The 72089-nt window shown below is 38.8% G+C and overlaps 1 protein-coding gene across 1 annotated transcript; it reads right to left on the bottom strand.

Annotated features, from left to right (window-relative positions):
• Positions 1-17054: 17054 nt before the first annotated feature.
• Positions 17055-45780, bottom strand: efna1a (ephrin-A1a). The gene is made up of 5 exons (XM_007230554.4): positions 45483-45780; positions 24100-24395; positions 22133-22198; positions 21865-21957; positions 17055-20949 (listed from the first exon to the last, which is right to left on the bottom strand). The coding sequence occupies exons 1-5, from the start codon at positions 45578-45580 to the stop codon at positions 20828-20830; spliced, it is 675 nt and encodes a 224-aa protein (XP_007230616.1). The 5' UTR covers positions 45581-45780; the 3' UTR covers positions 17055-20827.
• Between the last annotated feature and the right edge of the window lie 26309 nt (positions 45781-72089).

The following is a 72089-nucleotide window of genomic DNA, read 5'->3' as shown; positions in this document are numbered from 1 at the left end:
TATCAGTATTACCTCTTGCTGAGATAACTGCAAAGCGCTGCCCAGAAGTTAACGAAAAAAAAAACAAAAAAACACGCCCAATGCAAAGATTGCTCAAGAAGTTGGAAATATGTTTGAACAAAAGAGAACTGCTAAGCGCAGTGCCAACTGCACAGCATGCAGCGCTCCTGGCAAGTAAAAAAGGCCTGGATTGAATAAATAAATAAATAAATAGAGGCCACAGAGCTTTTGTGCATTGAAGCGACATGCAAGGCTGCCTGCTTATACACACTTGCAAAGGCAAGCGTTTCAGGTAATGTAAACCGTATTGTTTAAGCTGGTTAAGTAAAAAAAAAAAGGCTTTGCTAACATCTGTGAGCAAGGTGTGGATCCAAGAGCATGCGTGCACCTCAAAGCCAAAGAAAGACTGGGTGGAGGAGCACAGACTGAACCCATGGCAGAGTTCCCAGTAGTGCCTTTCCTTTTGTTCTTTTTGCTTTCTTTCTGACCCAGAAAATGATAGCTATTGGTTCAGACAAACGATAGAGGGATCAGATGTCCTTGAATCTTTGCACTTTTATGCTTGACAGTAGCTTTTTCTTTCTGGGTAAAGAAACAGTTTACTTAACTTAGAAATTATCATTTTGCTGCATATAAATGCACAGTGCTGGAGGCCTATCAAGGTCAATTCTGTGCAGAAACCATTTTTTTTTTATCCAGCCTTGCCAAGCTTAGGGTATCCAAACTTTTGCACGAACCACATTTATTTTGATTTAGAATTTGTGTTATTTTTTATTATAAAAGGATGTGCCAGGAATCAAAAAAATGTTTGATTAGACTACAGACACTGTGGGTTCATTTCAAATGCATAGTTAACAATGTTCCTACAGTAATTATCTGCGATGCATCGGCGGCCTGTCCAGGGTGTATACTGCCTTCCGCCCAATGCTGGCTGGGATAGGCTCCAGTACCCACGCGACCCTGACAGATAAAGAAGGTATCGACAATGGATGAATGTTTCTAATTATATTATTGGTATTTAGTATTGCTGCCTTCAAGTCCAACTTAAAAGCTTTTACTTACTAAATCACCTTGTGAAAATGATTTTTATGTGTTTTTTTTTATTGCCAACAGAGGTCAAATATATATGTACATTATATGTACACCAAAAAAAACTCAGTGAGAAGGTGAGAAGAAATATCAACAGCATGCACTTATCTTTTGAAAAGGTGGTAACACTTCGCACATGTAGTGTATGTAGGCTTTTTATGGTAACTGATTTAAATCTACATAAACATTTATAAAGGTTTATTTTATCAAGCATGAGTAGTCATTAAACTTTCAGGGGTAAAAGACAGAGACATTGACAAAAACAGCTTTAATGACAGCTAACTCTTGTTGAAAAAAGTCACGTGTTTATTGATTTACGTAAGTTGTCATGAAAGGCTTGCGTAGGTGCACTAGAGTGAAGTGTTACTGTAAAAGTGTTCTATATATATATTTATATACACAACCTTGACAACTTGAAGAAACATTTGACCACTTAAATGGTGCTTTTCTATGACTGAGAATCTGCTGTGTATGGTTCATTAAAAAAGCTTTTAAAATGGTTTTGTATAGCAACACCGAGCATGGCTTGTGGAGTGAATAAAAGGCCTCAGTGTTGAAAAGGGTCTCTGACCTATTAAATTCCTAATAAACGTTGCCCGTGTTTTTCATTTTAATACTGTTTAAGTTTCATTTTCTCTGTGGATTGAATGTGGCACTAAACTTTTTTGCACCTCTCTAAATGCTCCTCCACAAATCTGCTTCACTGGCTGAATGGCCTACTGAAGATTAGCAGCAGTTTGCATTAATATCTCAGGCTGACTCAGAGAGGATTTGTGGCAGAAAGAAGTGTAATAGTTGATTTTGAAAAGTATAGTCGTTTCTTGGTATATTTGCACTTTTTTCAAAGAAATAGTAGCAAAAATAGTTGCACCCAGAAGAAAGTGTCTGATTTCAGTGCTATTTGAAAAAAGATAAACCAGATTTAATGAAAAATGATTGAACATTTACTTATTAATTGATTTATTTACTTATTTTTAAGTGTGCAGTGTATTTGTAAAGCAACATGCCAGACGTTTCAGCATGGAGTTATAGAGGTTTAAACTGAAGCCCCCCACCCGACAAGCCATTTCATGTAGTTTATATATTTGTGCAGCAGTTCCTGCAGATTTTGTGGTCAGGGATGAAGTCTGGTGATGTGGCTGGCCATGACATAACCTCTTTCTTGAGACAAAAGGCAGTATGTGGATTGTCCTGCATTGTCCTGTTGGAATAGAGCATTAAAGTAGGAGCATGGATTTTAGGTGCTCATTTTAATGTAACGTTGGGCTGTTAAAGTGCTTGCAGTAAAGACCAAAAATGATCAGGCATCATTTTGCCTCAAATTGCACCCCACATTATGAAACCAGGCCTTGTGGATGTGTGATGCAGGCTGACCACAGTGTGTCTTCACACCTGTGTTCATTTTATTAATGAAAAGTATGATGAAAAATATTTGTTGATGATCAATTTCTCATGAGGAAAATGAGCCAAGAACTAAAAAGAAAGAAAAGCTTTTTGTTAACTAATAAAAATGAAATGAAAATGTCAAACACTGACAAATAAGGAAATTGTAAGGAATATATTATATTGTTGTCGAGAGATCATTAGTATAGTATAATTTCAGAAACTCTATTTGTCTCATATTTATAGATCAGTTGCATTTTAATGTTAGCATAACTGAAATGTAACAAAACTTAAAGGATATTGTTTTAATAAATATTAACAAAAGATAATTTTGTTTGTTTTCATCATTTCATCAATTAAAACTAGAAACAAAACTTATAATAAGTAAAAGACTAAATTGTGACTAAAGACATTGTGGCATGAATACCCACCAAGTTTCATTCCTGTTGTTTGATTTCTCCTGGTTGCAGCTATTCTTATTTCCAGCAAGTGTATATTGAAACTTTGTGAGTGACAGAATGTGAATTTCAGTATTTTTTATTTTGTTCTGTGGGGATTTCTTTAGCTGATTCCTCAGGCTGAACTTGTACAGTGCTGGAGCTGACCCTGACCTCTCTCTGAGAGTTCAGCTGACAGTCTTCATTTCATAGATGGCAGGATGGCTTGATAATGGCTTGGGGTTTTGAGTGGACCATATTTGATAGTATTGGCCTGGTGTTGTATTTCTCTTGGTTTGGCACTTGGTTTGCCATATTCAGCAGTGAAGGAGCGTCAGTGCGAAGAGCGATTGTGTATTGTTTTCTCTTTTAAAAAATAATAGCCGTGAAATATGAAAGAACAGCAAGTCTTACCCGCTGCCAGCCAAGAACCACTGCGCTGATTTGCTTTTAACAATAATTGAGTAGTCTGTTTTTAAACTTGTGAAATACTTTGGCTCAGTTCTTGAAGCTCGGTAAGAAACATGGTCATGAATATTTGATCATGTGAACAGTTTGTTTTATTTTGTGTCAATCTGAAAGAATGTATGACTGTTCTGGAAGGGCTGCCAGAACCAAACTACTTGAAGGATCCAGAATCACTCTTAATGCTGAAGAGATTTAAGAAAACTAGGCCCAGGTCTTTTTTTTTTTTTTTTTTTTTTTACAATTCTAAAAGTGGAAATAATTAAAAATAAATCAGCTTTACTAAAAAACTTTACTCATTTAATTTCAATACAGAATATATATATATATATATATATATATATATATATATATATATATATATATATATATATATATATATATATATATATATATATATATATATTTTTTTTTTTTTTTTTTTTTAACAAAATTACTTTCTTTTTTTTTGCTTTCTTAAATAAAAAAATGTATATTCGCATGAACTTGTATAAAATGAATGTTCATTGCAAAAACATATTTAAACACAAGTGATTTTTTGCTACTAACATCTACTTTTGTGAAGAGGAGAGCAATGCATCATAATGCATAATCAATATGCAAATTTGAATGACAACTTGAATTTTCATTATTATTTAATTCTTTTGCAAGTTTTTCTTTAATTAATCGTATATTGATGATAATAAAACACAGGACAAAGTTTTCAGGCAAAGGAAAATACTTTTATACTTTTATAACTCAGAAAAAAAACCCTTACATTTCCCTTTTGGGTGGTAATCTGCATTTGCAATTAACAAGATCAAGATTGTTTTTCCTAATGTTCCTTTGACAGCATTCTGAACATATTAGCCATATTCATATTTCAGGTCTGAGGCATAACTATATCTTTTTATAGGTAGCATATCAGAGAAAAGGGGAGGGGATAATTGAGCATGAATGAAGTGAGAGAAGTGCTGTGTGGTGCAGCCAGTCGGTCACTCTGTAAATGCCTGGAGTTGTACTCAAAATAAACTGAAACTTAAGAATCGATCTTGTCACAGAAGTATCGATCAATACCCAATACTAACGTTAGTATCAAAACTATCGGTATTTTAAATCGATCCACCCACTCCTAGCATTCACCGGAAGATGATGCCAGATCACCATTGATTTTCATTACTGGCACTTTGACATTCCAACATTACGGCGGTAATGAGGTCCTGCAATCAGTGGCTCTACACTTTTCGGAAAGCTCACTCTAGTGCACTATTTCAAAGCGACGATACTCAAATATGTGGGATGCTTTTTGACGTGCTATTAACATTTTAGCTTTTCCACTTCCAGTTCAAATTAAAATACAGATATTATACAGATACTTAAAGCCTTAAACAGACATAGATACAGACTTTGAGGTGCTGAATTTTACTCCAAGCAGAGACAGGCTAGTTCCTGATTGCTGCCTTGTCTGTGACAGCTCCCCAAGCCGTCAGTGTTCAAAGAGTCAAGCACTCGCAATCAAGCTGCTCGCCTAATCAAGCTTCACATCCCCGTCTCACTCTCACTGTCCTGCCACATATGCTTACACACGCTCGCTGTCTACATGAAATGGCTCTTCTCCATGTTTCTGGGCGACAGCGCGAACCATATGCCGAGCTGAGGACAGTGAGCCTGTCGTATGGTCATTCTGTCTGACTGCTTTCCAAACTGTCCCATAATCACTGTTTCCTACTTTAGAAAAACAGCAGCGCTACATTAAACTCTATTATAGAGAGCTGAACTGCTGATCTGAGTGAATGATCTCATACACTGCTAACATTACAGCAGCCTGCTCATCATATTCCATCTCCTATGACATAGTGTGTTATGGATACGCTGTGTTCCGAATGGTGCTTTAAGCTCTATATATAAAGTATATTATAAAGCACTACTTTACCATGCTGTCACTGTCCAAAAAAAAAACCAAGCATCTTTATTTATAGCAACTTTTACATTACGTTTACATTTAAGGCATTTAGCAGACACCCTAATCCAGAGCGACTTACAACAGTGCTTCTTCGTTTAATTTAAAAGATCCATAGCTAGTTTGTAGAGACTAGGATGAATACACCAAGCTTGATAATGTTTAAAACCCTATGAACCCTTTTTTTTAAGATTAGTTTAAGAACTCTTGGAAAAGATGAGTCTTCAGTCGGCGTTTGAAGACAGTGGAAGTTCATTTCACCACCTTGGTTCTAGCACAGAAAAGAGTCAGAAAGTTTGTTTTCAGTGGGTTTTGAGGGATTTTTAGATTACTAGCAGTGGTCCTTCACATTGTTCACTCTTTTTTTTTTGATGAATGGACTAATAGAAATGTTCTAAAATTAATTGGGCCCAATCCCATTTCACACCTTGGCCCTACCCCTTACCCCTAACTCTCTGTTTTGCGTATGTACGCCAAGGGGCAGGGGTGTCCCAATTCTTGTTAGGCTGGAGGGGTAGGTTATGGGAAGGGATAGAGATTTTTCAGATTCAGCACTTTTCAAACCAAGGGATATGAGAATCACTGTTAAGATGGCGGACCAACTGACCAAAGAAACCCACGAATGTAAGTGTTTTCCTTGTTAAAAGTGACGATTACCATAGTTTAATGTGTAGTTTCTTTTTTTGTGACCAACTATTTATTTATTTTCATTATTATTCACATTATAAGCAATAATACACATCACAATTATGAAAAGACGAAAAGGAACTCCCGAACGCACACCCCCCTCCCCAGGTTAGTAACGTCGGTGCAAAATAGAATCCATTGTCTCCAACTCAGGAAATATGGAGGTTGTCAATGTAGAGAAAGTATTTTTTTGGCTGTGGTTGTGGCAACCATCCAGATCTTCTTTTCTGTGCCATTCAAATTACAACAGGAATCACCATTCAGAAGAAAAAAGTTGAGGTAACATTGGAATTGTGGTCCCTAAGATTTCTGACAAAGTAGAAAAGACTTTAGACCAAAATTGGTACACCTTGGGGCACTCCCAGAACATATGCAAAAAGATACCATGTGCACCATGAGAACAAATAGTACATAAGGGAGAGGAAATAAGGTGCATGTAATGACACGTACAGGGTGTTAAATAATATTTAAACACAAAGTGGCAGTGAATTAACTGAACTTTTTTTTTGAGGGGGAGATAATGTTATCCTAGACTGCTTGCCAATCAATTTAAATACCCAATGGTTTATATGTAGCTTGGAGTAAAGTAATGTAGATGGCTGAAACCAGATCTCTTGTTTACATATTGCAGCAGAAAAGATTATCTAAGGGATGAGGAGACAATGGTGAATTTCAGAGAACCCCATAAGTTTTCATGGCAGAGTGCAGGAATACATTTTAATGTGTAGTTTCAATGTTTTATGGCCGAATTCCTTATAGGCTAACAAGCATAAAAAAGATTGCTAGTTTTTTGTCTCAGTAGCTAACTAGCTTTTCTAACTTTCCTGTTCCACCTTAAATGGTGCAATAGACGGCAGGGGCTGCAACATTTAAAGCAGAACAGAAGAAAAATAAAAGCTAATCAAAGCTAATTTCAGCTGCCCATCACAGAGGAATTAAGAAATGGACAGTAATAATTAATTTGTGCACCATCTCCCCCCTTTCTAAAGACATACAATAAAGCCCTAAACTTGACCAAAGCTTGCAAAGCAAAAACTTGAATTCCTACGGGGAGGATTTCAGCCTTCCTCTCCTTGTAACTCCAAGGGCCAAGGGGTGAAATGGGATTGGGCCTAAGTGGAGTTATGAATATAACTTAATTTTGGGTATGGATATTGAGCCATACCCTTTACTCCTCCCATTTAGCCCTATATAAACCCTCATTCCCTCTCTACCTACATGTGTCAAGCAACTTCGCACCCTCCTCCTCCTCATCTTCCTCCTTTTCTCCCTGTATCCATTCTTGTGAGGGGGGCTTCAGCTTCCCGCATTTCCAGCGAAGCTGCCCCAAACTCCAGTCCAAACCTCTGAGTTCACCTAGCTTCAAGATCATGGGAAATACTAGCAAATATTATAATAAAATCTGTTTACGTCGACTTCCATTGAAAATTTCAAGAACATTGAAAGTATTCTCAACTGCAGTTGCAAAAACCATCAAAAACGTTATGATGAAACTGGCTCTCATCAGGAGCACCCCAGAAAAGGAAGCCCAAGAGTTACCGCACAGTTCATCAGAGCTACCAGCCTCAGAACTCACAAGTAAACAGGAGCCATCAGAGTATTTTGGTTTGTTTAACACTTTTATCTTTACTACACAATTCCTAATGTGTTCCTTCATAGCCTGGATGACTTAAATATTTTTATTAGAACTTTATTAGAATTTAACACTTTCACACCGGAATTATCTCCAGTGATGGAAAAAAAGCAAGAATACTGTTTTCTGTCTGTAATGCACACAAAAAGTCTATATAGCAAATAAATCCAATTAACTAAAATATTTAACGTTTTTATTATCATTGCATTTGAAGCCTGTGTGTAAAATGTTATATTTTCCAAAAAATCATTTATTATTATTATTTTATTTAATAAACCACCCCTAAACATTATAAAAAAATATATATTAAAAGTGTTCAAAATCACAGTAAATTTGTTTCCTTGTTTAAACTGTTTCTTCCCCTCAAAGGCTCTAGTACTGAACTACTGTTTTTCCAGTGCTGTGGGCGGAGCCAATTTACTGTTTCATTGGTTTATAAACTTGTTTATTGGCTGGTTCATGGTCTATTCTGATGGACAACTGATTTTTAAATAGTGTTATGTGCAACAAAACATTTAAAAATAAGAAAAATACATGATGTCCATTGTAATGGATGCCGGGGCTGAAAGGATTAAACAACATATACCATAAATGTGTTATGTTTTTTTTCAACTTTATTAATCTCTTATAATAAATAAAAAAACAATTATCCCCCTAGGTACAGTTTATAACTAAAGCCTTGCCTGACATTAGCAGGTGGACGCCTGCAGCAAGATGTGACATGCTTGTGGAGCTTTCTTGTTCTTAAAAACCCAATTTCCTGCTCTGTTCTTTGCGTGAGTGTACGTGTCTTGGGGAAGAAAGAAATTGGAATAGGAGAAAAGACAAATTTCCAGTGAAGAAATGAAATGGAGAAAAATCATGCTCTTTTAATTATGGATGAACAGAGTATTGTATGATTGTATCTCGAGTTTCCTGTTGTGTTTCACACCACATTTTTCCATATAGCCACTCAAGCATATCCTGTTGTGCTCTCTGCACTTCACAGGTAATGAAATGATTGCGCAAGGTCTATGACTAATACCTTTCAGATTCATTCTGAGGACTTGTTGTTGCCGTGATCAGAAACATGTGGATGACTACAATATCCGGCTAATACCCAGATAACATGCCATGTATGGGCAGCTCAACTGGAAACATGTAAATTTCATCCACTGGTTCTATGGCAGCCCCACACATATGAATGAATGTCAGTAATGGGACCCATCTAGATCATTGATGAGACCAGTAGAGGTTAAACATGGGCCTCATCTGAGTTGTACACTACATTTAGGGGCAAGGTAGGACCCATCTAAGGCTTTAAGATAAATTGCATGTTTTATAATAATTTATATTGGCAATAAAGACATTCAAACATCAGCTGTAACAATCTTAAAAAATAGTGAACTTAGAATGCATTATCCTCATGCAGCAAAAGAGGAAGCTTTTTAGACTGCAGACTGTGATCATGTGACTAGACACCTATACTGGAGGTAGAGCGAGGTTGAGGTCCACAGTAACTGCATAATGCCGACCTTACACCTAACGATTTTCAAACGATTTCACGGCCACAGACAAATTTCCAGAGTTCGGATAAAATCACTTGCTAGAGTTGAGCTGCAGTCAAGTTGCGGTCATGTCATCTCGATCTCTCAGTGTAAGGTGGTTAGAATTGAAAGTTTTAGTCAGTCAGGTTTGCGTCCTGGCGCTTCAATAAAATCCACCGTTTTGAGACTTTGCTCACACAAATAGTGACTTGAACAATATCAACAGCCAAAAGGAGAGCTAAGGGAAGCCGGAAGACAAGAATATTTCACGGTTTGCTGTTAATGTGACATCTGCTTCTTACTTTAATATGTACAGTATTTTAAACACAGGTAGCACTTTAAAATCATCATATTTAAGGTTATTTTATTTTGCACTACTTTGTCTTATTGTGCAGTGTTAGTTTTGATACAAATAACTTATTTAACATATTTTGCAAGAATGATGTTCTTTATTGCATTAATTCTATCTAAAACAATGGCAAATGTATAGCAGTGAAACTGATTCTTTGCTATACAAGTTTGTAGCAGAAAAAAGGGGGTAAAAGAAGCTTATAGGACGAGTTGAATACAAAATGTATTCTATTAAAAAAAATCAAGAACTAACAGTGTGATAGAAAAATAAACTGTTGATGGGGACAAAAGTTGTGAGTCTGGTAAATCACAGATAAACACATTATGTGTAACTTAATATGTAATATGTATTGTATGTAAACTCTCTCAGAATCAATCTAGTTGCAGTCTTGCAAATAGTGACCGCCAGTCTTTGTAAAATCTTAGTCTGTGACTTGTCTGTAGAGGTGAGAGGGTGTCAGACTTTAGTCTACTTTAGTCTGTTAAAAGTCTTTTCAAAGTGGTGTAGTGTATGGACAGTATAACCTAAATTGCTTTTTAACCCTGAAAAAATAAGTGCAGCCAAGCCAAGAGCTGAAAACCTTCGAAGAGCTTAAACTAACTATAATCATAATTTATCAGGAAATCTTATAGCTTTATCGACTATTAATTTTTTGGTCAATATCGTACACCCCTAGCCCCATGTGATATTAAGGTGGGTATCTGAGAAGCCCAACTAGGTCCAAGTAAAAATACATGTACAAACCCACTCAGAGCCCACACCCACCTGAAACCCACCTTTCCTATCTTCCACCCATGTAAGGCTCATTTGAGCTGCTGGCTGAGTATGTAAAGTTCTGGCTGCAGAGAGACGAATGCAGTACTAAATTCCCCTGTGATTTCAATGGCCTTGTTGTTGAGGGCAAGTTTTAACATGAGAATATGCTATTTATTCTCAGGCAATAGCCTATTTCATGTCTTTAATTACTCCAGTGTGACAAAGCCAAATGTAATGTGTTGGTGGCCAAGTGTTTTCCTTTCTATTTCTGAGGAAGAGGGAATGATAGGTTAATGGAGTTCAGCTTCCAAGAGAAAAATACACTGATCAAACTAAAATGATAAAATGATAAAATGATAACTGCCTCCTGTTAGTGTGTGTTATATTGGCATGAGTGGATCAGACATCAGACACTGACGAATAGTCTGAGAATAGTCCACTAACAGTGACCTGTAGACAGCCAGCATCCTTTAGTCAGGACTTGTAAATGATCAACACAAACTGTGCAGAGGAGCTCTGTGAAACATGGTGGTGGCAGCATGAGAGTTGATGGGAAGATGGATAAAGGTAAATACAGGGCAGTCCTGGAAAAAAAAACTGTTGGAACCTGTGGTAGTGTGAGGACAAGTGGTCAGGAGGTTACAGGAGAGAGGTGATGCAGAGACGTAAAAACAGCCTGAAACCAGGTAAGTATCCCTTTTGAAGTGTTTTTTGTGACAAACGAAGCACCAATACCAGAAACAATATACACGACATATATACAAACTATTTACACACTATACACTGAAAGGAGTTTTAAGGTGGATTGGCAGCTACCACCAAAATGCTCAATAAACAGCAACTCCCGTCGGCATACCAGCCACGCTATACCGGTGTGTGTCCCCAATAGTGTATCTGCCTGCCCTTAAATACTCTTAGCCCACCCCCGGCTAAACCAACATGTAATAAACTAGTGGGCAGGTGGGTAAGACAACTAAACATGATAGTAATTGTACACTATTTACATAATTACAGACAATAAGACATGCATGTGAACATTTGGATGTCCAGGTAAGTATTTAGGATATTGTTACAATGTTAATGCATAATTTTCTCTGTTTTCTTTCCACAGGTACCTCAGACCCCCTGCCCCAGGACAAACCCTGGTCTTTACCAAGACCTTAAGGATCCGGGTGGCTCGTACGCCGCCATTTTCACAGGATCCAGGTAAGTATTCTGTTCGTTATGAATGTCTGTGTAGATAAAATGGCCCTTGAGTAGGTGGTGATATGTTCAGGGCCCTGACTTCATCACAGAGCCATCAAAAGACTTGAGACTGGGAAGGAGATTCACCTTCCAGCAAGACAATGACCCTAAACATACAGCCAGAGCTACAGTGGAATGGTTTAGATAAGAGAATATTAATGTGTTAGAATGACCCAGTCAAAGATCTAAATCCTGACCTAAATCCTATTGAGCTTCTGTGACAAAACATGATAATTGCTGTTCACAGACGCTCTCCATCCAACCTCCATCCAAAAATCTCAGTCTGTAGACGCAAAAAGCTGGTAGAGACAAACCCCAAAAGACTTGCAGCTCTAATTGCCGCTCTACTAAAGGTGGCTCTACTAAGTGTTGATATATATATATATATGATATATACTTTTCAGATTTTTATTTGAATACAAATTTAAAAGCCATGTATCACAAACATGTGCTACTTTGTGTTGGTCTATCACTTAAAATTTAAAAAATATGTATATAAAATATATAAAATATATAAAAATATATAAAAAATATATTTAAGTTTGTGGTTGTAAGGTAACAAAATGTGAAAAATAATAATACCTACTCTGCCGTGGTCTCTCCTGAGGGGTCCTGACCATTGATGAACAGGATGAAATAAATAAAGTTAGCAGAGAAACAGAAGTACTGCAGTCTGTAATTATAGAACTACACCGTGCTCCTATGTGCTCAGTTTAGCTAAAAAAAAAAAAAAAAAAAGATAATATGTGTAGAAACAAGTACAGCTCTGAGAAAAATAAAGAGACCACTCCGTTTCTAAATCAGTTTCTCTGATTTTGCTATTTATAGTTATATGTAAGAGTAAAATTAACATTGTTGTTTTATTCTATAAACTACAGACAACATTTCTCCCAAATTCATATAAAATAAAAATATTGTCATTTAAAGCATTTATTTGCAGAAAATGGGAAATGGCTGAAATAACAAAAAAGATGCAGAACGTTCAGACCTCAAATAATGCAAAGAAAACAAGTTCATATTTATAAAGTTTTAAGAGTTGAGAAATCAATATTTGGTGGAATAACCCTGGTTTTTAATTACAGTTTCATGCATCTTGGCATGTTCTCCTCCACCAGTCTTACACACTGCTTTTGGATAACTTTATGCCTTTACTCCTGGTGCAAAAATTCAAGCAGTTCAGCTTGGTGTAAAGGCTTGTGATCATCCATATTTCTCTTGATTATATTCCATAGGTTTTCAATTTGGTAAAATCAAAGGAACTCATAATTTCTAAGTGGTCTCTTACTATTTTGTTTTTCCAGAGTTGTAGAAGTATTTTGTCATAATGTTATGTTTGATCTGTGTAAGATGAAAATATTTAAAATGATAATAATAAGTAATATACCAAGCATTAATTCATGATCTGTGTATTACAGGAATGTAAGAACTGGAAGTAGACCCTTGCTTTAGTTTAGTTATGCACCTCAGGGACCTGAGCTCAACATGTTTGCTTTAATCCGTGGACACAGATGTGCTGAATGAGCAGCTGAATGGATCTGAATTGTGTGAGAAAACTAAAAGCACTGATTTAGTGAAGGAGCGCTTGCACTGATAGTGGAGGACTGGTGGAAAAAGAATGTGTTTTGCAGGAAAGAGGAGGAGAAGCTCAGGAAGGAAGGAGGAATTGTGTTTTGCACTCTGTCTTGCACAGTAGGCTGGAATTGTGGCGTACTCTTTTACACGATAAACACTGAATACCGCCTTTAGATCTCAGAGGATGCAAGACAGACGGTCATTGATACTATTATGATTAACTGAGAAGCAAAAGCAAAATACTGTTTTGAGATTGACTAATTCTTATGTGGTTCCACTTTGTGGACAATCACACAAGTTAAATAACTCACTGATAATAGGGTGTGATTTTAGTGTTTTGAGTCTTTGCCAACTATGGGTATATATAAATGTTGTTAATACAAGTTTTACACACTTTACTGATCTCAACATAGGCAATTCTAAATAACAAAAAGTTTTTTTTTTCTGTAAAACTTTTAACATTCACATTTATAATACAAAATCTGGAGTGGAGGGGCGATTTATTGTACCAGTGCTAATACTAATTTCTTCCAACACACAGTTGCATATACAGCTCTGGAAGAAAATAAGACAGCACTTAAAAATTATGAGTTTTTTTTTATTTTAGCAAATTGAAAACCTCTGGAATATAATCAAGAGGAAGATGGATGATCACAAGCCATCAAACCAAGTTGAACTGCTTAATTTTTTGCACCAAGAGTGCCATAAATTTATCCAAAAGCAGTGTGTAAAACTGGTGGAGGAGAACATGCCAAGATGCATGACAACTGTGATTAAAAAACAGGATCATTCCACCAAATATTGATTTCTGAACTCTTAAACTTACTTTATAAGTAAGAACTTGTTTTCTTTGCATTTTTTGAGGTCTGAAAGCTCTGCATCTTTTTTATTGCAAATACATTCTCTAAATTACATTATTTTTATTTAGAATTTGAGAGAAATGTTGTCTGTAGTTTATAGAATAAACCAACAATGTTAATTTTACTTAAACATTTACTTACAAATAGCAAAATCAGAGAAACTGATTCAGAAACTGAAGTGGTCTCTTAATGTTTGTCCAGAGACAGGTTTCAAGTGATTTGTGTGCCCTAAGCTGACTGGACAGTGCTTAAATTGTTCAGAAACAATGTTCTTCAAAGAAAAATTGGATGGAATTTGCACAGTTCTCCCTCAAGAATGCATAATATAATTAAACCATTCAGGGAATCTGAGGAATTTTGGTGTGTTAAGGGTAAGGGCTCAAGCCTAAGCTGAAGACCCATGATCTCCGAGTCCTAAGACGGCACAACATCAAGAACAACAGCTAATAGAATCACATGGCTGAGGGATTACTTTGGCAAACCTTTGTCAAGCATTACAATACAGCAACACATTCACAAATTCTTCTTCCAAATGTAATGTTTAAAACAGAATCCTTATATTAACCATGTCCAAAGCAGCCCCAGACCATAACACTACCACCACCATGTTTTACATTCAGTATTATGTTTTTTTTTCAAAAAATTATCTGTTAATCTTACGGCAGCTGTAACGGGACACACACCTTCCAAAAAGTTTCACTTTTGTCACATCAGTCCAAAGAATATTAACACAAAGTCCTGGGAATCATCAACGTGTTTGTTGGTAAATGTGTTGATTTTAGAGATTGTTTAGCTGCTTCATGTTGTCATACAGGTTCTGTTTAGGTGATTTCTTGATTTTACAGGTCTGAAAGTAATCAGGCCTGCTTGTGTTTAGTGATTAATCACACTTATTTTACGGAGGGCAAACAGTTTTTTACAAAGGGCTAGATTGATTTGGATAGTTTTTTTTTTCTCTTAATAAATTAAATTCTCATTTAAAACATGCTTTTTATATTTACTCAGGTTATATTTGTCTGATATTAATGTTTGTTTGATAATTTGAAAAATGTATGACAAAAACTTAAGAAATGTGTGGGGGCAAATCCTTTTTCACACCACCGTATATATATTACTGTTTTATTAATATACACAGTTAAGCTCCGACCCTCTGTCTGTCTGTTCTGTCTGTGTGTCTGTTCTGATTCTCTGGTGGGGGGGTTTAAAGAGATCTACGGTAATTAACAGCTCCTCATCACCTCTGAACTGACCCAGCCCTTTAGCACAGGTCAAATGGTTAAGAGCCTGTGTGTGTCTGTGTGAGTGTGTGTGTGTGAGAGAGAGAGAGAGAGAGAGAGAGAGAGAGAGAGAGAGAGACAGAGACAGATTTACGGTCACAGGCCTGTCGTTTTGTAAAGGCATGAGACAAGAAGAGAGGCGTGGTAGCGGCCGTCAGTGAGACAGCTGTTTTTACTGTCACGGCCATAAAAAAACAAAAAGAGTCCTCTGTAGATGAGAAAGAGGAAGGGTGGAACAATGGGGGGAGAGAGAGATACAGAAGACATAGAGATAAGTAAAAGAGAGAGAGAGAGCATAAGGCCTCTCAAGATGAGCAAAAGGAAGGGTGGGCCAGTCTTGTGAGAGAGAGAAGCGAAGAGAGAGAGAGAGAGAGAGAGAGAGTAAGAGAAGCGAAGAGAGAGAGAGAGAGAGAGAGAGAGAAGCAAAAGAAAAAGTGAAGACAGAAATAAAGACAGGGAGAGAAGTAATATAATAGAGGAACAGAAGCAGAAAGAGAGGAGGTGAGAGGGAAGACGACAGGAGGAGGAGGAGAAGTAGTAACTGAGAGAGTAAACAGGATGCTGGTGGCAGGATAGAGGAAGGAAACAGGAAAGGTAGAGTGAAAGAGAGAATATCAGGATATCAGTGCTTCTCAGTCCTGCTCCTGCTGGAGTTTTGGTGTTGCCATGCACTTAACTAAACTACACTAAACTACACTACACTAAACTACACTACACTAAACTACAATAAACTACACTAGACAAAGACAAAACTACTCTACAATACACTAAACTTCACTAAACTACAGTAAACTACACTACACTAGACTAAATTCACTAAACTAAACTACACTACACTAAACTACCCTACATTACACTAAATTCACTAAACCAAACTACCCTACATTACACTAAATTCACTAAACCAAACTACCCTACATTACACTAAATTTACTAAACTATACTAGACTAGACAAAACTACTCTACAATACAGTAAACTACACTACACTAAACTAAACTACACTACATTACACTAAATTCACTAAACTAAACTACACTAAACTACACTACACTACACTACACTACACTATGAAATGAAGGTCAGTCAAATTTAGTCACAAAGACTATTAAAAATGTAATGATGAAACTGGCTCTCATCAGGACCACCCCAGAAACGACCAGGTTATTTAATGGATTTTTATCTTCTCTGATGTCACGGGCATATTCCAAGATGACAATGGCAGAATTCATCAGTCTCAGTGAAACAGTGGTTCAGGGAGCACGAGACTCATAGATTGTTCACCACAGATTCCAGATCTGAACCTCATGGAGAAAGTTTGAGATGTTCTGGAGAAGACTGAGCGCAGCTCCAGATCTCCCATCATCATCATCATCATCATCTTATTCAGCATCAGGCCTCAGTGTGTGTGAAGCGAAAGAGAAAACAAATCACACCTGAAGCTTTAAATTCTCAACAGCACTACGCAGTTCACACACATCCACACGCCAGACTGAAGCCTCTGATCGCAGACTATTGTTCCTGCTTCTCCTCTGCGTCAGAAAGCAAAACTCGGAGAGGAACCTAAAATCTGATAAATGTTTTAACTTCACTTCACTGACACGAACAGCAGCAACCTGCCTGCCTTCTCTTTCTCGTGAGAATTCCTCAGCCTTTTTTTTATTGTTTTCAGCAAAAACTGATAGGATCTGAACGTGAGAACATGAGGTGGGAAGTCTGGTCTGTGTGAATGTGTGTACGTATATGTACGTGTGTGTACGTATGTGTGTGTGTGTGTGCGTGTCAGGGTGTGTCATCATGTCTGCCAAGTTAATAAACACAAAAACACAAAAGGTAATGGCATTTCCAAAAATATTTTTTGTTTTATTTCACATAAGAATTTCACATTAACTGTTTTTTTTTTGTTTTTTATCAAACATTTCTTATATAATACTCTATATATACATAATATACATTTTACATTACATACAAAAGACAGGTAAGGTCTGAGAAAAAGACAGGAGTGACTCAATAGTTAGTCATGTACACTTGCGTCAGTCGTACAAACAATCGTTCAGAACATCAGCTACAACAGCTACACTGGATGCTGTGTTGTCGGAGTTAATGTGTGTGCTTGGATGTGTAGTAGAGGAGTGTGTGTCGTTTGTGTGTGTGTGTGTTTGTGTGTGGTAAATATGTACCAATTCATATACTGTACTTGAGTTAGTGGGCAGGACTTTATTGAAGCTGAAACATACACCTTTGTTTAGTTTATAGTATACTCAAATATTGTTATAAAGGCATTTTTGGTCAATTGTTGATAATTGTTATAAGGTGAAGACGTATGTTATGTCGTCATTTTTCAATGAGTATTAGGATTACTAACTTGCTTGCTGGTCTAAACCTGTAGAAGAGGCTCATGTAGTGTCATGTCAGATGGTGTGATCTATTGGTTTCATCAGGCTGTTAGCTTTTACACTGGAATGCCATAAAAAAAAAAAAAAAAAAAAAATCATGGAACAGGCCCTAGTATTGTGCCCCCAGGTTTTGAACACGTCCTTTGAAATACAGAGTTGCTTATCTGTTGGACAAATTTAATAGACAAATTTAGCTAGATGTTGTTGGTCACAATCATTACCACCCACTGCGCTGTCCACTCTGGTGGTAATGCCTTTGTTGTCTATAGCTTTGTCTATCTGGACGGGATTAGTTTCTCAGGGGGACATCTGTAAAAAATATATATATTTCACACTTCTACTCAGTGATAAAATTCTTGCATCCGGACTACAAGTGAGTTTTTTGGCTTTCTTGGTCACATGACATCGCATTCAGTAGCTCCTCCATTTCCACTGGCTGTTGTAATTACATGGATCTCCGCAGAAATGCACACCCAAAGCGTAGCAGTGAACAAATAGCTATTTTATAAAAAAAAAAAAAAAAAAACGCGAGGTGATGAAACGCAGAGATGTCAGTCTGGACAGGAATAAAATTACCGGAGGACCACAGATTTCAGCAAAAAACAGTAGATAATTCAGCCTGTAATTTTCTCAAAGAATGTCTGAGAAAGAGAAAAAAAAAACTTGAAAATTACCCCAGGACCCCCTGAGAAACTAATCCCATCCGGATAGGGTTTAAGACATATTTCCAGTACACACAAGTTGTGTCACTGCGGATTGGGGATCATTAAAAGTCTCATCCATCTGGCACCCACTATCAGTCCTCGCTCTACCTCCAGTGCCAGTGTTTAACCTAAATCACAAGATAACACCTCACAATGTATAAATTTGAGGGCAGTGTTCCCTGAAATAACACTTTATGATGAATTTGGGACACTACCCCAACCCATCCCATGACTTTTGGCATATCAGTATATTGTGTTGGTTAAGAACAGACAATGCAATTTAGTCATTTGGTGCCATTACAGAAATGATCCAATAGAATAGAAACGTTTTTCACTTTAAATACTGACCACAGAACTCCATAGGCCAGCTACACCCCGCCCACTCACCCACCACTACCACTACTACTACTCCTCCTCCCCCTTCACCCCCACACACACTCGCTCCTCTGGTAAAAGTGTGTAAATTTGGCAGATTAACACGAATTCTCTCTTTTTCTCTCCTTCACTCACATACACTGTTCATTCATTCGCTCTGTAAAACACACTCACTCACTCTTTCCTTTCTTCCTTCTTCGGTTTCACACAGTAAACATTTCTCTTCTCTTCTTTTTAGTTCATTATATACAACACTGTGTTCATAACTTATGAACGCTTTACAAACGCTTTAAACAAAAAAAAATTAAAAATAATTGTACAAAAGTGACACAGGTTAAGTGTGTGTTGGATGGTAAACTGCTTTCCTTTTCAGTCTCTTTCACAGTAAAGTTGTGTAAGGAATTAACTGCGCGAGTGAGAGGTTCAAACTCCAAAGTACTAGGTAGTTTTATTGGGTTATTTTAATTTGATGGCGAGTTCCAAGGTATTCTAGCTTATTTCCACTGAAATGAAATGCCCGGAAGGTTCTGTGTATTGACTGGATCAGTGCTGTATTATTCAGTATTAATTCCAAAGTGCTGTGAAACTGTTATGAACATGGTATGGTAATAAAAGTACCTGCTGAAGAATCCAGCTCAATGCCAGCTTTAGCTGGTAGCTGGTTTTAATGATGGTCTAAGCTAGTCTTTGATGGTCAAGAAAGCTGGGAAGTGTGCTGGCCAGGTAAAACAACCAGAATTATGGGTAATTTTTTATTTAAATTTAAATTTAATGGACTTGCAGGTCATCAAACTTGTCGTTGGTTGGTAATTTGAGTTGAGTTTGGTCAAGCTAGTTATGCTGCTCAACCAGTCTGGTCATGCTGGTTGACCAATGTGGTCGCATTGGTTGCCAAACTTGGTCAGATTGGTCAAGCTGTTAGACCAGCTAAAACATAACGTTCATCAAAAAAGCATGAAAGCACAATCTTAATCTTAACCAGCATAATTTGGCCTGGCAAATGAAAACCATGCATCTCCAAAATGGTGACTTTACAGGAGAAGTCAAAAATGTTCTTAAGTTTTTTATAATGGGAAAAAAAAAGAAAAAAAAAAAAAGAGTTTTTCCAAAGTACATTTAGAGCATTTGTTTTGGTCTATTCAGCCATACTTAGAGAAATGATACAAGCTACAGGATTTAAGTAATGGAGAAATCTTAAAACAGACAAAAAAATGAGATTCAATTTTAAAAAATGGGGGGAAAAAACTGAAATGCATGTTTTTCATCGGACAACAGAGATTTACTGTAAAAGTCTCTTCAACAGTCTAGTTCCCGGTACTTAGGAGGGATTTTTTCTAACTACATTCCTAGTTAAATGAGCTTACTTAGAAGTCAGACTGTCTGGCAACTGTCTCAGAACTCACCATCACTAAAACCTTAAATGGGTATAAAGTATTTTAGAGATTGTACCTCATGCTCACCAGGCTACAACCTACAACCTAGACCTGAAGAGACTGTAAAAGAAAGTTTTACCATCACCCATAGCATCAGCCTGTTCAGCATCTGTCTTTTGTGTCTAGTGCCGATACCAGTTCAGTGCTGATACCAGCACTCAGTCCAGTTGATCTGAAAACATGTATATATATATAAAAAAAACACCCTGCTTCTCTGCTGCTGCTACATGGAGAAATCCCACTGGAAAAATACAATACGAGACAATAACAAAAGGTTGGATCGTTGTACACTTTAGCGAGAAGCTCTTGGTCTTTGGCTCATTAGATAGTCAATGTGCATCCATTTTCTCACTACCAAAAAAACATCCGCTTTCCTCTTCGCCGTTCTTCAGTTCACTGTTCCTCCAAAAGTTGAGTGCTTTTCCAAAGAGTTGTCAAAAAAGTTTACGCAAAAGATGGAGCGTTTGCCTTTACGAAAAAAATACCAAACATCGTAGAAAGGTAAGAGGGTTTAAAAAAAGAACAATCCCTCTCGGATCCAGACTGAAAAGTACTGGAGCGCTTCCTCCGCTTTTCCTCTCCCTAGTGGCCAGCACTGGGCTTTTTGAGAACTACTCCTGTGATTTTAGGTCCACACAGGCCACCGTCATTGTAGTCTTTGAGACAAGTGTTTTGGGATGTGTAGTCCTTCAAAAGTTCTTACTGCAAGACCAGCAATAATAATACGGGGAGCAGCGTCGTGAGGAGGGTGAAGGATGCTAGTGTGACTGCAGAGTTTTTTCGCACACTTTTCTGGACCTCTGGCAGAACAACTGGATCATCTGTGGAGAAGAGGGATAGCTTAGAATGTGCTCAAAAGTATCAGGATCAGTTTCTTAACATATGTTTACACTAGCAATGTTTGATTATTTTTATCTTAAGCCATGTTAAATGTGTACAATAGAGAAAACAGCATCTTATTACAACTTAAAAATAAAAGATATTTGAACGCGACTTTGAAAGTAGAAATTCCAGTTTGTATAATATATTGTTCTGGCATTAAATGCAATAAAGCATGTTCTTGCCATTTTGAGGCTAATTAATGCAACTAATTTAAGTCAAGTTAAATCAAATCATTTTTATACAGCGTATTTAACAAGCAGCTTTACAGAAATGTGATCGCAGGACAGAGAATCTCCCTCAGAGCTCGAGGATGAATAAACATTTTCTTGAAACCAAGGCTCACATGTACCTTATTATACTATTACATGTACTATCAAGGCTAATATATAAGGGAGGGCCCATCCTCCTTTGGTCAGACTACTTATAAATGAATGTTTTTAAGAGAAAATAATTCTTGTATTATTAAGAATTAGCATGATCATCAAACAACAAGTTTATAATGTAATTATCATGTCAGATCCAAACTCCTATACACAAGATTTGGAGAGAAAAATATAAATGTCTGTTCAGTAAAGGCAATTTATGCAATACTACTAATGTTAACAGTGTTGTATACAGTCAAAGTGGAATTTTGTTGGAATATATGAAGTTGGTAATTGTGTGGTATACCACAGTAAGACTCTACTATTTTATAAATTAATTAGTTTGTTTTATTTTGCTTCCAGTTCATTTCTCTAGTTTGCGACGACTTTCTATATACATTTTCAATTTTATTTTTTTTTAACTAAGTGAGCTGCCCTGAATGAATGAATCAATGATTGATCAAACACACAAATTAATGAATTAATATGTACCTGCTGGTAACTTATTGGAAGTTGTGTGAGCTCCTCCTCCTCCACTTCCTGTCTTGGTTCCTTTGCCTGTCCCAACTCTAGCTTCTTGGGATCCTGAACAGAAGACAGAAAATCAGAACAAATACATTAAAAAAATAAAAATAAAATAAACAGTCTGTCTGTATTAGTGACATTTACACTAATGTCACTGATCATATCTGCTTTTTAGACTGCTTTTACACCACCCAACTTGGGTCTAAAAGGCATTTTTTAGGGCAGGGACACTCACCATCATTAGCGACTACATCCACCCTCAGCCTGAGACACTCCTGTCCATGGTGGTGCAGGGGTTTAGCTGTTGGGGAAACAAGAAGGAGATACTGTTAGAGGGAGGATAAAAGAGTGAGGTGAGAGGGGAGGTGGAAAAAACACTTAGCATTAATTACAGGCCAAACTAATGGTCTTAGCTATAGCATAGTGGATAATCTGGTTCCTTAAGCTTGCCATAGGCTGAAGAGTTGGCCATCTGGACCTGTGAACTACCTGCCCATTATCTTCTATCTATCTTCTATTCCAGTCCCTGTGTGGTCCCCTGTAATCTCCAATTTCTCTCTCCTTAGCTCCCTTTGGCACTGAACCAGCTGTTGTGACTCCAGCTTTCATTCAAAAAAAGTGTACAAGGCAAACAAAAACAATTTCCACAATGCATTTCTATGTATACTACACACATCAATCTATATTGTCAGGATAAGTACAGGCCTTAAAGCTCCGGTTTCAGCTACTCTCTCTGTAGCCTCTCACACTCCAGTCCACTAGCATGCAAAACTCCAAACCCTGTTTTTACAACTGCCCTAACTTAGCATGTGTGGCACACAGAGCAGCCAAAAAGACACGTAGTGGCTTTTCTGCCAGTTTTAGAGCCCAAGAGTGTGCCTGAAACGCAGGGGACCTATTCATTACTGACGCGCTGAAATGGCGCTCAATGTTGACTCATGCGCTCACTATTCCTCCTAGCACCTCGTGGTACCATAAATCTATAACCTGAGCGTCATGGGCGTGGACGGCATTACTCAGTCGCAGGCTCACAAACAGAGAAAAAAATCTTAAAAAACAAAAAAACAGTCATTTAACCATTTGAACATGTAGCCAAAGGAGCATCTCCTTTACACTCTTACACCATCTTTGGGTGGATCTATTATCTTTTATAGTGCCTATAAACAATGTTCGAGAAGTTAACATCACTTTAATATTCTTCTAAAGTTACCATTTCGTATGTATACTCATTTTTACTGTCCAAAAGGGAATTAGGGAAGATTTGTAGACGTTCAGGGTCTTTTGAAATCAAGGCTAGGCACAAGAGGGGGTTTACACCCCTCTGGCCAGACCAGTCGTGATGATTAGGTTATTGACTTATCGTACAACATATGGACATGACCACATGACCTCAATCATTTTTTGCTGACCTCAATATTACCCTTTATGTTGACTTAGCTAGAAGAACCCATTAATGTGAATGAATGTGAAGCAAGTATGGAAAAAAAAACCCTATTCAAACCAATCTAACCCTGAGTGAAAAAGTAAATAAACCTAATAAACCTAATAACTTGGTTATGCCATCCTTGGCAGCAACAACTGCAATCAAGCTTTACAGATAACTGGAAAGGAGTCTCTCACATCTCTTTGGAGGCATTTTGGTCCATTCTTCTTTACAGAACTGTTTTAATTCAGCCACATTAACATTGACATGAAACCTCCATTTAGTTTTCTTAAGCCATAACTTTGGTGCTTTGGATCATTGTCCTGCTGCAGAACCCAAGTACGCCTGAGCTTGAGGTCACAAACAGATGGTAAAAATATTGTGCTTCAGGATTGTCTGGTAAACAACAGAATTCCTTGTTTCATCTATTACAGCAAACAGCCCCAGACAATCACACTAACACCACCAAGTTTTACGTTTAGTATGATGTTCTTTTTGTTCTCTAAACCACATTACAGTATTATTACTGTCTTTTAATCAAACTTTAGTTGCTTTATTGTGTTATCATGCAATCTGTGGAATTAGGTTTTCTTTAAATTACAATAATATTGTTTATCGCTATAATTTTTTTTTTTTTTTATAGATTCTGCATATCTGAATCTAGTGTTTCATTAAGTTCATGTTTGCTTAAAAGTGTCCTATTTTATTTTCAATGCTTTTCCAACTTGAAATTATGCTGAACGCACTATTTAGAAAGAATACTATAAGGCTGTACTTACAGATATAGTAGTAGCTCTCTCCCTGCCGAAACTCCTTGCCCAGGGTGAAAGGTGTGAAGCGCTGGAACTTCTCGGAGAACTTCTCAGGAGCGTGAGGAGCAAAGGGGTGGCCGCACTCCCAGCGCATCTGGTCGTAGGACTGCGGGCGACAGGCGTCGTAATCCTCACGCTCCACCATGTAGAGTACGTAGCGCTCAGCATCTTGTGAGGGCACCTCGCCCAGAGGGTAGTGTGGGCAGACGATGTCCAGATAATCATTCAGACGCACCTCCACAGCATAGTTGTCCCACTGGAACCTGCAATGGACAAGGAGAGAGACAAAGGTTACAATACAACATAATAAAAGCCTAAATAGTGTAGAAAAGGTTTTTAACTAGTCTAGCTTTTTTGTACTGAAGTTTTTAAGTTTTGTCATTACTTGTCCAAATTCAAAATGGACAATGTTTACTCTGTTTTATGACAAGTAGTTCTATATGGACACCACTATAGGAAGAAGAAGAAGAAGAAAAAAAAACAAACACTTTAAAATACTTTAAATGAGCATGAATCATACTGTGATCCACAACCCTGTACCTGGAAATCTACCTCCCTCCAGCTCCAACCCAAACCCCATGTGCTCCATCTAATTATCACCTTCAGAGGTGCTTGATTAGCTGAGTGCGATTTGGGTTGGAGGTGCAACCTTCAAAAAGAAAAAAAAAAAGGTGATCACCAGGAGGAGGGTAGGTAGGTGAGCTCTAGCTACTCTACTCAACCTCTTTACCATCCTCACACACTAATACAAGCATGGCGGGATGCTCGTTTCATTTGTTACTGATGTCAGACTGATAAATTTAAATCTCAATGATCATAAGGCCTCCCTAAACTCAGAAGAAGAATTAGGGACACAAGGATGCTGCTAATTACATCATCAACTGACTGTACGTGATCTCAAATGATCACGACATAAATATAATATGATAATCAGGATATCATCTATTGGGTTCATTTGTATGTTTATTAACATACATAACAGTGCACATAGAAAATCTATGATTAAATAAAGTTTGGTGGTCTTTACAACAGGAATAATTGTTCTGTTATGCTATTCTATGATCATTGTCAGTGGCATTTAAATGGTCTTAAAATGACAATAATTTTAACAATAGTAACGTTTATCTCAATAATTTCTCTGACAATATATTATTCACAAAAAAAATATATATAAATATTTATGCCATGTTTACATTACAAATCAAATCAAAATTACCTTAATCAAATCAAATTTGCCCATACTGACCATTCAGTTTCAATTGAAATGCGAGTGGTCTGTATTTGAATGGAATATTTATGAGTCTGTACCTAAATCAAAATGCATGTGTATGCTGATACGTTTATGTATGTCATATTATGTATAAACTTTTTTTTTTTTTTTAAAAGTCCATGAAATCTGATCTAAATGTTCACATTAATGTTGCACAAACACAAATCAAATACATATCAAGGTCAACGTTTAAAAGTGCCTCAAGCTGAATTTACAAAGATTGGAACTGATATGTCCACTGGCTCTGAAAAAAATGATTTGTGTCACAATAAAAGGCAAAAAATATATAATTAGATTCAGTCACTTCAGTATGATGTGAACCTGATTGTGAACGTAACCTTAGTAAGCTCAGTTTTGATTGGATGCCAATAAAGTATAAATCAAATATCTTACATAAAAGCAGTATAAGTAATGACTCATTCACACCATTATTGTGAACAACAAAAATCTTAATGCAATAAATAATTTTTTAATTTCAACAGAAAAACAAATATGATGGTAATTATTAAAAGAAAAGATCAAAATAGGTTTCCGACTAGAGAAACGAGCCAGACCATAAAAATAATGACGGGTCACAGAAGGCGGCGTCTGAAAGCTCAGCCACAGTTCTTCCCATCACGACTACGGTCCACAGAACCTGCTGTCCGTCATCCAGCCTGAATGCTGAGTGCTGCGCAATCACGGCTGCAATCGCCCCCCATCGATTGGAAATGTGTGCTCAAGGAGCGCTGGGAAATCAGCGAGGGCCGGAGAGAGGGAACAATGGCGAGACGGGTGAGGAAAGTGCAGCTCTTCAAAAAGAGCAAGATTGATGTGCCGAATGTATGAATATAGACGGAAAGCGGAAAAGAGAGAGAGCGAGTATGAATATTCATCGCCGATATTGAACTGTTGATCGGTGTGGTACAATGCGGTGTGTTGGGGAGCGGGGGCGAGACAAAGGAAACGATGAGCGTGTGCGTGTGCTTTGATTGATCTCCCCTCACAGGAGAATAGGGTGTTGTTTGCTTCACGGTATTAGAATGCTGTCAGGATCGCATGCGGCCCTGATTCAGTATTGACATCTGCAGCCTCGGCCACTGGGACCTGCCTACCCCCATAAAACACACACACACTTTCACACACTCACAAGAGTGTGCGGTACTGAAAAGGATGCATAGGGTTCAAGTAAACTGTAAATATCCTTAGAAGGCACGTCCACAAACCTAAGAGCCCATATGATCACTCGTAAAACTATGTTATCGGCATAATTAGCAAGAAATCAATTTTATAGTCCCTAAAATAGAACCCTGTGGGACTCCATAATGTAATGCAGCAATGTTTCTGCATTATTATTAACAGCTGAATCATAAACATAAGATTTAAAGTGGTTAAGTTGCACCCATTGCTGAGACAGATGAACACATACACACAGCTTGTCCAGTCCCTGTAAAGAACTGTAAAGTACTGTCAATAGAATAGGACTCCCTGAACAGATAGACAACATATGAACATACTGGCATCATGCACACTTCAAGGCTCAGGTTAGAGTGGTATAACGCCCTCCATTAAGAACTGAATAGCTGTGGTTTAATGGAACTGTTCTGGGGATAGGTGGTGAATATCCAACATTCTGACCTCACCAGCACTCTTGTTGCCAAATATCGCAATCAAATCCCCACAGCAGTGCAAAAGCAGGATAAACTCATTTTACGCTCCAGATTTTTTTTTTTGCAACACAACAATAATAATAATAATATTAAAAAAAAAAATCAGATCAGGTGTCCCAATCCTTTTTTCCCCCACTAATGTTTATTTTTCTGAGTTTTGTGTACAGGATAAAACAGTGATTATGATGTCATACTGGGCTTTTGTCCAATGGTTGCTTTACGGATTATGAGGTCACTGGTGGTTGTTGACTCTCTATGAAGGATCTAAATCCATCTTTTTTAGGGCTAAAAGCAGCTGTTCAGTGTTCACCACGATGGTAAAACATCACCACACTGACTACCCTTAATTGAACAGGCACAAACAAATTAAGGCCTGGAGTTTGCGCAAACAAGGGGGAATAAATCTGCTTTCTGTCTGCTAACTTTGACACACTCCCCTGTCTCCCATTACACAGACAGATACATATAGCTGCACACAAACATACATACATACACACCCTGTCTGTGCCACACACTCCCCCTTTCATTTGACATCCACAGAGGGAGGGAGCAGAGACAGTCTGACTGTCTGCCTCTCCTCTCCGGTCTTCCCCTCTACCCTCCCTCCCTCTCTCCTTCGCTCCACGCCTACTTTTCTAGCTCTGCTGCCTGTGCGGCGGACACTAACCTGCATGCCAGAGACAGAAACAATGCAAGTTTGTGTGTCAGTGATTAAAACCCCCAAGCCAGAACGACTGCGACTGCAGGCCCAATCACTGCAGTGCTGCAGCCTCTCCAACAAGTCCAGAATACTACACTTGCAGCCGATCATTAACTTGGCCCCTGCGACCTGTTCGCTTTATCATTTCTCGGCAGCTTTCCAATAGCGGTGCAATGTTTGCTCAGTGTAGCCAATGGTCCGATTGTTTCCTCGTATTTGACGGAGCTATTTATCTACAGCTGCAAACAATGTTCACTTTAAGCCTGCTCTGCCAATATAACCACCCTGTCTACTACACGTCTAGTAAGATCTACTAAAGGTCTACTAAAATCTAAAAAAGCAATAGCTCAATATGGTATTAGTTATTGAATAATTAATGACTTAAGTTTTTAGTAAACAAAAAAAAAAGATAATAATATAACTGTTTCTTTGTGTAACTAAAATATTTTCAGGTAAAATAGACCTCCATTTTATTAGCATCATCAGGCAATATTCACAGTACCAGGCTAAAGTGACTTCAATCAGAATTTTATTTTGCTTTTGGAACCTCTCTGATCAAAGTAAAACTTTTCTGAAATTTTCAGAATTTCTTGTAAACTGTAAAAACAACATGTTTTGGTCATTTAAATGTCTCTCATTTGATTGGGTCTGCCACGATCATTTACATTAGGGAGTTATCATACAATAACTCAACAATGACCTCAATAATATTTTATATTTTCATATTTCATGGTGAAATCATCTATTATGTTCATTTCCATTTGTTCACATTTATTGTGACAGGCCTAGACATAGATCTGATTATCTTTTATTTTTTTTTGGGCCACAAAATCCAATCTTTACAAATAAAGTTTTAAGAAACTTTTATTTGTGGTTGTAGTGTGGATATGCATCGGATTTGTGGGTATACGACATGAAAATGAATGGTCAGATCAGATTTCTTACATCTTTTTTGCCCCTTACAGATAGAGATAAATGCCTTATAGGAATGTCTGATGAACAACAATTAATCTTCGCAAAGCTGCTGAGCATTTATTTCCAGTCAAACAAGACCAGGCTATGAACTTTATGAAGAGAGAGAGAGCAAAACACCCAAACGTATGAATAGTTTGCAATATTGGCTCAATAATGCATTAAAAAAGTGATTATTTGTTTTTTTCTGGATGCTGCATATTGAGCAAGGGACTAAATCATTACAAATCACAAAATAAATCAACTCAGTAGCAGCGCAAGTTCCGGTGCTGTTTATATAGTTTCTTGTAGGTCTATAAATGTAGTGTTGTACTGATGTCTATACCTGCAGTGCACAGTTTCTGTGATGTAGAAAGTCATTAAACTACTAATAAACCAAGCATAGGGACAAGCAAAGTACCATTTCAGCAGTTTTTCCTGAGCACTGCTTTCCAACTGGACACCCCCTCCCTCTCCCAACTTTCCCTTTCATCTGGTAGCAGCTCTGTGCAATGCTCATTCATCCATCCATCCATCATCGGGCCCAGCAGTAGCTGCCAGCAGGCCCCCTCCAGTTAGTCTCTCATTTAAGTGGATCAGGTTTTTCCCCCATGAGCCACACACTGTGACTGACTGTGCATCAGCGCGCTGTAGAGCCGGGAGTTCACAGTAATGTAGACGTAGTGTTCACAGCTGCACAACATACTGTTTGTTAACTGGTGTCAAAATATCAGACTTCACAGTACTGAGACTTCCAGTATGAGTCTGAGAAGTCACTAATGGTTTTGTGCTCGTGTGCTGCTAGTAGGTAGGCTGGATGAATCAGGACGTTCACATGATCTAATAAACATTTAAAAAAAGATATGGGTCAAAAACAATGCCGGCTATTCTTTAACCGAGTCACTGACATGTGTTAAAAGAATGCTGTTGCTGTTACAAGTTTAATGAATTACAGGAGTTTCCGAACAGGATGATTTTACTGTACATTTAAATGCGGTGTGTACATTTTAGTGTAACATTTACTGTATGTCCATTTTAAAGACTCATAAAATATTGCATCTCAATATGTTTTTGAGCCCAGTATTTCTAAAACACTAAACAACTACCCAACATGCATTTCATCTGGTACTCAAATGCATATCTAGGTAGAAAGACTGTGTGAGATGAAATATGCAAAAATCAATTGATTCACTGCAATAATTACAGCTGTTTTAGCTGCACTGGGTAAAGTTTTGGTTGTTATCTGGTTTTACAAGACACATTTAGATTTACACTACTATAATAGGTGGTTCAAATACGTCTCAGGACACTTGAATGGAGATCTCAGTGGTTTGTGTTCTCAGATTTGTATGTTTTAAATGCATCTGCAGTTTTATTTGTTACTTATTTATTTAATTTATTTACCAGCACTAAACATGTTGAAAATTCTTGAACATTATATCGCCCACCTGCTGTATCTTGTATAACTGTACTAACTGGGTAAATTTAAGCTCATGATGAGGAACTTATGCCAGTTACGATACATGTTTTACGATGTAATTGTATCATACATTATGTGCACATACATTTTTGTTGACCTCAATACAGCCACGTTAGCATTAGAATTAGAGTATATATATATATATATATATATATATACTCCAGATCCTGTGTCTACTATAATAGGAAATAATCAGAACAGCAACATGTTAAAATAATACTATGATAATGCAATCAATCATTATATCAAAAATATATTTTATCATAATTATTTCTGGGACAAGGAGTTAAATTAATTTTCATTGCAACCAGCCTGGAGAAGTTTCCATAAGTTTCAACAAATAGACAATAAGATATTTATTTTGGATATTTAATCTGTTTATGATCATCATATCATGAAATATTCTTAAGATAACAAAAGTATCTTTCTTCTCAATCACTTCTGGGACAATTAATTGACAAAAAAAAGGTCATCATGAGCAGCCTAGAGGAATTCCTAAAAGTTTAAAAAAAAAAACAGAAATTCATGCCATCATAACACAATCTCTCATATATTAAGCTGAGATCAGAGGGTTTCTCGTAAATTTCTCTATATTCAGAACTGATTATGTAAAGTTACTCCACAGTGGTGAGGAGGAAGTGTTTTGGATCAGGTTTTACGAGGAGGGGTAATGAATCAAGTAGATGTTGAAATATTTGTACCAAGAGCTGGATTGAACCTGACGTGTGGACGCACACACCTACGCCAAAAAGAGGCTCTGGGGAATTTCAGCTGTTTCCATGTGAAGCTGATAAATGTAGGCAGTAGCACTTAGGCTTTATTTGCCCCCTGTGTGTGTGTGTGTGTGTGTGTGTGTGTGTGTGTGTGAGAGAGAGAGAGAGAGAGAGTCCATGTGACAAGCTCCACATGTTGGACTAATGATCAAAGTGTAGTGAGTAGTGAGTAGTGAGCGTCTGCTCTGCGTTGGTGCTTGATTACGGACTGCCCGGACAGACGATCCGTCTCCAGGCTTCACCAAATGCCCTCTAAACACAAACACACACACACAAGCACACACACACACGTACACACAAGCACACACACCCACACACACACACCCACACCCACCACCCTTTTAATTGGCCTACTGCTTCGCCTCATTGCAGACAACACAAACACACACGACATGAAGAAAGAGGTTGTGAAGGCAACCCAAGAAGGGCTGGCTGGCTGTTCCTCATGTTGAGGGTCAAAGCATGGTGGGTTTGGGCACCAGTACTGAACCGTGCAGAATGTGGGGTTGGGGGAGGGGGGTGTTGGGGGCTGAAGGGGGGGGGGGGGGGGGGACACAGACTCACTAAACAACCGAGGCCTTCAATTTAGTAATAATAATCATCATAACCATAAGAACACTTTGATGATTGTACCTCCTTCCAAAACCCCAATGTTTAAGTCAATTTCACCCTTTATTAAACATGAATTAAACATTATACAGTGTTTACTACCACTTCACAAACAGCCCAATGTTTCCGACCTCCTTTCCAAGCTTACTGTATCATTTGTTTCAACTTGCTTCAAAATAAGTCCTTCTGAAGAATTTTGTTTTTGCGATTTCATGACATTTCTGAAACTAGTGAATCCTTCAGTGATGCAAATTCCATCCTGTTCCCCATTTTTAAAAATGATAGAAACAGCTGAACATGAGATGTAAAAGTCAATTTAAATGTTTAAATGTTGTTTAACCGTGGAAAATACTGAAATTTAGTGAGTAAATATATAATCTGCTGTGATTGAGCCCTTTTGGAGAGAAAAAACCAGAATGAGCGAGTCATTTACCCATCTCCCATTGCGCATCTGTCCCCATCTTTTCGTGTAATGCAGGACTGTTACAAATGAACGATTAGTTGAAAATTATATAGACTAATCGTTGCAGCCCTAGTGGGTTCTCAAAGAAACCCATGGTTAATTTCAGTTTCTTCACTAATTAACCCAAGTGCACCAAACAATAAAGGTAAAATTAATCTTTTTGGTACATTTATATATGTCTATATATAAAAAAAACGACTTATATTTATATAAATACAACAGACATCCTCAAAGTACACATTCTGATACACCCCTGAACAATTTGGAGTAGTGGCTCTGTTAATAATGCCGATAACGGCACATAAAGGGAGCCAGAGTGCACTGATAAAACACAGCAGCAAAAACAAAGGATCAGAAATGGATCCAGCTTAACACAGTCAATACTAGAGCCTTTAAAAACAGGCCTGGATCCGCCCTGATCCCAATCCGCTAAATCAGCCAAGACATGCCTACTTTGGAGCAGATTTTGCAGATATAAAGCAGACAAAGGCAGATGAATCAATCACTGTCACTACAGTAGGTTAAAAACTTTAAACTGGTGTTCTTATTTCTGAATTAGTAAAAGTAGCACTGTGGCTAATGCAGCTAGCTGCTTTTTTACTCTCAAATCCATCGGGATCCTTGAACCCGTAAAGTTTGGCCATTTTGTCATTCATTCACCCATGCAGCTCTTACACCACTGTAAAAACACAATCATCCACACACTCCACACACTTAACCCCTTAACATTTAATCAGCCTTAAATGCCATGGTGCAACGGTGCAGAACAGTGCTAAAGGGCATGTAGCAACTATTATTTTTTTTTTTGCTCTGTTTTTTTTTTTGTGTTACAGTCTGTTGATACTTAAAGCACACAGGCACATGCACATACACACACTGTTCAAGAGGCTGATTAAAAGCTGTTAGCGGTATGGCCCCAATGTGTTCATCAAAAGAGGGTCGGAGGGGGAGCAATTAAAACACAAAGAAGGGTATTAAAGCGGCCCCAGAGGGGGGCAATTATGCCGCTCCACCCCGGCCCCTGGGGGCTAGGAGTCAGAGGGGAGCAGGCACAGAAAGCGGGGAGAAAGAGGGAGCGAGGGGGATGGGGATGATCCCTAGGCAAGGGGTCAGTGGCTCTTCTTTTGGACTGCCGAGTGTCTTTTAGACTCTTACAGTTTACTTCTTCAATGGCTTTATTCATACAGTGAAGCCTTTCACTTTCTGCCTTTTAATGACTCTCTCTTCACCCTTTACACTCTCTCTCTCTCCCTCTTTCTCTTTCTCACTCTCACACACTTTGCTAATCTCTCACAGAAAGTGGCCAACACCCAGCGGTGCTCATTAACTGTTAGCGTTTTTTGTTCTTTCCTTTTTTTTTTCTTATGCGAGAAAAGATTAAAAAGAAGAATCAGAGACTAAAAAGAGATCAGAGGCTGCAAACCTTTACATCACTCATCCTGAAAGACATGCATTTACTGAAGTTGCTGAAGATATTATGTAAATTGTAATACATCGTTTCTTTAGGAACTTTTATAAGACTCATCATCCCTATTAAAGTTTTCTAGGTAATAAACTGTAGTAACACAGAATTAGATCACTTGATTACAACAATTACCAATGGCAGCGTGATACTCTCAAACCATTTCTCCATTCTACTGCTTTTTCCTCTTCTCTGTCCAGCTCAAGACGGTAAAAAAAAGCAACCAAGGTCTCAGCAACCTGAGATTGATTAGCAGAAGTATGGAAGAAATTTGGGAAAAGATGGGTGTGTGCTCGTGAGCGATACGGCTGAAATGATGGTGTTTAGCAGTTTCATCAGGCTGGAATTTTTTACTGGAATCCACGGCTGCTGTGCTCCTAATCTCTTTTCTTTTAATCTTTGGGCTGGAGTTGTTTCTCTCGCTCTCTCTCTTTCTTTCTTCTCTCCCCTACACCCACTCTGTCCATCCACCTCCACCTCTCTCTCTCTGGCAGGAATGTGGAGGCTTTGGGGGGGGATGGGAGGGCCTGCTGAGGGGTAAAAGGTTGAGGAAATGCTCTGAGTCAGCAGCACTGAGGCTACCGCTAACACACACACACACACACAAATATGTGTCGACAGCCATTCAGGCCTGATTCACCTGTTTTACGGTTAATGTTCTGGCTCTTTCAGCACTCATTCACTCAAACTCACACTCACTCTATCTCTCTCTCTCTCTCTCTCAGGCTTCTGATCCTCTAACTTTCTCCATCAGTCACTATCAGTAAATGTTAAGGTTCAGCCTGTTCTTTAAACTTCATCTCTCGACCCTCTCCTGTTCTCATTCCATTCTGCTCCACCTGTTGATCCCCCTCTCCCGTCTCTACACTCCTCTCCTCTCTCTGACCTGCACTTCTAGTATTCATTTAACCCCGAGGTCCGGGAACACAGTTCTCTCCTCTGAAGTTCTGCAGAGCTAATGGTGAGAGTGTTGGTCTTCCGGGTGACCGCTTCAGAATGCCGTAAGGCCGGTTAATCGGGAGCTCGGAGCGGCGGGATTACGGACCTGGAGCTGGTGAGGGGCCACCCGGCCCTATTCATCCTCACTAGACCCTGCTTAGTGCACACAAACATAGAGCAGGCTGGAGTGAGTGAGAGATAGACAGAAGAGAAAGAGAACAAGTAAAGTAATGAGAAAGAAGGAAAAGGAATGTTAGAGAAAAGGAAAAAAGACAGAAGAAAAGAAAAATAAAGGAAAGGAAACAAGAAAAAAAATGGAAATATGAAAGAAGAGAGAAACAAGTAAAAGTACGAAAAAGAAAGAAAACAAATGAGAAAGAATGTATCAGACTTAAAAGAAACAAAAGAAAGAAAGACGTGAGAAAAGGTGAAACAAGAAAAAAAAATGAAACAATACAAGGAAGCAGAGAGAGATCAGAAATTAGAGCAAGAAGACCAAAAAAGATAGAAAGGAAGGGAAAAAAGTAAGGAAAAGAACACAAAATGAGAAAAAGAAAAAGAAAGTGAAATAAAAGAGAGGAAAATAAATTAGAAAAGCAAGAAAGAGAGAAAGCAACAGAAGAAACAGCAAGAAACAAAAAGTTCAAGAACTCTATTGTTGGGCTGCATGAACTGTTTAAAAACAGTTGAATAGGGAAAGATGGAGAAAAGTACAGAAAAAAAGCAAGAAAGAAAACAAGAAAAAGAATGGAGAGGATGTTAAGAGATAAAGAAAGAAATGAGAAACAGTATAAAGTGACAGAACACTGAATGAAACTGGGACTCTCTATTGTGCCTGTGTTGGCTGTGTGTCTTGGTTTAAAAAACAAAACGAGTAAGGTAAGAGGGAAAGAGAGAAGGAGAGAAAGAGCGAGGGAGAGGTAGAGAAGTAGATACTTTAGCAGTGAGATTAAAGAAAACGAATGAAAGCAAAGCTTTGGACAGAACCACTCTCAGCTCCACGTCAATAAAACCCAAAAGCACTCGAGCCAAACTGTCCTGCTTTTGAAGTGCTCTCCAGTGCTGCACATGTGGACAAGAGAGAGGAAGGAGAATTCAGACGAGAGAGAGATAGAGGAGAAAAGGGGGGGGGGAGAGAGAGAGAGATAGAGAGAGAAAGGGAAGAAAAGAAAAGTGAGAGAGATGCTTTGATAAGCTAGAATGGACCAAGACCCACTCTTTCATCTTTTTATCTCTTCATCCGTCCATCCATCTCTGTCCCTTGTCCCCTCCCTCTCTGTCTCTGACTGTTGCCACTCGGTTTGGCGCCTCCCCCTCAAACCAGACTCCATCCAATCAGAAACCAGCTCACTGACTGGAATCTCTGGCATGCCGGTCAGTGACCTGTCTCATTTTCTGTTGTTGCCATGGACACTCAATCTGGCAGAGCAGCCCCCCCACACCGCCCCAACTTCCCAAACACCCACCTTTTAAAAGATAATATTCTCTTTATCCGTCTCGATAGACTTTTCCTCATCAATCTCTTTGTTTTGCTCTGTCTGTCACTTTGTCTTTTGTCCCCCTGCCTCGTTCCTCATTCCTCAAAAGTTGTCAGATTCCTTATTCGTCCCCCAGCTGGTTTAACCCTTTCTCTGCTCTGAGTGAAAGAATGACTGACCCGTTTCCTCTATTGATTAAAATGCAGTGATAAGGATGTTAGCATTCTTCCGCTATTGAACCGTGAACATGTGTGTGCAGCACACAGGTCGGAATAACAAGTGTTTTCGTAATACAGTCACCAGAAAGCCATGTTTTTCTTCCTTAGCTTATCAGTTACCAGAGTATCAAGGTTATCATTAACCTACTACATATTCACCAACTTTCAGTTAAAACTGGACTTGCGCTGAAGCCTCGTGTAACGATTCTAACCATTTAATTATAAATCCTAAAGAAGACCCTATTATTATTGTTATTATTAGCCATTTAATTGAGCAGATGTGAGACATGGAGTACCACAGGGCTCTATTTTAGGGCCTATAAAAGTGTTACAACTTGCAATGTTATTAAACTGTGGCCATATAAACAAGTTTAAAGAGTTTAACGTTTTTTTTTATGGTTAAGCAACGACAATAGAAAAGCTTAGAAGAGGCATACTGGACATCACAAACACATAATTTATATTACAACACAAAAAGAAATATATTGTACAATTGCCCATTTGTAACTACTGTTGCTGTTGTATTTAAATGCTCTCACTAAAGGAATCAAACATGGCAAAATAAATAAAAATACAATTTCACATTGGATGTGTATTGTGGTACTGTGAACATAGCAATCGCAATTAAGCTCTTGTCAAAGATGCTATGATCTTCATGTTTGCACATTTGTTTCTGCCTCCAACTCGAGAATTCCAACTCAACTCCAAGAATGGACCGTTTGTGTTAGTCATCGACCATCCTCCTACATCAGGGGTCAGTTTGTGACCACAGGGTCACTGTTGGCTGGAGTTTTATCCACCACAAAAATTCTGCACTTGTTTTCTTATTTTATTTTTGTTGATTTACTGCAACAAATGAATTACAATTCTGTTTGCAGGCACTTTTGCTCTTTGTCAGTCACCCTCTAACCTCCATCAGCATTGCTCATGGAGTTTTTTCCTCATTTGGCCCTCGCCATTATCTAGTAAACAGCGGTCCTGGGGCCAGAAACTGACCAACCATGAGGAATAAGCTCATAAAGTAAATACAAGCTCATATAGGCCAAATAAGCTTAAGCTGGAAAGCGTTTGCCTGAGCTCCATGAGCCTGATAGAGGTCAGTAGGCCCTATTGGTTACCATGATCAAATTCGCAGCCCGAAGCCAATCAAGAATATTGACCCACTCAGCTAAATCTGCATGAGCTGTCAGCACTGCCCCAATGAAATTAAAACTCAAATCAAATGCAATAAAAGCATATTAGAACAGGATATTAATGCTCGTTTATCGCTGCTGTGCAACTTTTAAATTATATTAGCTGCTCTATTGATTCTTCAGGCAGTTCCAATTATGTGCAAATCAGGTTCAGCTGAACTGAAGGACCCTCTTGTGAACTTGTGGCTGGATGGTTTGTGGGTCTGGGCTTTGGCCGGCCTGTGGGGGGCGCTGCCAATCTGGCCAAAGCTGGCGGCCTGGTGCCAGAGTGGCGTGCGTGCGGTGCCTCGTGGGAATGGCCTATCGCTTCCAATCCTGAACATTCAGGAGCAGCATAAACAACGAGGCCAGGCGAGCCAAAACCACACACAGAGGCCCGCCATGTTTACCACAAGCAGTGTCCAGCCTAGCAGCGGCCAGTACACACACACACACACACACACACACACACAATTCACATTTACTCACACTTTACACTTCATATTGTCCCGCAAATCATTTGCATACAATAACAAGCAAATGCACCCCCTTTACAAAAAGTCCCACAGAGAACATTAAAAATGGGTAACAATACAACAGCCTGCATCCAAAGTAAACTGGAGCACCACGTGTGCATGTGTGGAAGTGCTGAGGAAGTGCTGTTTAGTCTTTAAGGATATTAATCAGCCATCTTATAATCATGGAACATCACATTTTCCTCACTTTCCTTCCTAAAAATACAAAAAAATATGTATATATACAAACAAAAAAACAAAAACCATAAAACCAAACAAAATGTGTAATATTTAAAATATTAATATTTTAAAGTCCTCATAGATGACAAATACATAGCAGCATCTTCAAGTACTCAAGCACCCACCATATGAACAAAAGTTTTGAAACATTCTTTTGAGTTTACTTTCTGCTTTTATTAAAGCACCATCATTCTTGAGAAGACTTTATCTTGTTCCTGTCTCATATCTGGCATTAGATATGGCGCCAATAGGTTTATATTTATCTGATTCTGAATTCTATTCTATTGGCAGTACATTAAAACTTTTGTACAGGGACCAGCTAGACAAGCTGTCAGTACTTAAGAGTAATTTAAAGTACAGCTGAATGCATTCAATAAAAAGAGTGTGTTTAAACATTAGGACATATATTTTAGAGTATATAAATACGTGTGTGTGTGTATGTTTGCGTGGGAGAGCGTGAGCGAGAGTGAGAAAGTGCTTGGGAACTCGGGACAAATCGAGTCTACAGCCATTTAACACTTCTAAATAATGGCAGATTTATTAGTATGTGTGCGAGAGCGTGTGTGTGAGAGAGTGTGAGCGAGCGAGACAGGCTTGTGGAAGCATCAGACTCGTTGCGTGCGCGGGTGTGTGAGAAAGGTATTGTTTACTGTGCGTACAGGATGTGCCATTTTCCCGGGAAAAGAGTCGGCCAGGAAACTCGCACTCGGAGGGAGAACGCGGGGTCTCTCTCTCTCACACTAATCACACACACACACACACACACACTGCACACACACTGCAAACCTTTAGCCTGATTTTTAATCTCGCCTCCTCAATCAGACCTGTAATCTCAGTAAAGTCTGGGGGGAGCTTTATTTGCTATTCATCACTTTTTACATAACACACACACACACACACACACTATTCTAAATATCCACATCATAACAGTCGATATTAGATAACCTCTTATATAAGGAGTGTATAAGAGCAGCCGGTGCAGCCATATCTCCGTCTAGGCAAGCAGGCAGGATTTGTAACACATTTGTTTTAGAGTTAAAATTGTGCATTCTCCAGTTTTGTTGTTTGTGTATCAGAATTTTATGATGAATAGATCAGTAAAAGTGCTCCAAAATGACCTAATAATTATAAAATAATGTGTTTTTACATTACAGAAATCTACAAAAAAGCCCTTTGCTGTGCAAATGTCGACTGCCAAGCAGGACAAGCGACAACATCCACAGCTCACTTGGAAGTGCAAACATACCAGACAGTTTAGAATTTGTTGCCAGTTCTTTCCAGTTACCAGCCATTTATGTCAACTGATGAGAAAATCACTATTGCTTTACACTAATTAGACTCTTGTGTGGAGTATAGCATAAACAGGGCAGTGGGGAATCATTTAAAATCATTGTTTGTCAAATGTGTTTTTCAATCAATAACAATAATGAAACGGTACATAAACCCTTATTGATCACTGCTGCATTTTGACTTTTAACTATTTTTGGTGGTGTCTTGATAGACAACCGCCTGAACAGGACTAATGATGTTCATTAAAACTGAGTGTACAGTAAGTCAGTGTTCTAGAAGGACTGGGGTTAAGGATAGGGCATATTATCGCTTATCATGACAATAAATCATATTATGACAACCATAAAATATTATCCTTCAAAGTAAAAGTAAAAGTTTATCTAAGAGTTTCTTAAAGCTCACCTTCCGCGAAAATCCGATTTTTCTTGTTTTTTGTGAAATACAGTAGGTCTCTCCGAGTTGAATGTGTACACCTGCACATTAAACTGTTTTGCAGCCCCCATTGTCTGCAGGAGCTAAGCAAAGAAATCCCCCCTCCCCCCCTCCGAAAAACGGGTGAATTTTGAATTATCTTTCTGCCTACGTAGGCAGAAACTCACAGACCAGCCCACCTTGGCTCGAGAAACTCCCAGAGGCGGAGCTGAAGCGACGCAACATCACCGCTCATCAGTTAGGAGGTGGGAGGCAGTGAGCGGCAGAGCGGTGGAGGGGCGTCGCAGTGCTCCTAGCCAATCAGAGGAGAGATATTTGCATGCTGTTTGCATGTATGAATAGTCATGAGCAAAGCTGGAATCCGGTCATTTTGGACACACCCCTAAAACAGTCCATTAAAAAAGAGCTATACAGAGACACCTGAGCACTTTTTTTTTACAAAAACGGCTCACATGTCATTCATTCATACTAGAGACCACAACTAGACATTTTAAAATGAAAGAAAAAACGACGGAAGGTGACCTTCAAGAACTACTTCTCTTTTCTCCAAATTGTGTTAACTATTAACTATAAATTTTTTTCTTGGAGTTTAAGTATAACTATGAAGATCTGCTTAACTGAACAGAGAAAGAGAGAAAAGTGAAGGAAAGGGAGAAAAGAAGGGAGCGGTAGTGAGTGCAGACTGAGTAATGGTTACGGCTGCCAAGAGCGATAAAAGATCAGGGTACAGAGAGAGAAAGCGAGAGAGAGAGAGAGAGAGAGAGAGAGAGAGAGAGAGCGCAAGAGCACATAAGAGAAAGAGAGAGAGAGAGACCTACACACTTCCTTCTTTCAAAAGAGGGTAAAAGGAAAAGGGGGCACAAAAAGGAATGAAAAGAGGAGAGGGGGTGCATGTAAGGTGGGGATGAGAAGCAGCGAATGAAAGAATGAAGCAGCGATCCGGGGACTGGAGAAGCGGACTGAGCGGCCCCCATTCAGGGACCACCGGAGAGACAGAGAGAGAGTGACAAGCTGCGCTGGGTGAATGGCACTTCATCACTCACTCCCACACATACACACACACAGTCTGATAGGGTGAGTTAAATGTGACGGTGACGGGCGGACAAAAGCGAAATGACACTTTATGAACAGTGCTGTAACCTCACACACACATACACACTGTCTGTCCGCCGGTGTGTGTGAATAGTGCTTCATCTGTGTGATGAACTCTGGCCTGCGATGGGCCACAGTAACCCCGGCTTTGTTCGCAGGCAGACCAGCACCAGCAGCTCAGCTAATTTGAGGTGGAACGTTTAACAAAGGAGAACTCACTTAACTGACCAGCAGCCCCCCCACTCCCACCCTGAATAACCCACCATCACATTCAGACTAGCCCCCTGTACACAGTACACTATACCGAGGAGGGAGAGAGAGAGTTAAAGAAAAAAAAGAGGAGAAGGAAGGGCAAACTTTGTACCAGCGAGGTGAGCGGTACGGTGGGCAAGCAGCCAGGAGTAAGAGAGAGACGTGTGGAAGAGAGAAAAAAAAAAAAAAAAAAGAGTAAGAAAAAAACATAGGAAAGATACCTGTTAAAATTCAAAAAAAAAAAAAACAAGAGAAAAAAAAAAGTAACAGAAGTGCATGCACATGAATGGAGCCAAGCTTGTCTGTCCTAAGCTGTCCTGAAGAGAGAGGGACAGAAACATGAGAAAAAAGAGAAATGAGCAGAAAAAAGAAAGGAAAACAGAAGACAGACACAGAAAGAGAGAGGCAGAAAGAGATAGAGAGGCAGACAGAAAAAGACAGAGGAACAAAAAGAGAATGATCGAAACAGAACAAAACTAAGAACAACAAGCAAAATAAATAAAGAAAGGGAAACAGAAAAACAGAAGACATACTGAAAGACAGACAAACACAATGCAGAGATAAACAGAAGAGTGAAGGAGCGAGAGAATAAAGAAAGACTGAGATGGCGAGAGAAAGAGAAAGAGAGAGAGAGAGAGAGAGGATACAAAAGCAGACAACCAGATAGTGAAGCAGAGAGAAAAAGACAGAAAATACAGACAGAAAAAAAAATAGAACAGAGCAGAAGAGTGGCAGAAAGGTGAAAAAGAGCTATAGTAGAGAGAGACAGATAGAGAGAGAGAGACACACACAAAGACAAACAGTAAGAGAGAGACCTGTGTGTGTAAAAAAAAAGAAGAGGAAGTTGGGTTAATATGTGTCTGATTTAGTCAGTGGATTGGAACAGTGTTGGAATACGAGGTCTCCCGCTGGAAGTTCTCTCTCTCTCTCTCTCTCTTTATGAACACACACACACACACACACACACACACACACACACACACAGTGTGGAAGTTTCTGGTTGATCAGCTTTGCAGTATTCAGTGCGGCAGCAGCAGCAGCAGCACCAGAGCTAAGTTTCAGCGACAGCCCTAACAGATCAACAGCAGCAGCAAGCAGAGGCAAGCACAACAGCAGCACGCACAAACACATCCACATCCACACTCTCTCACACACACACACACACACACACACACACTTCACTCTCCAGAACTGGAAACACCACACACACACACACACACTCACACACCTGTCAAACAAACACAGAATCACCTCTCATGCTGAAACAGAGCCACACTACGCTCCCAGCCCCTGACGACCTTGGAGTCAACCTGCCCCAAGGCATTGGCACTGGCACACACAGACAAACACACACACAGTCCTCCCATTCTCAAACAATGCACAAATGAGACACCCACACAGTGGCCAAGCCAAGCTAAGCTAAACTGCAAGGTTCACTGAGTCTTATTCAGTCCTGTTCTGCGCTCTTCACTCTTTAGAGACTTTAGTTCAGCTCAGGTTAGGCAAGGTTAGCCGTTAGATGAAGTGACAAACAAATCAGTAGCACATGCCACTTTCCTTCACAGGAACCTGACTTCTTATACAACACCCATATCTCCCACAGAATAAAGCCATTCACTCCCACTGCATGGCATATGCCCTTCTATAAAGAATGGCTGCAGTGTTAGTTTATGAGCGAGAGCGTTATCATGCTCTCGCTCATACATTCTTCAGGGTCTGCACTCTTTCACTCTGTTCTCATTCATAACTTGCTCAGTTCTCTGTGCCTGTGATTCATTCTCACTGCTGGCTCCAATTCCTCCAATCCCACAAGGCCCTGGGTACTTTTTCCCCCCCCCCTCTTCTCTCTCCCAGCTCAGCGTGTGCCCACGGCATATATGGGTCAGGTTACTCAAAACCTGGATCCCAGCGGCGGATACCTTCTTAATCACCTTATCTTCTAACACACGGCTCCCCGACTCCAGTCCTGGGAACCTGCAGTCTGACCACACCTGATGCAGCTCATCTGCTCCCAGCCCAGCCATCCATGAATGAGCTGGATCTGGTTTGCTGGGGCGGGAGCACTTTGCTACACTGTGCTAGTGAGAGAGAGAGAGTGGTCCAAGCCATGGAGTTTGGATAAGAACACATGAGAACGTGCATGGGTGCCACACATAATGAAGACCGCTTCACTAAATGCATTTCAAGCATGTCAATCAGGACTGTACAGAGCTAAAGCACTACACCCTAAGTTTTTAAGTTTAGAGATGGGGTGCAGTTTTGGAACATGATAAATGATGCAATTGTCCACAATATAATGATACCCACAATAAAAGGCAGATAATCACCTTAAAAAACAGTACATGACTCTTGTATAAATCCAGTTAAATAGATCTTTTAGTGCTTTAGTAGTAATGAACTTTAGAGTTAGTCTATTGTAAAGGTGACCTACTGACCATAACAATATGCTTGGAGAAAATACTGTTAAATCATGATACAAATTAGATTAGAAATGCACTGACATGAAATGTAAATATTAAATCAAAACCCAACAAAATGACACATTGGGTTGGATGGGTTTTCACAAAATAAACAAATTAAAGCATATTGCTGTCTTGCTTTTTTTTTTAAAGAAAATTCAATACTTTTGATCACTGAACATTATTAAGATCAAAGGAGGGACGCCAACAAAGCACAATACTGTTAAGAGTCATTAATTCTGTATTTTCACTTATTCTGCTGATCACTGTAAGGGTTTTTTTCCATTATGGCTAAATAATATTGGTTGCTGAGGTTGCATATCACATTCTAATACATGGAATAAATCAAAATATACAGGAAATCCAATAGGACCAACCATCCTAGAAAATCATTTAATTAAATGACTCCAGCAGAAAAAACAACAGTTTAGTGCAACACCAACTTTTTCCACTAGTTTACCATCTCATTTAACATCTCAACAAAACTCAAAAGAATTAAAGACACTGACTGAATGTTCTGGATGGTGGCAAGTAAAACATTAAAACCTAAATAAAATAAAATAATTAAATTACATTAAATAAATATTTGTGCCGCAGGCACCCCCAACCCCCATCACCACCACTGTAAAGAAATCTGAGCTGCTACACTGCTCTCCCTGACAAGACTTGTTACTGTTTACATCTCCACCATTGAAGTATGCAGATTTGTTAATCCCATTTAATGCATGCAAAATCTGCTCTACTCTCCTGTTGACAGAGTGGAGCGGATTTTCCATTACAATAGACAGTATAATGCTGTGCCTACTCTGTTAAATGTGATGCAATCCATCAAGTCTGCAAATACACAAACCCTAGTAGCTAACAGTTAGTTACTGGAGTTGAAGAGATATTGTACAGAAAGTGGAGAGAGACCATGGGTAAACACTACACTGTCCATAGCTGAGCAGAGCAGAGCAGGGTTACTTCGGGACCCGGATTGGGACCGCCAGACAGACACCAGACAACAGTTGTAGCTAAAATATAAAACAACATGAGGATTTGTTATCTCTCATGTGCTTTACATGCAATGACGTGGGATAAACCGTTCATAGTACTGATCTTATATAGCTAGCAACTCTCCTCACAGTAAGACAGTAGGGCTGGGCAATATGGTTGTACTGTAATATTTATAATAAATAGAAATCACAATACACAATATTTATCATCATATTTTCTTAATCAGGAAAAAAAAATACATGAGTACTCTTAAATATAGTGATTTTTTTTTTTAAACGCGCTGCACTTCATTTCTTTCCCTTTATTTTTGCCATTTAAGCTTTTTAGGTCCAGTCAATAACCAGAAATGGTATTGTAAAAGTACGGTGTGTTGTTATTATTACAATACAATACCGTTGTATATTGTATACCTTTTGCACTAATGCATACTTTATTTGGCTGCACTAATTTGATATTGGTGATATATTTTATACAATTATACACTTCTAGTCAAAAGTTTTAGAACATCCCCATTTCTGTCTATTCAGTAGCCGCTAATGCTACAAAATCCAGTTTACAAAATTTAGCAGTAAACAGGCAGACAGTTTTAGGAAAATGAATAAACTAAAAACTGACAAAAAAAGGTTTTATATTTTAGTATTGTAAAAACATATGTAAACATATGTTTATATAATTTATCACAATAACAAACGTATCACGATACGATAAAATATCGTCATATCGCCCAGTTCCACCTACTTCACAGTCTCTACTACAGAGGAGCCTCAGTCTGTAAATATTGTTAAACTGGGCAATAACCCACAGTAAACAAAGCCTGCGTGAGCTATACAGTGTAAAAGTGTGTGTTTCTGCTGTAAGACGCGATAATTTATCAAATAAAAGAATAAATGAAGGCAGTAGAGGGACTTACTTGGAGTTCGTGCTATTCCAGTACACGCTGTGTCTCTCTGCAGCCGAGAGCCACACGCAGACGCTCAGCACCACACAGGGCAGCCACAGCGAGTCCATGCCGGAGTCTTCAGGTAACTCAAAAAACGACGAAAAAAACTCAAATTCAGCACAAACTGCAGCTCAAAGCGAGAGTCTCGTCCCGAGGAGCCTCGCTAGTGACCTCAGACTAGTTTATCTCAGCTCCAGCGCTGTGTTTACTCGCTCCAGTGTCCGCACTTTCACAGAAGTTCGCCTTTCAGCAGCTCTGACAGTGAATGAAGACCAGCGGCGCGATTCAGTTTTGTTGAAAGGCAGTCGATAAACCACGCCCCCCGGAGCGAGCCCGGCCAATCAGAGCAGCGCGTTCCGCGTCGCGCGGCACGGAGAGCTCTGTCGCCCTCTGTGGTTGAGCAGTGAGGGGGTGGCGGGTCAGAGCAGGATTACTGAACGCCTTCGAGCCACAGAACAGTACTGAGAACTGTGGAAACTTCATGTTCTGTTCTCCAAAATATTATAACTCTTCAGCTGTACTCTCTAAAACTCTATCCTCAACTGGTAGATACTTTAAACCCTGGAGCTGACTGAAAAAACTCCTCACTGTTCCTTTAGCTAGCACTCTATTTCATTGTTAGCGCGTGTGGAAACAAATCGCATGTTTTAAAATATGATATAAATTAAACTGGAATAATGCAATTTATAACACAGTTGGTGTGATTGAAAGGCGTTCTATGAGTGCCGTTATCAGCCAGTAATGCTCTGTAACTGAAGCTCTCCATGTAGTATTACTCTGCCACATACAAGTAACCTAGCAAAGATGCAGCGCTTACAAGCCAAACAGTGCAGCTATTTTAACTCGGCCTCGTTTTTATGGCCGCAGCACAGCAGAGCCAATCTTACACATTGTAGCACGAACCTTAAGTGTGTTATTGCTTAATTGTTCTACACTAGGCATGCATTTAGAGAGCCAGTAAACCCTAAACCATATTTATTCCTAACAATTAAACACTTTTATTGTGTTGATTTTCCGCCTTTGCGGTGCCCTCACAGGTTCAATTGTACTATAGGCGTGGATGATGTTTCTGTGTACTTTGGTACGCAGACACTTCACAATATTCAGATCAGTCAATCAATCAATAACACCAACCCCCTGCTTGCATCCAACCATCTGCCTCTCATTGCTATCAGTGGCACACTGCTGCTGCTGCAACTCAGCCAATCAGCTCTCCCTCCTGCCCTGCCTCTAAACCCATACATCACCCAGAGACCCTCCCAAACTACCCCACCCATTTTTTTGCCTTTTTCAAATGTATATTTATTATTTATATATTATTTATATTATATTATTTGTATGATTTAATCAGACATGTATAGTAAAGTACTAGAGACCCAGGATTGAGTAAAAGTACAGGTTCTCTATCAAAAAATTGTCTTAAGTAAAAGCTGAAGTGTTCTTTAAGCACAACATTTAAAAGTATTAAAGTATTTAACATTTTTTGTACTTAACCAGTGCAAGTAGTTTATTGTAAAATGTACTAATCAGGTACTGAAAGTAAAAGTACAGAACTGTGTAATGTTATTACAGGAAAATACAGTACTGTGTTATGTTGTTATTACAGAAAGCAGTGTAAAGTTAGCAGGGTAAAAGGCAGAACAGAAGCAGCGAGGGAGAATTGCTTGATTTACTCAGTTATGAGGAGCCTCATCAAACTGAAACTACTGCTCTGATACAGCAGTGATAATGTGGGTTTAAAATTATTTGTAACATCTTTATAATTGTAACCAGTAGCGATGCAGCACATAAAAATATAGCAGAGTAAAAGTATTAAACTCATCCAAAGTAGGAGAAATAATAATAATAGTACTCCAATAAATACAGATACAGCATTTTAGTACCTAAATACAGTACTTAAGTAGTAAAAACTCTAAAACTGGATTTCATTTGATTTAAATTACATATTCTTAGTGAAACAGTATAAATTCAGAATTTTTTCAGAAATAACAAAATATCATAATTTATCTCCACAAATATTTTTCACCATGGTGAATGCAGACAATTATTTGTGATGTAGCCTACACAGGGCACAAAACAGAGAGTAGGGAGCCATTTGAGAGGGACTGCAGACTATTGTTTCACAGATGATAGAGCTATTCAGCGTTTGGCACCACGCTGGGCCTGCTTTCATCCTCCCCCAGTACACAAAAGGCCCTCTGCTCATGAAGGACAAACTTGCCACCTTGATCATAAGCCACTCTTGAATCTACAGTAGATGTGAGTTAATAGCCTGGGCTAAATCTAATTACCGCCTCCTTACAAGAGCTATGGCCTCACATTTACACAGCTAATTGATTAAGCGTGTGTAGATGATACGACTGCACAAATTAGGCACAGAGAAACACTCGCTGTGTGAATGACTAATGAGAGAGACAAACACAGAGCACACCTTCATTTAGAGCCTATTGTATTGTTTTTAATTTAGTTTTAATCTATCTATCTATCTATCTATCTATCTATCTATCTATCTATCTATCTATCTATCTATCTATCTGTCTGTCTGTCTGTCTGTCTATCTATCTATCTATCTATCTATCTATCTATCTATCTATCTATCTATCTATCTATCTATCTATCTATCTATCTATCTATCTATCTATCACCCCCCCACCCCCAACACACAGACTCACACAGACATACAGAGATTCTCTCACCCGCCCACCACTACACATACATTAAAAGGACATGTTGTGTATTGGTGGGTGTGAGTTGAGTCAGCAGTGTTTTTAATACACTCTGGAGCTCAGATGAGCTGCCCAAGCTTACCCATCAGCCGTCGCGAGTTTCGCAATACCACTGACCCTGCGAGTTTTAATCTGTCCAGCCCTCTGCTGCTGTCTGCCAGGCACTCCCTCCAATAAGTAGTTTCCTCTGTGCGGTGATTAAATGCCGTTAGATAAACATTGCTCCTGTGCTGGTTGGAGTACTGTACAAAACCATAGATATCAACGTCTTCTGTCTGATACTTACAATAGCCTGAACTCCCCTAAAAATATATTTCAGACACTACATCATAAAAAAAAAAAAACAGACACAGCTTTACTTATCACATTACAAAACAGTTGTGTAACAGATGGGGCATTATCAGAATACTGTGCATTCTGTCCCTCAAACCTTTAACTCCTAACAGAGTATCAGTAATACTTCTGATAAAAAAAAGAAATCAGTGTAGTTTCAGTAATGAAGCATCTGAGCATCTTTGAGGTAAATGTACTGAAGATCTGTTGTTGATGCATTACTTACATTTATCAAATGTACTGTTCATATGTTACATGAAAATAACTTAATATGCTGCTTCCTAACGTTAATCTCAGTGCTGGCCCTAATCCTAAACTCAAAACAACACCTTTTCCAATTCCAACCATTATCCTGTCTTTAGTTCTAACCTTAATCTCAGTCCAAAACCTAACCCCAACCCTGGCCCTAATCCTAACCTCAACACAAAACCTAGTTTAAACATTATCCTGGCTGCAGTTCTAACCTTAATTTTAGTCCAAATCCTAACCCTTACTCTGGCCCTAATCCTAACCTAAACACAAAGCCTTATCCCAACCATTATCCTGTCTTTAGTTCTAACCTTAACCTCAGTCCAAAACCTAACCACAACCCTGGCCCTAATCCTAACCTCAACACAAAACCTAGCCCTAAACCTTATCCTGGCTGTAGTTCTAACCTTTATTTTAGTCCAAATCCTAACCCTAACTCTGGCCCTAATCCTAACCTCAACACCAAACCTTAACCTAACCCTGGCCCTAATCCTAATTTTAACACAAAACCTTAACCTAACCCTGGCCCTAATCCTAACCTAAATACAAAGCCTAATCCCAACCATTATGCTAACCTTAACCTTAGTCCAAAACATAACCCTAACCCTGGCCCTTATCCTAACCTCAACACAAAACCTTAACCTAACACTGGCCCTGGCCCTAATCCTACCCTCAACACAAAACCTTAACCTAACCCTGGCCCTAATCCTAACCCAAATACAAAGCCTAATCCCAACCATTATCCTAGCTGTAGTCCTAACCTTAACCTCAATCCAAAACATAACCCTAACCCTGGCCCTTATCCTAACCTCAACACAAAACCTTAACCTAACCCTGGCCCCAATCCTAACCTCAACACAAAGCCTTAACCTAACCCCAGGCCCTAATCCCAACCTTAACACAAAGCCTTATCCCAACCATTATCCTAGCTGTAGTTCTAACCTTAACCTTAGTCCAAAACCTAACCCCAACCCTGGCCCTAATCCTAACCTCAACACAAAGCCTAATCCTAACTATTATACTGGTTGTAGTCCTAACCTTAACCTTAGTCCAGAACCTAACCCTAACCCTAATCATAACCCTATCACAAAACGTAACCCTGACCCTAATCCTAACCTCAACACAAAGCCTAACCCCAACCATTATCCTGGCTGTAGTCCTAACCTTAACCTCAGTCTAAAACCTAACCACAACCCTGGTCCTAATCCTAAACATTATCTTTGCTGTAGTCCTAACCTTAAGATCAGTTCCAAACCTAGTTCTAACCTTAATCTAAATCCAAGACCTAAATCTGTAATCTCATTTTAATCCAGTTAAACTCCAGTTACAGGCTAGTGTCAGTAACAGATTCCAAAGTGTAACCATATTATTCTGTTCCTTAGATTATTCACCATATTTATAATATATTTAGACTGCACACAATCTTATTCTGACGTTAAATAATTCTCAAATTTTGATTATTCTTATTTTAAATAAAGGTCTCCTTCTGCTAAAATCAACTTTTTCTTGTTCTTTGTGAAATATATAGGTCTCTCTGAGTTGTATATGCATTCTGCATATGAAACTGTTCTTCAGCCTGCCTTGTAGTAGAAAGTAAAAGAAAATCCTCTGAAATATATATTGTTTTTTTTGTGACTGCAGCAAATTTAATGCAATTTCATAAAAACGTCCTGATAATATGTTAATATATTTTTTGAATTTTGAATGAACACTCTATTACAAATCTAGAACAATGTTAACATTTATTTCCTTCTCTCTCTTTTAATATTTATCTACTCACACATATGAAGTCATAGCTGATATGATATCATCTGATGACCGAAGGCCCTGGTATCATATTTACTTGCCTGGCAGAGCTGACCTCATTGTCTGACACAAGCTACAAGAATCTGTAAACCTGATTTCAGAAAATGTATTTGCCTTAAATACAATTTTTTAAACTTTTTAAAAATGATTCCCTGTGTTGTACACATTCAAGTCTTTAAGTTTAAACTACAGTGTTGCTGCAACTTTTTGAAGTACCTACAATATATCTCAGCAAATTGTTTTAGTTTATTCTTTATATACTGACTTTATAAACAAATTTTGAAGAAACAACGAACAACCATACTTCTGATCCACAAGCACATAATGGGAGGGTTTACGCCAGCACATGCTTTTTGTGAGGTACATGGAGTCCCACTGCTTCCAATGACGTCTAACATAAATGTGCATTGTACACACTTAGACAAGAACACAAACTTCAAGCTCTATTTTTTGTTAAATAAATTTGTTTAATTTATTTGTTTTTTTCCTATTTTCTCCTTAATTAGCTAGGTTAACTGTCCCACTAATTCTGCTGCTACTCAGCTGTAACATAAGAAGAGTGAAGACCAGCACATGCCTCCTCCGATACATGTAAAGTAAGCCACCTCCCTTTTTTCAAACTGGTGCTGATGCAGCATTACTGAGTAACATCACAGCACTCTCAGAGGAAAGTGCAGCAACTAGGTTCTTATACATCAGCTCACAGATGCCTTGTGCTGATCAACATCAACCTAGGAATGATGAGGGGAAAGAGTACCATCTACCCACCCAGAGAGAACAAGGCCAATTGTGCTCCCTCAGGGCTCTGGCAGCTGATAGCAAGATACATGACTGGGATTCAAACCAGGGATGTCCTTCCAGTTCTAATTTAAAGGGTAGTTAGCATCATTGATTAATAATAAAATAATGGTTAGCTCATGCCCTGGGCCTTGTTCATTGTTATTTTAAAATCACAGTTTTGGTTTTATTGTTACAATCAATACTTTGAATAAACTTTTGTCAGTTTTTAAAATATATAGTGAAAAAAATTATATGAATCAACTTGGTCAACATCAATAGAAGTTTCCTTTTGATCCGTTAAAGCATAGTCGTTTAAATGTCAGCGTAAATTTCAACCTACATTATTTTATTTTTTTTGTTGTTATGTCTGCACGGCTGTCTGGTGAAACAATTCTTTTAAAAGTTTAAATGACACATTATTTGTTTTCTTAAGGTTTAGCTGAGGTAAAGCTTAAGCAGTCCACTCTGTAGAATATTACGGTAATTAAAATAATTTCAGAACACAGGGTCAATTTTGCTCCCTCTGAGCGCCAGGGTTCAAACCTGCGACCTCCTGCTCATAGTGGCAGAATACGAATAGTCTTACAAATAAATAGTCAAAAGAATCTAGATATCAGATGCTAAAGGGCACATTATTCTGTTATTGACCCAGTGAGAATAGAAAAACCTTGTATGTTCTTTGGGGTCAGGGCATGTTATGATGCTCATTGCTATCTTACCCCAAGTTAACAACAAATACAAATCAACAAGAACTAACCGACCTGGGCACAATTTCTTACAAGACTCTAAGCATTAAACTTGGAAAGAGAGAGAAAGAGCTCAGTGTGATGCTTGCTCGACCATTTAAGAATCATTTTTGTGCAAAAAAGCTTTTAGAAATCCCACCCCTACACTGTACCGAACCAGGCGACGATCTGTAAGTCAAACAAGCCTAAATCAGTGTTTAAAATGTTTAGAGTAACTCTGAAATCCACACTACACAACTGTACAGTCTGCAATACAGGAAATTCAACACTGGCTTTGGCCTTTTTGCTGTGTGGGGAAAATATACACGAACCCTTTCAGTACAGCAATTAAATATTGCAAATGACATCAATACAGACTGAAACCTGAGAGCACTGAACACTTCTGAGAAGCTCAGAACAGGAGCTGAAGATCACCCAGCTTCCAATAAATGTGTCTATAGCAGGTGAGAATCTCCTCTTTCACTGCAATTTAAACTGAGGAGATAGCCCAGAGCCTTTTAAAGTTAAGCCGATATTATTGGCCTTTTTAGGCTGTAAATCACACTTAGGATGTCGGATTACCACATAACCCAATTTCTCAGTCTCCAAACACAACAGCACAGCACATGTAATAACAGGTACTTTATTATTTGTTTTAATTGTGTGGGTTTTGGTGCCACAATTACACTCTTAAGTAATGTGGAACCTGATCTGTAACTAATAGCAACATATCAATCAAAAATGAAAACATTCAAACGGTGTGTGCTGATATGTAGGACATGTGAAGTGTGGTAGCCTAGTATACAATGATATGCCAAAAGTCATGGGATGGCAGTATGTAAATTATGTAAATCATGAAGCATTACCTCAGGGGAGGCTTGGGAACGCTTGTGTAAGTTGTGAGGTGTTATCTTGTGAGTGAGATTAAACCAGAGACTGTAAAAAAAGATGGACGCCGTGTCGCAGTTCCCATTCATTCAATGAAATTTAAGCCAAAATCTTCCGCAATGTCAGCGATCCTGATACCTCAGTCTGCACAGTAGAGACCAGAGGAGGGAGAAAGACTGTGGAGAGCAGCCTACTCATTTGAATAACCCCGCCCCTGAGGGCTGCCTCGCGGTCACAGACTGCAGAGCGGAGCGGAGCTGACGGTCTGTTATTGGTCCCGCCCATAACCAGCCCTTTTACAATAACCACACCTTTTTGAATAGAGCTGAATAAGGTTTTAAAAAATGTATTCTGTGGGGATATAAAACTTAGACAATATAAGCAGAGGTTACACTAGCTGCTGCATTTAAATAATGTAGGTAGAATTACAGTATATTGGAAAAAAACATGATTGAAAGTTGTCTGTTTTGCCATTGAAACCTACGGGGATGGGTGGGGTTACACAGCTTTCTGAAACCGAACAGCAGGGGGCGCCCAACCTGTGGTGGCTTCACTTTTGAGAGACGATGCTCAGTGGGAGGTAATGATCGTGACCGGCAGCATTTGGTTAGAATAGCTCAATGTGAACAGACTAGTGAATATAGCAGAAATCACATCTATTTTCACTGCAGGAGGCCCAACACACATTGGGCAGCATGGTGGCTTAGTGGTTAGCACATTCGGCTCCCAGCACTGGGGTCTTGGGTTCAAGTTCTATCCGGGTGGAGTTTCCATGTTCTCCCTGTGTCTGCATGGATTTCCTCCAGGGACTAAATTTCCCACAACAATGTAATACTCTAAACTGATCTGGCGTTTATGTGTAAGTTTGTTTGTGTGTAAATCTATATATGACTGTGCCCTGATATGGCTTGGCATTCTGTCCTGGGTAAATGCTGTAATACCCAGATGCAGTCCTCCAGGTTGTTTCTGGTTGAGAGTAAAACATAATTTGGTTTCTAGAAAGGCGCTATATAATTGTAACTTCATACCCCACAGGTCATTGCAGGGTTTTTTTTTAGCTTCCATGGTCATTGCAAAATCATGGGACACAATACTTACTCCTGGCTGAAATTGGCTTAGTGGATCCAGTTGCATTATGTTGTACATCACAGTACGTGCCTGAACATTTGTAAACAACAGCTCTTTCAAGTTTTCTTCCTAAAGGCAATTGGAAAGGTTAAAAGGATTTGACAGCTTTTCGTCACTACAGCAGGAGAACTGAGTACAGATATTGGATGATAAGTTCTGGCCCTCCAGTTTATCCAAAAGGCACTTGATAAAGTTTAATCAATCCATAGAAAGCAGAGTTTCCACTGCTCTAGAGTTTAAGGCCAGCATGAGCTTTATACTCCTCTAGCTAAAGCATAAGTATTGGTGGCTTTGGGCATGGTGATCTTGGAGAGTTTAAATTGATTTTTTTATTAAAATGTTCAGTTTATTTGAACGCTCCAGCTATTTACTGAAATATCTGAAAATATTTACTGAGATATTTATATTCTACTGAATTAAAAAATATATATATGAAGACTATACTAGCAGGGCAGTTTAACCAATAAGAGCTCAATCCCAGTTCTGAATATATATATTAAGGCCAATTGTGCTCCCTCTGAGTGCCGGCAGCTTGATGGCAAAGCTTCATGAATGGAGTTCGAACCTGCAACCTCCTGCTCATAGTGGCAGTGCTTTAGAACGCTGGACCACTTGGCGCCCCTGAATATTTATACAAAATAAAAAAATATATAAATTTGGTCACTCACTCTTATTGTGTTAAAATATATGACTGTAAATATATAAGGTAAAAATCCAAATGTAACATAAATGACAAAATGACAACAGCAATTTCATAATTTATATTTCATCATTTTGTTCTAGAAATCGTGTCAATATCACGATTGCGGCAGGGAAGGACGTGAAGTCGCTGGGGCTGTACCTTATATTGGACTTTTAGTGAAAGTCCTTTTTTGTACCCATATTTTTGTGCCAGTAAAGATTATAAAGATTATAAACATTATCATCAACTGAATATGTGTCAAGAACTTGATGATCTAAAATTGTCTGTCTTTCAAATGAAAAATGTGCAATTACAATATGTATTGTTTATTAGTACAGTGATACAGAATACCGAATGTACCTTTTGGCTGATTAAATGGTACAAATCTGTACTTATTGCTGTTAGGAATGACGTTGTACTTCAATGGGAACAAATCTGACCCTGTAAAGACCAATATTGTACCTTTGAGGGTACAATTATGAAGAGTGTACCTTTAAGTACAAAAAAGTACTCATATCGTACCTCATGCATGATCACGCAGCTGAGAAAGGGCTAATTTTATTTAATTAGCCCTCAAACCTTTAGCCCTCAAAACTAACCAGACTGTTAGTAATAATGTACCAAATATAATACTGTTCAATATGTTGTTCAGGGGATCAAAGTATATTTTTCAGGTTCATGCCAAAGTTAGTGTGTTAGTTTTAGGGGATATTTTAATTTATTATTGCTTTATTATTACCTCCTGTTCTCTGTGTCACCACAGCTGTAAATACAGAACGACAGACACGTGTTCCAGCATATCTTGGGCATGGTCTTATTTCAACCCAAGAAATATATAAAAAGGAGCTTCTATGATATAAATAGTCTGGATCTCTCCTTTTAGCTACCTCAGTTCTTGTGATGTGCCTCGGCCGTTATGTTCAGATATGCATGAGGTTATAAATAATCAATGTGGACAAACAGATACATCTAAAAACCTAAGAGTGATACCAGGCCTACCATTCAAAAACGTCTTTTGAGATGAAATTAAAAGCTTCCATGTTCTTCCATGACCTTTCCAGGATGACCACTTAATGATGGCTTTTCCTGTGTAGTTTTTACCACAGCACAGTGCATAATTACCACCATTTCAGAACACTGTGGTCTGCAGATCTTATGTAGTTCAAATAAGCATCCTATCCCAAAGACGGTGGCTATTAGCAAGAGAAACATGCATTTAAAATAGAAAAAAATGATGGAGATGAAATAAAATGTGGTAATACTTTATTGAAGGGCAGCATTCATAAACCTTCATTGCATCTACATACATAGGTCTTTCATATCACCTGTTATAAACCTGTAGAAACATTTATAAAGTATAAAGATTTGTTTAAATTTGTGTAATTTTTCAGTAAGACTGCTTTCATCGGTTCTGGTGCAGTTTTTTATTTGAAACCAATCTTGTTGAAATAAACTCTGTAAAGGTTTATATCAGCTGTAATTAAATTATTATATAGGTAATCTTATGAACTGTGCCCTTCAGTAAAGTATAAGTGCTGCTTATGCTGTAAACCGATGCTAAAAGTCATATGATAGCAGTATATAAATTGTCCATAAAGTGTTACCTCAGGGGATGGCATGGGAATGCTCCTGTGTAAGTTGTGAGGTGTTATCTTGTGAGAGTGAGAGAGGCTTAACACTTGCCAGCCTTATAGTGGGCACCATTCCTCAATACAAGTGTCACTTGTCACTAATTCAGAAGATCTTGCTGCTGGGGGCACCCAATAAAAAAAAAAGCTCTTAAAAAAATCAAAGCTTAGATTTCCATTTTTAGCGTGGTTAGCATCAGCGCTAGCCATAGTTAGCAGTGCTTAGCGGTAGTAAATGCTGCCCGACAGCACTTCAATCAGGGGAACCCTGAGTGTTCCGGTTAGCCAGGGCACTCTCAGCTAGCGGTTTGTCACGCGTAGCTTTTTTTAACGTGGTAAACACACAGGCTACACTTTGATATGCTCACCACTGAACGGCAAAAGACCTAGCGCTATGGTTAGCAGCTAATGCTAATGCTCATGCACCCAGTGCTGGAGAAACTTCACTAAAAATCCTGAGTGTCTTTACTGCTCCTTACAACCTGATAGGTATAATTCATAAATAAAGCGCACTGGATAATAAGGCGCACTGAATATCTTTGGGAAAATTAGGATTTAAAGTTCCCCTTATAGTGCAAAAAATACAATTGTTTTTTTACTTACAAATATCATCAGTAAAAACAGTAAAAAAAAAAAAAAATAAAAAAAAGTTACAGCTGGATTAAAACATGTATTAAACATACCGTTATCTATAATCTATATTCACAGAACAAGTCAATCGGCTGATCAGGTGTGTTGAAATTTTACTGTATAATCTTTTCCAGCAGACTGTCTGACATTGTATTACGTTATTTCTACTGTTACTGGGTATTAGCATCTCGGATGACGTATCTTCCCGTAACTTTGTGTAATAGGCAGACACGCACAAACTCACACACACACACACACACACACACATTAGCCCAGTTGTTAAACACACACCGCGGAGTTCGGGACAGGGCTCGGGACGGACGGATCTAGAGAATTAAGAGCAGGATCAAAAGCTCATGACCCTAATTTTAAATGCTGTCCAGAGGCGAACTCCGCAATCATGACCTCCTGCAGTCTTAAGCTGGCACACTCTGGGTACTTCACATATCCTACAAGGAAACAGGTGCCTGTATTTCTCCTGGCATGGTCAAAGCAAGCCTCCAGCTGGCTGCTGTCTGCTAATCATATTTAGACTACGGTCCTGACAATTACATCACCTGCTGTCAGCAAATAGGCTGTTTGGCCCCGCTCTGGAATGTCGATGCAACGTTACGTAAACTGGCTCTGCAGCTTCACTGCATGTTCTAGCTTAGTTTATTTGAATGTTTGCCCAGAGCATGCACCTACTCAACGTTACAAACCCACTCAGGTCCCACATTTCAACCCGTTCTGCAGATGGGACTTTATTGAGTTTCGGTAAAACAGTAAACATATCAGAAATAAATATTTTTTGTCTTGTTTTTAATTATTAATATATTAATATTATACGTGTAAGGGTAGTAAAAAGTGTTGGAGGTGTTTTCACAGTATGCAGTGTAACATTAAAATTACAAGTTTCATAAAAAATGGCAGCAAACATACTATAACATTGAGAAGACTTAATGTAAATTGTCACCCATATTTATTTCTATCAAATTGGAGCAATTATTTAGAATTCCCCTGTCAGACCCACAAAACCCACCCAGATAGAATGCAGAATCTGCCTGAGTTTGGCTGTGTGAATGTGTTTCTTCCTCTGCAACTGAGGTATTAGTAAAAGTGGCCGTTTGTCAAACTATACTCAGTAACTGGACTGTCAGCACAAGCTGGTTGGGCTGAGTGTTGCATTATACTCAGTAACCAGGGTGTTGGGACAAACTGTTCAGCCCAATTGTTATGTTATACTCACTAATCAGAGTGTTAAAACCAGTCGATTGGCCATGCAGAACTGGGTTGAACGTAATATTAATTTTTAATTAGTAACCAGGGTTTTGGCATAAACTGTTCAGGCCGATCATCGTATTATACTCAGTAACTGGGTGTTGGCAAAGTCTGTTCAAGCCGTTGTTGGATTATACACAGTAACTGGGATGTTGGCACAAGCTGCTCAGGCCGACTGTGATATTATACTCAGTAACCGTGGTATTAACATAAGCTGCTCAAGCCAATTCTCATATTATGTTCTGTAACCGGGGTGTTGGAACAAGTGTTCAGGCCAATTGTTGGATTATACACAGTAACCGGGATGTTGGCACAAGCTGGTCAGGCCGAGTGTTGTATTATATTCAATAACCAGGGTGTTGGCACAAACTGTTCAGGCCAATTGTTGGATTATACACAGTAACTGCAGTGTTGGCACGAACATTACACTCATTAATCAGGATGTTAAAACCAGTCAGTTAAACTGCAGAATTGGAAATGATGGCAAAAGCTGCTCAGGCAGATTGTTATGTTGTACTCTGTAACCAGGGTGTTGGCACAAACTGCTCAGGCTGATCGAAATATTAACTGGGGTGTTGGCTGCTTAGGCCGTTTGTTGGATTATAATTAGTAAACAAGCTGCATAGGCCAGTTGTTGTATTATACTCAGTAACTGGGTGTTGGCACAAGACGTTTTTTTGGATTATATTTAGTAAATGAGGAGTAAACAAGCTGCATAGGCCAGTTGTTATAATATACTTAGTAACTGGGGTGTTGGCACAAGCTGTTTGTTGGATTATACTTAGTAAATGCGGAGTAAAAAATCTGCATAGGCCAGTTGTTGTATTAAACTCAGTAACTGGGGTGTTGGCAAAAGACGTTTTTTAGTCGTATTATGTTGGCCTAATTGGTGTGTGGAAAAATTGTTGAATTATACTTTGGGGATGCAGTACTCTGCCCAGGTATGAGCCAAGCATTTGAAGGCAAAATCGAGCTTAGATTAAAACTGGGGGTGCTGGGCTAATGCAACTCAGGCTTGCTCTGTGGTACAGGGGTTGGACAATGAAACTGAAACACCTGTTATTTTAGTGTGGGAGGTTTCATGGCTAAATTGGAGCAGCCTGGTGGCCAATCTTCATTAATTGCACATTGCACCAGTAAGAGCAGAGTGTGAAGGTTTAATTAGCAGGGTAAGAGCACAGTTCTGCTCAAAATATTGCAATGCACACAACATTATGGGTGACATACCAGAGTTCAAAAGAGGACAAATTGTTGGTGCACGTCTTGCTGGCGCATCTGTGACCAAGACAGCAAGTCTTTGTGATGTATCAAGAGCCACGGTATCCAGGGTAATGTCAGCATACCACCAAGGAGGACAAACCACATCCAACAGGATTAACTGTGGACTCTGTAAGAGGAAGCTGTCTGAAAGGGATGTTTGAGTGATAAACCGGATTGTATCCAAAAAACATAAAACCACGGCTGCTCAAACCACGGCAGCATTCAATGTGCACCTCAAGTCTCCAGTTTCCATCAGAACTGTCCGTCAGGACAATAAATTATTTAGCTCTGAAACCAGGTGTTTCAGTTTCATTGTCCAACCCCTGTATTCTGCCCAAATGATTTTTGCTACCTGGGCATTGAGTCATCTTCTGTTTTGAGATCTGAGGCCCCACACACATACTATGCAGATCACTGCCGTGTTCTTTTTCTATGGGCATGGCAAATGTCATGGGACATACAGTTTTTCTCCATTGGTTTGGCTCATTTCTTGAAACTGAGATGACATTCTCAAAATAACATGGACAAATCCCCAAACTAACTTGCAGTTCCTCATAACAGAATGGCATTTCTCGTTGCTTTCATCACATTTCCATTCATTTTGTACATGCCTCAAGCACTTAGTACATCTTTGCAAATGGTTATGTACAAGTAGCCTACACTTCACACAATCATCCTACATTTAGTACATTTTCCAAAAGAATGCATCTTGTTGATCTATCCCAATTGGTTGGTTCTCAGTGTAATGGTTGTTCTCTCCAAAACATGTCAGCACAATTTCATCGTATAAGTCATCATCTGCAGAATAGTCTGCTCAATTGTCAAAATGAGTTAAGAAATTGTATTACAATACAGAACACATATTTTGAAAAATTTCATAAATTCATGACAATCGGGTGAGTAGGTAACAGGTGAAAGATATAAAAAAATATATAATAATATTAGTTTTAACACATGGGTAAACTGTATTTGGAGTGATATGAGCATGTGATGAGGATCCATGTAGTTGTGCTGCAGTGTCCAGTTTATTTTGACAGGAGGACGAAATGAATGAAAATGTGCCAAAGCAATTGAGAAGGATCTATGCCATTTGTATGGTACTGACTATTTATATGGGAGAGGGACTTTATTTTGAAGCAAGAATAAACGTTTTGGGAGACATATGACATTTTGCTGGTTATCTGAAGAACTGTAAGTCTGTTTGACCAGTTTACCTTATAGTTATAGGAATGTCATCTCAGTTTCAAGAAATGAGCCAAACCAATTGAGAAAAACTGATAACACTAGTTCCTGTTCCATCGCCAGCTGGATGCGAAAGTTTTATCACTTCAATCCAATCAGAATCAGAATCTGAATGCAATCTGAATAGAGCTTAAGGACAAACAAGACAACAAAGATGAAAGCAAACAAGCAGAAGCCTGGAAGTGAGCTGAGCAAAAAAACAGAAGATGAAGAAAGGTGACCACAAACCTGCAGGAAGGGAACGTAAGGTGAAAGTCAGGAACAAGAATACGGTGAAAAGGTTGACACCAAATCACAACCAGCATGAGGCAAGGGTTTGAAAAGTGTCGACAGAGTGTCTGTAGCTCTACAATGGGACATTGAGAAAGAACATGCTGGCTAGGAGGAGGTGGACAGACTTGCAGCGAGGGAACAGAGCGGGGGAGGCAAACAGAAATAGACAGTAAACAGACGAAAGATCGGAAAGCATAAAAGAGAAGCAGACTCTAACGCACGCAAATAAAAGACAGAGTAGTGAAAAAGAAAGGTAAGTGACGCCTGCTGTGAAGAAGATAATGGTCCAGAAGTGCTATTATCTATTAGAATAGTCTGAATCATTATTCTTTTGAACACTCACACACCGATAACTACAGGAACACCTTTATACAGAAATGACTTGTGACGTCAACATGTGTTCTGCATCAGCATCTGTTCCTATAACTATAAAAAAGTAGTCTCTGTGCAGAAATCATAGATGAAAAAACAATGGCTGCTGTTTCTGGGTATGTATATCATGACCATCTCCATGATTCTACACTAATTGTCTATTTTTTCCAGCTATAAGCAGCATACTTATATTTCTCTGCATACTTTATTGTCCTTCTTTCACTCTCTTCTTCATTGGTGATGACCCCACCGGACCACCACAGAGCAGGTATTATGTGGGTGGTGGTTCATTCTCAGCACTGCAGTGACACTCATATGGTGGTGGTGTTGTGTTAGTGTGTGCTGTGTTGGTATGACAAAAACAGGAACAGCAGTGCTGCTGGTAATTTTAAACACTGTGTCCACTTACTGACCACTTTTTAGACACTCTGACCTACATTACCCAACAAAAGTATTGGAAAAAGGAGGCCAATCCTGGTATTTCTGATGTAGGCTGTAATATTTGGGTTTGACATAAAAAAGATAAATATGAGACAAACTATTAATATTTAAGCTTGTTGCTTCCAGGTATTTACATCTAATAAAACCTTTTGTCTGAACCCACCCATTTTTCTTGTGAGCAAAAGCACTGGAACTTGAAATAAATAAACTACACTTAATAAGACATTAAATTTTTCAAATTTTAGTTGCATATCATTTGCTTCCGATAACTGCATCAAGCCTGAGACCAACTTACATCATTACATTTTAGAATTCTTTAGCATTCTTTTTTGTGATACTTTACAAGTCTTTTTAATAGTGGCAGTGCCTTAGTCTGCTGGACCACTCGGAGCCCTCTGAAGTTTCATATTTTGCTGACTGCAGGAATTCTGAACCTGCCTGGCTGGCTAACCGTCATCAGCTAGTGGAAAGGGAATTCCAAAAATATTGTTGTTGTACTTTCCTGCATTGACCATCACAGAATTTAAAGGGGAGGTCACACAGTCATTTTCTGGTTATTAATTGATTGATAGGCAATTGATTGGTTTGCTTGCCTTGTTCATAGACTGTATATAACTGGACAGAGCATCGTCTCTTAAAAGTGAAGCCACCACAGGTCGGGCGCCCCCTGCTGTCCGGTTGCAGAAAGCTGTGTAACCCCACCCATCCCCATAGGTTTCAATGGCAATTTCAAAGGTAATTCTACCTCCATTATTTAAATGTAAACAGCTAGTGTTACCTCTGCTTGTATTGTCAATTTTTATATCCCCACATAATTCATTTTTCAAAAAAATTAGCTCTATTCAAAAAGGTGTGGTTATTGTAAAAGGGCTGGGTTACACCTAGTAGGGGTGGGACTAATGACTGTATGGGCGGGACCATAGACTGTGTAGCTCTGTGGAGGCAGCCCTCAGGGGCGGGGTTATTTAAATGAGTAGGCTGTCTCTCCACAGTATTTCTACCTCCTCTGGTCTCTACTGCACAGACTCAGGTTTTAGGATCGCCAACATCGCGGAAGATTTTGGCTTCATTTTCATTGAATGAATTGAAACGGCGACACGGCGTCCATCTTTTTTACAGTCTCTGAAGTAGACAATGACTATAGAAACCAAAAAATGGTCATAATAATCTGAGAGTACTGTGTGTTTTTGAATGTGTTGGACGGATGAGAACCCAGTATATGGGCCACACAGAGAGCCAGCTTCAGCCTTCCTCTACAGTACACAGCACAGTACCAACAATCAAAGCAAATTACAGCACAGCATAACAGCATAAACACTTCAGCAACACCATGCCTACACACACATACACACACACTCCCACACACCCATGACCAAGCTACTCTTCTGACAAACTACGCTCTCAGAAAATATCATTGCAACACACACACACACACACACACACACATATCCCGAGCTCTGGCAAAGCTAAAGCGCAAAGCTTTTCATTCTGTTACTCAGGATGTCGAAATCTAACCACAGCACATCATTAAGCCATAGACACACACACACCACACACACTCTCCTCACCCACGCGAAGAGCTTAGAGCTGTCTAAAGTGTCAGGACCTCCATCTTTCCTCCAGACTCCTCGGTGGGAGGAGAGCGCAGTTTGGCTTTTGAGCAGTGTGTTCCATCATTAGGCTGCAATGAGCGACACTGACAAATGTTTCAACTGTTTTCTATAGAGGCTGCAGAAGCTCCTCCTGATCATGCCAATTCACTGCACTAACTCATCCTCCAAATGTCTGCGCTGACTGTATTCAAGCCAAGGATTCTCTTACAGAGATGATTATAATGGACTGTTTGCAGCAAAACCTGTCAAAGTGGTCAGTCACTGAAATAATCACTTCTTAAATGCAAACAAATGTGATTAAATGTCCAAATGTTCACATTTACATCATTGCTCACGTTAATCTTGAGGTTTCTTGAGTTTATTGCTGTTTGTTTGCTCCTCTCATTTTGGTACCACTTTAAAATAAGACTACCTTTATAAAGGGTTAATAAATTGTTTGCAATTAGTTTATTAATAGTTACTAATTAGGTTGTAAATGCGTTAAAAATCAATAATAATCAGTTATAACACATAATTAGAAAGGGCAACAATATAGATGGCTGTGGGTTCACTATTTGGCAAACAACAGGTAATTGTTGCCCTTTCTTCGTATGTGTTATAACTGATTATTAATGATTTTTTAAGGCATTTACAACCTAATTAGTAACTATTAATAAACTAATTGTAAACCATTTATAAACCATTTATAAAGGTAGTCTTATTTTAATGTGGTACCCTCATTTTATTACCAATATATTACAAATGTGTACAATTTTCAGTGTAAAACTCTGAGCTGGAGTTCACTACAGGAATTCTAACCACCTTCAGACAGCCAGTAGCTGTTTTATTTGAGTTTTTATTTTACCTTTTATTTATTTAATTAATTATTTTTTTTATCTATTTTTCAGTTTTACCTCTGTTTTGGCCATTTTATGAATTTTATTCATTTCATCCTTTGTAAATTGTAAAAGCTTGGCTGCATTAAAATGAGGGTAAAAATAAAGGTTGATTAGTTGATTTATTGATTGATTTACTGATATTTCCTTTTAATGAAAAATCTTTTTACTAAGGCATTGCTTTTTGGGAGATTATTTTATAAATGAATAATTCTAAATAAAGCAAAACTGATGATCAATATATAATTATTTGTTGGTAGGCCTCAGTCAGGAAGGAAGTTTATATGACCTCATACTCTAACAATAGAAGAAAAAAAAAGAACCAGTCTACGATGTGATTTTCTAGATTTTTTTTATTCTGTCTCTCACAGTCGAAGTGTACCTACAAAATAAATACAGATCTCTTCATTCTTTGTAGGTCAGAAAACTTGAAAAATCGGCAGTGTATCAAATAATAGTAGATCTTTTCCTCACTGTATAGCTATCCAATAAAGCTGGAAAAAACGGTTGTATATTTATAATGTAACTGCTTGTAGACCAACTAGCACTGAACACTATCCTGCTGATTAATAGAATTAGCAGGATGAACTGTATAAAACTAGGCTTTCTGCTTTAATTTTATCCAAATTCTGCAAAACTGCTTCACTGCAAAGAAAAGACGCTTCACAGCACAGATAGATAATGATCCAAAACTGACTGTGAAAGCAACCCAAGATCTGCTTAAGGCAAAGAAGAGAATTGTCCTTAAATGGCTGAGTCAGTCACCCAAACCCAACTCAGCTGAGCGTGCCTTTTTTACTTACTGAACACAGACACTCACCAACATGCAGCAACTAAAGATTTAAAAATAATCCTGTTATGAAAATATGATTATGGCAGTTTGAACAATTATATAGTTATATATATATATATATATATATATATATATATATATATATATATATATATATATATATATATATATACACTGCTCAAAAAATAAAGGGAACACTCAAATAACACAATAAAACTCCAAGTAAATCAAACTTCTGTGAAATTAAATTGTCCACTTAGGAAGCAACACTGACAATCAATTTCACCTGCTGTTGTGCAAATGGAATAGACAACAGGTGGAAATTATTGGCAATTAGCAAGACACACTCAATAAAGGAGTGGTTCTGCAGGTGGGGACGACAGACCACTTCTCAGAACCTATGCTGTCTGGCTGATGTTTTGGTCAGTTTTGAATGTTGGTGGTGCTTTCACACTCGAGGTAGCATGAGACGGACTCTACAACCCACACAAGTGGCTCAGGTAGTGCAGCTCATCCAGGATGGCACATCAATGCGAGCTGTGGCAAGAAGGTTTGCTGTGTCTGTCAGCGTAGTGTCTAGAGGCTGGAGGCGCTACCAGGGGACAGGCCAGTACACCAGGAGACGTGGAGGAGGCCGTAGGAGGGCAACAACCCAGCAGCAGGACCGCTACCTCCGCCTTTGTGCAAGAAGGAACAGGAGGAGCACTGCCAGAGCCCTGCAAAATGACCTCCAGCAGGCCACAAATGTGCATGTGTCTGCACAAACGGTTAGAAACCGACTCCATGAGGATGGTATGAGGGCCCGACGTCCACAGATGGGGGTTTGGCAGTGGGTCAGTAATGGTGTGGGGTGGCATTTCTTTGGAGGGCCGCACAGCCCTCCATGTGCTCACCAGAGGTAGCCTGACTGCCATTAGGTACCGAGATGAGATCCTCAGACCCCCTGTGAGACCATATGCTGGTGCGGTTGGCCCTGGGTTCCTCCTAATGCAGGACAATGCTAGACCTCATGTGGCTGGAGTGTGTCAGCAGTTCCTGCAAGATGAAGGCATTGAAGCTATGGACTGGCCCGCCCGTTCCCCAGACCTGAATCCGATTGAGCACATCTGGGACATCATGTCTCGCTCCATCCACCAACGTCACGTTGCACCACAGACTGTCCAGGAGTTGGCGGATGCTTTAGTCCAGGTCTGGGAGGAGATCCCTCAGGAGACCATCCGCCACCTCATCAGGAGCATGCCCAGGCGTTGTAGGGAGGTCATACAGGCACGTGTAGGCCACACACAATACTGAGCCTCATTTTGACTTGTTTTAAGGACATTACATTAAAGTTGGATCAGCCTGTAGTGTGTTTTTTCACTTTAATTTTGTGTGTGGCTCCAAATCCAGGCCTCCATTGGTTAATAAATTTGATTTCCATTGATGATTTTTGTGTGATTTTGTTGTCAGCACATTCAACTTTGTACAGAACAAAGTATTCAATGAGAATATTTCATTCATTCAGATCTAGGATGTGTTATTTGAGTGTTCCCTTTATTTTTTTGAGCAGTGTATATATATATATATATATATATATATATATATATATATATATATATAGAGAGAGAGAGAGAGAGAGAGAGAGAGGGAGCCTGGGAAAATGGGGGGAGTAAAAATGGCTGTATTTCCCGAAAAGTTAATGCAATATTTTATTGAACACTGTGAAATAAATCTTGAATTAAAAAAAAAAAACTTTTTTTCTTTCATTTTTTGTGTTTTGCTAGTTCACCACTGCAAAAAACTCCATTGGCAAAAAATAGACAAAATATATATCAATTGAGACATAAATACTTAAAAAAAAATCTGCCAATGGGGTGAGCATTTTTTTCTTAGTAAGCTTTCTTAAAATAAGCAATCACAAAGTCTCAAAATAAGTGAAGTAAGAGTTAAATCAAGCAAAAATCACTTATTTTATGGCTTGAATTTGTACACAAAAATAAGAATAACTTGACTCGTGTTTATTGTGATTATTTTGCATTCGAATAAGGTGAAAATTTTAATGAAGAACTAAATAAGATAATTATTCCTAAAACAAATAAAACAATCTTAAACTTACGATTCTTACAAAGACAAAAAGAAAAAAAGGAGAAAAAGGAAAAAAAACGATTTATTACCTTGAATTCAAATAATTTCACTTGCTAAGTTTTAGTTTTTTTTGCAGTGATCACAATTCTGATCATACTGATTGACGAGCATAGTCAGGTCAACATCAACTCAACCATGTGGTTTGATCAGTGTGAGATGGCCAGGCTGCATTTTTTTTAGCAGGGATGTGTTTTTCAAAAAGTTTGGCGTGATTCATACAGAAGCACATTTTCTCATTAACAGATGAACCGCATGATTTTTAAAGCTGATCTCACGTTGAGAATCATGTGCAGCACCAGCATACAAGCAACACTAAGAGCACATAATCAGAGACCAAAACACAGCTTAGCCAACACAAAACCTAAACAGCACATTAAGCTGTCAGTGCTCACAGTGAGCACAGTGATCTGCAGGAGGAAAACATTTCATTAGAAGGACAGCGGTGATTTTAAACAAGTACTTTTCCCACTCTCATCTGTAGAATACAAGCTGAAAGCATTTAGATTGACCATCTACTTTAAAAAAAAAAACGCTTCCCTGGGAATTCCTAAAACACCTAATCCTGTGTTTCAGGAGCTCTACCATTTGCTTGTTGTAACTCTTCCAAATTAAACTTCATTTTTTAAATATTTTTTTCAACTCATACAGCTCTGGAAAAAAAATAAGAGAAGAAAACCTCTGGAATATTATCAAGAGGAAGATGGATGATCCATCAAACCAAGCTGAATTTTTGCACCAGTAGTGGTATAAAATTATCCAAAAGCAGTGTGTAAAACTGGTGGAGGAGAACATGCCAAGATGCATGAAAACTGTGATTAAAAAACAGGGTTATTTCTCAAAATACTGGTTTCTGAACTCTAAAAACTTTATGAATATGATCTTTTTTTCTTTGCATTATTTGAGGTCTGAAGCTCTGCCTCTTTTTTTGCTATTTCAGCCATTTCTCATTTTCTGCACATAAAAGCTCTAAATGACAATATTTTTATTTAGAATTTGAGAGAAATGTTGTCCGTAGTTTATAGAACATAAAACTTGTTCATTGAACTCAAACATATACCTATAAATAGCAAAATCAGAAAAAAAACTGAAACTAAAGTGGTCTCTTAAATGTTTTTTTACAAGGTTTCTAAGCCGAAGATGTTTACATTTTTCTCAGTATTGTTACCAAAACTCATGTGACATTTAAAAAGCATGTTTGAAAGAAATCCACAAATTTATTTGATTTTCTTTCAAGAAAATCTTTATTTTAAAGAAACTGTTGACTGAATGCATACATAATTGATATTTATGACAAAAGAAGATCATTCCTGTTACTGGAACTCACTCCTCTTACTGGCACTTACTCCTGTTAAGTTAAAGCAGAATTTCTGCTTTTAATCAAATTTTTGCCCAGACAGTTTTGTCCACTTATACAAGACCAATCTCATATCTTTTGGAATGGGGAGAGCCCAGAATATTCAAAACCCAAGGCTACTTACTATTTACATCACTGATAAAATCTCACAAAAACCTCATGAATAGTTTAGTAACATTTAGCTGAAACATGCCCAAAAGAAACATGACTGTTTGACTTGTTATGGCTACTTCGCCTGCGCTGATCTCCACAATGCTGATCAGCACACTGACTGTCCTCTAGTCTCTGCATAAGCAGCAAGCTGACTGGCTCTTTCTGTCGAAGGGCAGGACTTTATCTATAAACAGGCGACATGATTAGCTTTATGAGAAAAAGATCTCTGTTTCTATGGTGTGTAGAAAAGTCCTCCTTTTCTTCATCACTCAGCATGATGCACGCCTCTCAGTCTCTTGGCTCATATAAGATGTGGTCAATTAACATTCTCTTCCAAGCATGCTGAGCTGTTCAATGCATTAGTGGCAGACCTCAGCTTGGGAGCATGATGTGATATTCAAGGGACAATACCACAACAGGGGACAATTGGAAAGAAATAAAAAAGGTCACTCATTAAAAGGCAGAGCTATACTGTCTACAATCAAAGTGAACCAGCAATTAGAATGCTTTTACACCTACAGTATTCGGCCCCCTTGAACTTTTCAAACTTTTGCCAAGTTTCAGGCTCCAAACATAAATATATGAAATTGCAAATTTTTGTGAAGAATCAACAACAAGTGGGACACAATCGTGAAGTGCAACGAAATGTATTGGATATTTTACACTTTAAAAAAATATATTATTCGTCCCCCTTGTGTTAATACTTTGTAGCTCCACCTTTTGCTGCGATTACAGCTGCAAGTCACTTGGGGTTTGTCTCTATCAGTTTTGCACATCGAGAGACTGACATTTTGGACCATTCTTTCTCAAGCTCAGGGAGGTTGGATGGAGAGCATTTGTGAACAGCAGTTTTCAGCTTTTTCCACAGATTCTCCATTGGATTCAGGTCTGGACTTTGACTTCACCTTGTTTAGAGGTACAGCCGGGTCTTGGTAGAGTTGCAGTGGTCTGATACTCCTTCCATTTCCATAGGATCATTTGCACAATGCTCCTTGAGAGGTTTAAAGCTTGGGAAATCTTTTTGTATCCAAATCCAGCTTTAAACTTCTCCACAACAGTATCATCATCAGTCATTTAAGGTCAACATTGGATCACTCAGAGATCCTTACTGAACTTCTGGAGTGAGCTTGCTGCACTGAAAGTAAAGGGGCTGAATAATATTGCACACCTCACTTTTCAGTTTTTTATTAAAAAAAAAAAAAAATCCAATAAATTTCATCCCACTTCACGATTGTGTCCCACTTGTTGTTGATTCTTCACAAAAAAAATTACAATTTCATATTTTTATGTTTGAAGCCTGAAATGTGGCAAAAGTTTGAAATGTTCAAGGGAGCTGAATACTTTTGCAAGGCACTGTACCTTGTTTGGTCCAGACTTTCTGACATTTCAATAGCAGGTGATAAATGGCCAGTTTAGTCCAACCAAACAAGGTGGTCTCAGTCTGGATCTATTGAACCATGATGAAACCACTTTTCTAGATGGTTCGGACTTTCAGACCCATTACAGGAAGTTGAGGCAGTTTTTATACAAAGCAGACGAAAAAAAGAATTGGTGTTTTATGAACTGTAACAGTAGATTAATGCTTATTTATAAACAGAAATAAAATGAATCTAAGGGAAAAGTTTGGCTGCAGGCTAGATATTTTCCAAGCCACAAGAAAAAAAGGAATAAATAAATAAATAAATAAACACAGTGCTTCTTATGCGGAATCAAACCTGTGTCATCAGGGTCATGGTTCAATACATTACCGTTGCCCCGGCTAGTGAATTGGGACATGTCTGGGGAAAAAACGCTCTAAGAATGGGGAGAAATGGGGAGGAATAAGCGCAAACTGAAGTCACATCGAGCGTGACGAAGAGACAGGGGAGGAATGTACACAAAAGCTTGCAGAGGAAGCATTTAATTAATTAATTTTTTATTTTTATTATTCATTATACAGGGGTTGGACAATGAAACTAAAACACCTAGTTTTAGACCACAATAGTTTATTGTGGCGACAGACAGTTCTGGTGGAAACAGGAGAGTTAAGGTGCGCATTGAATTCTGCCGTGATTTGGGCAGCCGTGGTTTTATGTATTTGGGATAAAATCCGGGTTAGCACCCGAACATCCCTTTCAGACAGCTTCCTCTTGTGTCCACAGTTAATCCTGTTGGATGTGGTTGGTCCTTCTTGGTGGTATGCTGACATTACCCCATTATACTGTGGCTCTTGATACATCACAAAGACTTGCTGTCTTGGTCACAGATGCGCCAGCAAGACGTGCACCAACAATTTGTCCTCTTTTGAACTCTGGTATGTCACCCATAATGTTGTGTGCATTGTAATATTTTGAGCAAAACTGTGCTCTTACCCTGCTAATTAAACCTTCACACTCTGGTGCAATGTGCAATTAATGAAGATTGGCCACCAGGTTGGTCCAATTTAGCCATGAATCCTCCCACACTAAAATGACAGTTTTTCAGTTTCAGCCAACGCCTGGTGTAAGATGTAGTGCCCCAAAGCTTTAATCATTTATCGTTCCTGATAACTTTTATCTTCCTTCTGAAAAGAACTACAATCCAGCACTTCCTTCTAAATGCAACACATTTTTTTGATGATGAGTGTATTACTTTGATCAGTGGCGATTGCTCTAAGACTGCAAGGGAAGCTCAGCTTCCCCTAAAATGTAAAACAAAATAAGTGATTAAATATATACTGTTGTGTGTACATGTCACTGATTAAATATGCGCTACAACGCGCTGAACTTAGTTCAGAATCAGCCTCTTATCACTGGTAACGCCGCGGCTTTCCTCTCACTCATTCCCGCAGCTTCACAGCACTGCTTTAAACAGTGCACAGACTTCAATAGCGGAGCAAAGCGCGCACTGGGGCAGTGGGCTGGCCTCGGCCGGCCCGGACGCTCTGCATGATGATTGGATGATCTGTCTGAGGCGGAGTCCCTTTTTGATTGACAGTGAAATTAGCGAATCAGCTATCTTTTAGTGTAAAACACGGACAGACTTCACACTAGCCTCGCGCCAGTGTGTCAGACAGTTTTAATGTTGTGGACCAGATTTTGGAGAAGCCATTTGATAGGTTTCATTACGAAGAAAAATGTAAGAGTTAAACAGGAGGGCAGATCAACTGCTCAGATTAGTTTGGTGTAAAAGGTGGGGAAAAGTAACAGGTATTTTCAGCTGTCCTGGTGTGATAAAGTGAGCTGGCTGACTGGAAGTGCTGTAACAAATAAAATGTACTGATG

This window comes from Astyanax mexicanus, chromosome 3, assembly GCF_023375975.1.
Source record: "Astyanax mexicanus isolate ESR-SI-001 chromosome 3, AstMex3_surface, whole genome shotgun sequence".
Classification (NCBI taxonomy): domain Eukaryota; kingdom Metazoa; phylum Chordata; class Actinopteri; order Characiformes; family Acestrorhamphidae; genus Astyanax; species Astyanax mexicanus.
Note: the sequence above shows the minus strand (reverse complement) of the source record. Positions and strands in the feature narration are given on the sequence as shown.

Excerpts from the sequence above, each read along its gene's own strand:
- efna1a (XM_007230554.4), bottom strand. The coding sequence starts at position 45,580 with ATGGACTCGCTGTGGCTGCCCTGTGTGGTGCTGAGCGTCTGCGTGTGG. Across the intron at positions 21,958-22,132 it reads GGATGTAGTCGCTAATGATG|GATCCCAAGAAGCTAGAGTT; the intron begins GTGAGTGTCCCT and ends TCTTCTGTTCAG. Across the intron at positions 20,950-21,864 it reads TTCCAATAAGTTACCAGCAG|ATGATCCAGTTGTTCTGCCA; the intron begins GTACATATTAAT and ends TCTTCTCCACAG.